Below are 60,948 nucleotides of genomic sequence, written 5' to 3'. Positions count from 1 at the left end.
CGAATTTTTCCCCCGTAGTTACTGCAATTCTCGCCTCTATTCAGCGGTCATCTCTGTTTAGCGGTCATGGTGAACTTTTGAGTGAACCACTCAAATAGAACTAGGATTAATCTTTCAAGCAAGATTTAATGCATGTTTCGTTCCGAAACCAATGTTAGGAGTATTTTTTGGGCGTTATTTGTACATAAAGTGCTCACTTATTGCATAAAATGGCATTTTTACCTTTTTTATATTACCCCTACGTGGAACCTGTATTAAGAGCAAGGGCGTAGCCAGGGGGGGTCCTGGGGTGCCCGTGACCCCCCTTGGTAGGCCTTCTTTTGAGCAAACAACCTACAATATTCAGGTGGTGAAAACGCCTTGACAATATCTTGGCCTGCCCACTATACTCTCACTGCTCATCCCAAAACTGTAACATTAAGTAAAATATGCACGGCGTGGTATGCTTGTCAAACAGGATCAAAATGTCGAAGACAGAATTTATGTATTGAGTTGCCATATTTATGTCCAAATTTCAATATATATATATTCAAAGAGCAATATTTACCTCCAAAAACTGCAATATATATGTCCCAATGGTATAATTTATTCTTCTGAGTTATTTTCTCGATTTATATATTTCTTTCGTGTCGATATAAATATTTCACCCATGTACCCAGTATTTCGACAAATATATTTTTTTATTTTAAGTGAGTTATGTAATTCAACTTTGGAATGTCTCTATTGGTCATCTAAGTACCTAATGAATGTCCGCTATCACGTGAGCCCGAATTTTAAGAACAGCATGGCGGCCAACTGGCTTCCGAACGTAAATGGTTTTTTATTTCGCTGGTGAATGTCATGCGAGGGGCAAGAAATCACTTGTCCACCAACCAAGTTGACAGTGCAGAGTTCTGGTGTCGAAGACTTAATCAATATGAACGAACTTTGAGGTTGTTGTCAGCCAGAGTGGAGGAATCGCTCCCCGGTCAAACTACCTTTGTTCGAGATTTGAAGATCTTAATACTTGCTGCACCGTAGTTCATTTGTGGATTGAAGCTTGTGGTGATTTGAGGCTGGAGATGGCAACTCTCATCGTTAGCAGGGACCGCAAACGCACCGATTTACGCTATTTATATTGTTTTGTTTTATCCAAGTTTTGTTTTTCTTGTATTGTTAAACCTTAAACTGTATATAAATTATTTAAATTTTATTCTTTGTAATTAGCCCTCCTAGTATAGCTATTACTGTTTTAGGAGCATCTCGATTAAAGATTAAAGCCATGCTGTTCTTTATTCGCGCTCACGTGATAGCGGACATTTCATTAGCTACTTAGATGACGCATAGAGAGATTCCAAAGTTGAATTACATAACGCACTTAACATAAAAAATATATTTGTCGAAATACTGGGTGAAATATTTATATCGACACGAAAGAAATATATAAATCGAGAAAATAACTCAGAAGAATAAATTATACCATTTGAACATATATATTACAGTTTTTGGAGGTAAATATTGCTCTTTGAATATATATATTGAAATTTGGACATAAATATGGCAACTCAATATATAAATTCTGTCTTCGACATTTTGATCCTGTTTGACAAGCATGGCGTGTAGGTCGACATGACAATCTTGTGAGTAGCCTCTGTGACCCCCTCTTTGAAAAATCCTGGCTACGCCCCTGAAGAGGTCCACCTGTAGTAAGCTGTCACCCTGCCATTCCCTGTGGGTGACCACTTAAAACAGGTTTGACTGTACTGTCTGTCTGTCTGTTAGAAAATGTCTCCAATTTGACTCACCTGCACATTTTTACAGATATCATATGAACTGGTAGATTACACAATATTTTGTATTTCTTCAGCCTCTTTAAATCCGCACAAAAAGTTCTTTTAAAGTTGAATTGTGTATCTCTCACATTTACATCTTACAAGCAGTACAAATTCATGTAAAGTACGGATTGTCAAAAGAGTGTTAAACATATTAGAGCCTCTGTGTGATTCTGTATGACTGCATCTCCATTTTCTGTGATTGATCATGATACAGAGTTGATTGATCCAAAGACAAAGTTGATTGATCCAAAGACAAAGTTGATCAGCTCTTTTGACAAAGGTGTAAAGACTTGAACCATCTCATCACTCTGTGAGTCACCTCAACCTCTTAATCAGTAATAAAAGCCATGCCAAAAGTAACTTGTCCCCCCACATTTTTGTGCTATCCAGCCAGTTCACATCTCCTTGTGATGTTTACCTTATAAATTAAAAGACTTCATCAAAAATCACTCTTAATTTATAAAGAGCCTGGTCAATTGCAGAACATGGAAATCCACAGATTACTGTGGCAGTCTCTTCTGAGGGCTCCTTGTCAGCTCTGTTCTATCCCTAGTCTGTTTTTTCCCCAGTATAGGTGTCAAACTCATGACTCTGCCTTTTCTTTATATGAGGAGTGTGTCTCTTAAGTGTAGCATTTATTTCCTCTATGGTCCAGGCAGAGGAAGATTTTTGTGTGCCTGTCTGCAAACAAAAAACAAAAAAAGTAAAAACATACAATGCTATGCAAAAACTACTAATAACAATTAAAATGAAAGCATATTCTGGTTAAAAATCATTCAAAAATGTAGACTTCTGGCTTCCAATCTTAGACCTTTGTAAACTAAAATGTCAAAATACTTTTTTACATTTTAGTTGGTTTCTGGTAATTCTTCTCTTTTTAATTATTATTTAAATCAGGTTACTTGGTTAAGTGGAATAAATTCCTCTTTTCTCAGCAGTGCGGGGAAGGAGAAAGTTGAAGTTATACCATGATAAGCTTTGCTTATGATCAGTGCATGCAATATACTTGTGATGCAATTTGATGCATGCTATCTATGCTCCACCTATGCATTTGTATTGATCTCTGTGAAAGTGAAGCATAGCATGAAATCAATTGTTGCTGCTGTCATGTGTTGCAAGCAAAGAAAATATCATTGCAGTTGCAGTTACAAGCAATTACAGATATGAAGCCTGAGAAATTTAGACTTCAATAGGATTTAAACAAGATATCAGTTGGGCTCTAATTCCAACTGAGCTACCAAGCCACAAATACATGCAGGCATGTAAACCTACCATAGATGCAATACCAATGATTTAAATGATCTAGTAATGTTAAAACAATCATCTCACTGCCTGAGGAAATCAATGAATATTGAGTTTCCAAGTCCTAAAACAGAAATTGGCAGGCTGACTTTTAGGCATAGAGCTGCCATTGCATGGAATTCACTTCCTGATTCAATAAAAAAAGTCTTCTAGCTTAGAATTCTTTGGGGGATGAATGATTAATTTCATTGGTTTTATTTCCCCAAGCCATGGAGCCAAATTGGAATTATAACATATCCAAAATGGCCTATTGAAATGTCAGAATGCTTATTAGAAGTGATGGCATTGTGAAACAAACAACAGTCCTTCAATTCTATTTCCATAAACAATAAAAATTCCACAGAAGTGTAAATGTTCCAAAGGAGGGCAGAGATGTAAAAAGGCGTTCTTCAAAGTGAATATTTTTCAAGTCAACTTCTTTTTCAGTTATACTGCAAGAAGTTTGGGATGAAGTAAAATCTTGGTAAGGGTCAGGAACTAGTTTAAAAAGTTTGCAAAGCAATTTTTTATTTGTCTTATTTACTATCTGAAACCGAGATAATCATCAAAAATACCTGACTAGAAAGACAGTCGAGAAACAAACTGATTTCTTCTTGGCAGTGGGTGTCGATAAATCCGTTGCTTTTCCAGCATGCCATGAGCTTGAACATCTCATTCATACAACTTCCCTCTAGAACATCACAATATGAAATAAATTAAACGTACCATAACTACCAAAGTAAAAAAAAAATTTCCAAGGAATCGAACAGCTCGGAAAGCTAGATATCGCTTGACTTTTTGTTTAACTTCACCTTACCTCCAAGAGTTCGGGGTTTGGGAACCATATGTGGACGAAGTTTCGTCGGAACCTTGCCTCTTTTGACTCCATAGATAAGAAGAGGTTTCCTACCTTGAGCAATTGTTGTAAGATTTACCATGATTGTAAAAAAATTGATGTCAAAGTCGCTATTGGTCGAAGCGTGCTTTGGCCGCCATGTTGAATATTTCGTAATGACCAGACCCCTCGCGCGCTAAATCGATCCCAGAGCCACTCTGATTCTCTTAGTCATTTTCGTATGAGTCCCTGATCCCATCCCTTATCCCGCACGAGAGTGACAAAATAAAGGTTCCTCCTTACAATATCAATACAGAATCAAGCCGGCAAGTATTGAGGAGGACTGTTTTATTTTTCAACAAATACCTAGAAGCACCTAATGGTGGGTAGAAGGGAAAGTTGATGTATTTAGACTAATACATCTTAGGCGGAGAAAAAGACACACAGACCCGTTCGCGTTCACTCTTTGATCTTTAACAGTTTTGTGGGTTCTTTCCGCAAACATAAAAAAATAAAAAAATTTAAAAAATTAAAATATCTGAAATTGCACATTAGAATATCCGGTTGTATAAGTTTTGAAAAATGGAGTTTACAATTAAGGACGACCGCTCTATCTCCCATCTCTCGAGAGAGAGGGGGGAGGAGAGGGAGAGGCCTTCTGTTGTGTCACGGGCTGAGTCTCGCCTAAAATTACCTGATACCCCCATAGGGTTCTGTAATGGTCTTATGATGCTTGTCACTGGCATTTAAAGTATTACTGGTGTCGCGTTACCGGCGCCGCAGACACGTGGTGTTGTGCACTAGAGTTCGCCAGGTCAGCCACCGTGAAGTATGAGGATAGGCAGCAAGATTTCAAATTATTTTATTCATACAGCACATGCGGTGAAAACTAAAAAAATATACAGTGTCTTGAAATAATAAAAAAAAAAAAAACAAAAAAGTTACAGAAGGAACAAAAGCTCAATTAAAAAGATCGCAACAAGCATGACTTGCATTGGATTTGTCTCCAGCTCCGGGAAACAAAAACGTTCTCAAAAACTCTGAACTCCGTTAAGTTTACTTCTTGCTGTATGATTATCTACTGAAAACTGAACTAAGAGCTCATGACAAGGAAATTTAGCTAACGTTTTAACGTAGAGAAAATAAAAAAGTAACAATGGTTTTTACTGCCGGCCACAAACGGAAATTCTTTTATTAACGAATAAATGTCAGGTTCTAAGTGTTAAAAATGACAGTTCATCTCCGTAAACGTGACAACTGGCAGTCAATATTCTATCGTCCCTCCTTTTCACTCTGTTCGTGACGACTGATTCCCCCCTCCATTCCCCCTGAAAAGCACGTGGCTCCACCAAATTTCCCCCTCCCTCCTTCCCTCCCCCCGCAGGCGACAAATAATGACTGGTCATTAATGAGTCACGTTTAAATTAAACGGAAATGAGGTGGGTTACTTTCAAGCTACCGATATTTGAGCGATATGCTTTTTAAAGACGATTGATTGATGACTGATTATCGACTGACTGTCATTCAGATATCACAAGATAGTCATCCTTAATATCGAACGTGACGTAATTGCAAAATCTTACATGCATTTCGAAGCGTCTCGTGTCAGTCTTATTACAAAACTTTCACAATCTTTCTCGGAAGCGATCGTTTAGTTTGATCGTGTACGTGGGTGAAGTTCTATGTAGGCGAACAATCTTTTCTCAATTTCTCCCTTCAAAATTTCAGAGGAAGAAGCTAAACGTCATGGAAAACTTGAATAGTTTAGAAATTTCACCTCAGCCGGAAAACATCACCCAGACAGAAGATTTGGATGCCTTTGACTCCAACATTGTCGAATGTCAATCCAAACTCAATCCCCATTTTCTGGTGAATCCAATGCAATCTTTAATCGACGAAAAGATCAGCATCGTAGTCAAAGGTCTCACCCCTGGGCAGCGAATCACATTGAAGGCAAAACTGACGGGAGATTCCAAAGAAGAATTTGAATCTTCCGGCCATTTTATCGCGGATGGAGCAGGAAGTGTTTGTACTGCGGAAACTCCATCTTTATCTGGAACATACACTGGTGTCGATTCTATGGGCCTACTGTGGAGCATGAAACTTTTGCCTGGACAAAGGAAAGGACAACGGCTAAGCAAGAAGAACGTCACTAAACCTTATTACATTCATCTACTTTTATTTAATGGCCATGTAGAGGATTGTACCGGTAACGAAGTCCGCAAAGACTTGCAGCCGATCTGTAGCGTGACATTCGAGAGGTGGTACATGAGTGAGGGTGTGCGAAGAATTCCTGTTAGGAATGGAAGGTTGCGAGGCACTTTATTTTTACCTCCAGGAAAAGGACCGTTTCCAGGTGAGTTGTAGAGACTGTTTCTTATTTACAGCCTTCTTTGACTTCGAGGAGGAATCCTCTAAGGGAATTCACGCGTGGGCCTTTTTCGGGACACCGCACAGCTTTTGAGGAAGGATCGTTGCGTGACGTACTAAAACAATGACATCATAGGATATCATACGAAATTCGCAAAAATAAAATGGTTGCGTTATGAATAAGCAGCTGTCAAACAGAAAAAGATTCGGATCTCAACGGGCTTAAACCACGAGAGGGTCAGGTGAATTTTAATCTTCCATCACATGACCAATGCCACTGTTAACTGTGCGTGGTACCTGAGGAGTTCCTATTTAAGACACAAGGAAAATTCTGGTGTCAAATCGACGAAGAGACTCAAAGAAGTGGATATAAGTGGCAGGTTGTGAGAGACACAACAATTTTGCACAACTTATTATTTTTTTCCAGTTGACAAGTTTTCTAGGAGGGCGGGGGGGAAGGTGGTAATTTGACTTTAAAAAATTGTTTTGTACACATGTGGTAGAAATGACGATCTCTCCTTCTGCTATATTGTGTAACAATAATAAACAACGGTTGCAAGGGTGGAACTAATACCCTCTCATCCTCTTTCTCTCTCTTTCTAGGTATTATTGACTTGTTCGGCACGATTGGAGGTTTAGTAGAGTTTAAGGCCTCCCTGTTGGCATCTCATGGCTTTGCAGCCTTAGCCCTAGCGTACTTCGCGTACGATGACTTGCCGAAGGTAGCGACAGAACTTGAGTTAGAATACTTCTTCGAGGCCTGTGATTGGATGCTGGCGCATCCTGACGTCATGTCACGCGGTCTGGGAGTGATGGGCGTTTCTAAAGGTTCGGAGTTAGCTCTCATTTTAGCAGCACATCGCAAAGAAGTAACCGCAGTTGTGGGTGTCTCTCCTGCGCATGCTCTCATAGCTTTTCCGCTGAAATGCAGAGGGGAGCCGTTGGCCTTCCTAAAATTTAAACCGGATCTCGTCAAACTGTCTGAGAATGGAGCGATGATCTTTAAAGAATCATATCCGCCGGATATGACTGATGGTCCGGGACGTGCTGCTACCATCGAAGTTGAGAAAATTCAGGGGGATATACTGCTCATATGCGGGGCTGATGACCAGAATTGGAAGGCACAGGAAATGGCAGGCAAAATCCGCTCCAGATTGCGCAAGTATGGAAAAGAATCTCGTTGTACAATTCATAGTTATCCCGGTACGGGACATTTGATAGAGCCTCCTTACACACCCACGTGTCATCTTTCGTATCATAAGTCGTTCAGGATGTGTTGTGAATGGGGCGGTGAACCACGACAGCAAGCATTTGCCCAGGAAGATTCCTGGAAACATATCTTAAACTTCTTCGCCGATAACCTGTCATTGAAGAATAAGAAAAGTCGATTGTAGTTCAAAATTTAATTTTGTAGGATTCTGGGCCGATTTGCACGGACGCTGAAACCTGTGATCAGGCGATCATTTCATTCGCTAGGTTAATAACGGAGGGTAAGCCACTGTTACGAATGATCGATAATCGACTGTTTCTTACGCTCGCCGAAGCAGTACAAGAGTTTCTTTTGTCGAGGAAAAAGTTTGTTTAACTCGTAAATGTGTAAAGGTATTGGGCATTGCAAATTATGAATGATTTAGAACCTTTAAATGCAATTAAAATGCAAGGCTCGTTGTTTCGACCTATCCCCTGGAAAAGTTTAAAATCGTATAGCGCAATATGGATGTGCTACAGCGCAACTGTCTGCTCTGACTGAGAAATAGACGCACAGAGGAGAATCAGCAGATATACACTGTTCAGCACATACACTCCCACTTAAGAATGATCGAGGTGTAAACTATAAATGACATCACCGCTGACCAATAGCTCCTTTCAAAAAAAAGTGAAGAACTTGATCCCTTTCAACTTGACTCCAATTGATAAAGATCCATACCTGAACCATCAAGTTTTGCGTGCAAAATCTCCCCCACCGCGCCCCTTCCATCGCACTTCAGTCGTCGATTTTCATGAATTGAATCAAAACCCTGTACACTGATTTGACCGTGCATGGGACGTTTTGATAGCCATCTGTAAGAGAAGCAACATGCAAGTAATGGGCTCCTTGGGACTCTTTTTCACTTTGTGCCGTGTGTGAATTTATGACACTGGCATTTTTTAACCCAAGGGGATAAGATAACTCGTCAGCTTTTGCTACGGTATATGCAACTGTGAACTTAATGATAGTTTGAGTATCTTTACCGTGTCGTGCGACCGAGACAGGGGGTTTTTACGTGACTTATTAATCCCAAAGTAAATCAGTAGTTAATACTCAACGCGTGAATTTTACAGAAAAGCCAAGCTGGGTGAGGTCGGAAGTTTTATCTTTCAAATTCGTAAAAACATTTTTTAAAGTACCCGTCACGCCTCATTCTTTGCTACCCTCGCCTTTTCAACGAGGAGTCGAAAGTATATCAATGCAGCATAAACAAACTATTCGTATTCATCCTGTGCCTGCTGACCACTGCACCTTGATGTAGTTAAACGTGATGTTCCAAGCCATGGTCTATTTGGCGACAATACTGCTAACATGTACAAGGAGCCGAAATGACCCTGTGCTCCACACTGTCATTAAGGATAGGCAGATACTGTTTTTCCAAATCGATATGATACCGAGTACGATACTGACGTTTTTCTTGGATATAGATATCGAAGAAATGGTAAAGTCATGTGATTTGATTTACGAAATATAGGGTTATCTTACATTGTTTAAGTCCTCTATTGACTCTATGAAAGGGTCAATAAGACATAAGACAGTCAAAAATTTCAAATTGGATTAAGGACTTACTTAAGTCGAAACTCATGGTCGTCAAAGAGTTCACTCTTGAAGCGCTCACAGGCCACTAAGACTGGTTTACAAGCGGTGGTCAAACGGTGGTCATTGTCCAATCTCGAGCCCAGAGTCTTTTACACTCCTTGTCAGCGGCTAGTAGCCGGCGTGAGACAAAGCGCGGGCAGGTCACATGCAGTATCGAAAGCACCAATACTGTATCGATATTTTCCGATGTGATCTTGGTATCATCCGTATCGAATCGGTCGGTATCGTTATCGGCATCGGCACACCTTACTTAAGGCGAAATGTGTATCTATTCTGCTAGTCATTTACAGCTCGTTAAACATTCTCGATTCTTCAGGAGGTTTAAAACTTGCAGCAAGGTTATTCAACGCTGGATGTCGATATTGTCGAACTCTGGCATGACTCCAAAGATATCTGTCAGTCCTCGTGTGTCACTTATGGACCGCAAGGTCGAGGTGCGCTTAGCTGGACTTAAAGCTGGCCAACCTGTCACACTGCATGCCTCAGTTGTGGGTGATGCGAACGAAATATTCGAATCTCATGCACATTATGTGGCTGACGAAGAAGGTAAATATCTGTTAATTTTTCCTGAACCTTCAGTATTTGGATTATTTTGCGGGTCTAGAGGGTCCAACGAAGTCAAGGTACCGCGAAAAATAAGGCTTCGACCGATATGCGTTGAGAAAAAGTGATTTCTCCGAAAACATCGAGCTCCTTCCGAACGTTCAATATCAAGATATTGTGAACTACTTACAAAAACCCAAATGAAGTTGTTGTGTACGCCAGAGTTAGTCACGGTAGTGTATTTTTTTTCTCTGATGACCTCGGAGAGAAGCAAACAGAGCGAAATAAAGGACTCATTTTTTATCGACCTCGGCTAACAACTCTTGTTTTGCTAGGTAATTTGGTTATTTCAACTAAGTTGAAATTGTAAATTGGCCATCGTAGAGTTAAAAAGCTGACGTTTCAAGCGTTAGCCCTTTGTCAGAGCTATCTAGTTGATCTTGACACGACAGCTGCAAGTTCAGAAGACATATCACTCATAGGATTCACATTAGCGAGTGATATGGCACATTTGAAGGATCTAAATTTTGGATTTAGAATTAAGACTCTTTATGTACCCTCACTTGGTGAATCGCTCACTGAGCCCGGGACATCCCACTTTGAAAATGTTTTCTGGCAGAAAAATGTGGAACTGTAATTGCTTCCCATTGCTATTGCATGGCAGGGTTAAAGGGTGGTCTCAGTTTGGGGCAGAGCTTTTTGCTGTGGAGGGCTGGTGTTAGAATTAGAGATTCTACCACATGCACACAGGAAAAGAACAAATGGCTTAATTCTCTCCAGTCATGTCAAAGAAATCCCCCATTACCTATAAGTGAGATGGATTTTACCTCTGCCTGAAGGAAGCATGAATTGATGGTGGAGAAACAGGTTACTCCTATGCCTAGTAGATCTAACCCTGGGATCCAAACAACCACGACACCCGCCCCAACCCCAGAAGAGCAGAAAACTACTTTTAGAAGTATTTCTGGCTGTACAGGAAAACCAGCAGTCTTGTCCCTTGTCGCACCTTTAAATGAACAGTATACTTGTAAAGAAATTGATAATTGGTACCCAAGCCCTTGCCAACAGCTTTGTTTTTTAAGAGAAGAGTGTTTGCAGTTAGACTACATAGAGTTGTTACAGCAGTGTCAACAAATATTGCTTGAGATTACACCTGACGAGTGTCAAGCAATAGAAGCTTCAACCAGAAAGCAGTCACAAAATAAAGTTTGATACCAAATGGCAGGCAGGCAGGTCATATTACTGCTTCCAATCTAAAAACTGCTTGCAAAACGAATACCGCTAAGCCTGCTAAGAGTCTTGTCAAGTCCATATGCTACCCTGAAGCCCATAAGTTTTCAACTGCAGCCACATGGTGTGGTTGTGAAAACGAGGGTAGGGCTCTCAAAGCTTACCAGATAGATATGAATCAATTCCATGAGTCTTTGACAATTTCTGACAGTGGTCTCAATATTGATCCAAGGTGGTCATACTTAGGAGCTTCTCTTGATGGGATTATTGACTGCAAATGCTGTGGGATGGGTGTGTGTGAAATAAAATGTCTATATGTGCACAAGGATTCTACAATCGCTGAGGCTGCTGGCCAAAACAACTTTTGTTTAAAGAAAGATGAGTTTGGTAAAGTTCATCTTGACAAAAGTCCTGCCTACTACCAAGTTCAGGCCCAGATCTTTATCTGTGGGGATGAATATTTGTGATTTTGTGGTGTGAACAAAAATGAATCTCTGTGCTGAAATTCTTCCTGACCAAGAGTTTTGGGAAGATGCACTCTCTGTTTCTTCTGATTTATTGAGCAAGTGCATTTTGCCTAAAATTGTAGGGAAGTAATATACATGCCCAGGGTGTGAAGCTCTAACCATTCCATCTTCATCGACATCATCCAGTGATGAAGAAGAGGAAGGGCTGTGGTGCTATTGTCAACAAGATTTGGAGGACAGCACATTAATTGGCTGTGACAATGATTTGTTCAAGATAAAATGGAATCATATGTCATGCTTGAAGTTGAAAGAAGAGCCTTTAGGAGACTAGATCTGTCCAACTTTTTAAAGAAAAAATTAACTGAGCAATCATGATTGAAATGTCATTGTTATTCAATCGTACCACGACCACCAAAATATTACTTTGGGCATGCTCCTTTCTTTGTCAAAATGCTAGCTGAACTTTATGGTTGTTTGTCATATAGGTATCTATTAATGACTAGCATCTGTGACACAAACTAAACAAATGTTGCTTGTCAATGGTGTACGTTAAAGTTGTTTTTAGTCAACTTGAGAATTACTGAAGTTCTTTAATGACAACTTATGGCTAGCCTTAACTACATCTCTAAGGCCTTTAGATGAAAAATTGTGCATAAAGTACCTGGAATCAAACTGGCTGTAAGTTCACTTCGATCAAATGGTACAATGGACTCTGTTAAATTGGTGACTACATAGCACACTATGAGATACAATGAATATATGAAGTTCATATATTTTCATATGAAGTTCATATACAGCACACTATGGCAGCTTTGTCAATAGGAGCCAGACACTCGCCTGGTTTTGCCTTTACCAACAAAATGATACCGGCTTCCGCAAAGTATGCGCATGGTTATCCCCCAGTTTGTGTTGTTATTATCAATATCTAGAAAATACAGCATCAATCCCACAAGTACCAGTAATTAGCTGAATCTCAAACTAAACTATAGCGTATGCGCCAAGATGCTAAAATTATTAATACAAAAGAAACATACAGCCTTGAAAGCTTAAACAATAATTAATTTTCAATTGCTTGCTTGTTCATACATGTAACACAACCAAATTCAAAACAACCAAACACAACACAGAGTTGTGGCATGATAAGAGGGGAAACTAAAACTGTAAAACGATCAGCTTCTGCAAAGCACGTGGTGGTGTAGTATCAACAAAAAAAAATTTACCGTTCACACAAAATATATTACAATCCAAACTACAGCACAAGTCTTAAAATAGTCCACATTGGCATGCCTAATTACAAGTATTGACAGCTATTTAGAATGTATGACATTGACAAGTATTTGCGTAACACCTTCAACATACACTTCAGACAGCTATAAGTTACACGGATTGTTACGCGTGGTTATCCCCCAACATGGCTGACCCCGGTTTTTTTAATTTATGCCGACGTCACATGCAAACAAAGAATATGATATTGTTTTCTTGCATCTTACCTTAATTGAAGCTTTTAAATTACATCATTCAAAACTTGGATGTAGTATGTGTTACCACTTTTATTTCACTCCTAAGGAAAAATTGATAACTCAAATGACACTTCGCATGGTGGCTCCTATGTGGGAGTTGAACAAATGGGATTTCTGTGGAGCATGACACAGGTTCCTGGTCAGAGAAAAGGACTGCGACTTTCAAAGAAAGATGTCACAAAACCTTACTCAATTCAGCTGAACTGTTTTGATGGACATCTGTCACCAGAGGATGGATTTGTGAATAGTTTAGCTAAAAACAGTTTACATCCAATTGTGAGCTCAGAATTGGAGAAAATGTACATGGCTGAAGGAGTGAGGAGAATTCCTGTTAGAGAGGGGAGGGTACGTGGAACTTTGTTCCTACCTCCTGGAAATGGACCATTTCCAGGTCAGTGTCTTTGAAAACGCTTAAAGGGGAACTGAAGCCTAAAACTGGAATTTTTTTTTTTTTTTTTTTTTTTTTGCATTCATTTTCAGTGAGCTTCAGAAGAGTGGGATAAAGTCTTGGTGGTTAATTTTGTTCATTTCTTGTTTTTTACAAGAAAATCTGATTTAAATTTGCTTGGAGCTGTAAGATGGTAGGCTCAAAAAAGGTCAGTAGTAGTCAAATACCATGTCACTGGTGGAGAACTAACTTGAGAAGGCCGCATACCATATTTCATTTTTGAATTTGATTCCCATTACAAGCCATGCAACTTCAATGACTCCGCAACCATACCAAATTTCTTAAGGAAGGGTATGGGATTATTATTTTTCTTCCCCACCAGTAACATGGTGGCAAGCTAAAATAGCAGCTGACATTGCTTTTTTGAGCCTCTGTGCTACGAGGTCAAAATATGACACAAAACAATTTTTTCAAGGTGAAATTGGGCCCAAAGACTGATAAAATGTTCAAACATTGATAGTTGAGCCATAAGCTGCAATTTGAAAATGGTTCAATTTTAGACTACAGTTCCCCTCTTAGATGAAGAAAAGGAGGTACATATGTCACAGTTGCTACATCCTGAAAAAAAAAATGTTTAAGTTGGTGGTTTGCAATCTATTTTAATTGTACCCATCCCTTACTATCCTCAATTTTATTTGCTTATTCTTTCTATCATTTGGGATTGTGCTTACATACAAGATAATCTCATTGTTTTTCCAAAGCATTTCCTCCTTAAACTCTAACATCAGTATGCATATTGTCCATACTGTTCTCTATATATTTCCTAAGATGCTGACAAGGAAAATTTGCTTAACGATCAGGAGTTTCATAATGATCATTTCCTTTATTCTTGCAGCCCTAATGTGTGATTCAGGGGTGATATTGTAAGGAGAAATAAGATGTTAGTCACTTGTAGTGGTTTAAGGGTTTAGGGCAAAGTCAAAAGTTGCATTATTTTTACAAGAAAATTTAACATTCTAATTTTCTTTTGTATGGGAGTTTACGGTAGCTTTACAAATGAACAGATTTTTTGTTACTCTTGGCTACTCCCAAATAAACATGAGAGTAGACACCAACTTTGCTTCTGTATTTTTGTTTATCAGGAGTCATTGATATGTTTGGAACAGCTGGGGGCTTGATAGAATTCAAAGCCTCCCTTCTGGCATCACATGGGTTTGCTGTCCTTGCACTGGCATACTTTGCATATGACGACCTACCAAAGTATCTTCCTTTCTGTGAGTTGGAATACTTTGAAGAAGCTGCTGACTGGCTTGTGAAACATCCTGCTGTTGTACACCATGGAATTGGTGTCATGGGTGTGTCAAAGGGGGGAGAAATAGCATTGATGATGGCTGCACACAGAGCAGATATTGTGAAAGCAATTGTGCCAATTTCTACTTGTTTGGTAATAAATGCCTCTGCTTTTAAGGTCAGGGATCAGTTATCAGGGATGTATTTTGATAGCTCTAAAGCAACTATGAACTCAGATGGAGGGTTTATCTTACGTGACTGCGTCCCAGTTGATGATTTCAACCAATTTGGACCTTCCTTTGTGATCCCAGTGGAGAAAATTAACTGTCCAATGCTGATCATTTGTGGCGAAGATGACCAGAATGTTCCAGCATTTGAAATGGCACAAGAAATTCATAAACGGATGAATTCCTGCAGCAAGGGTGATTTGTGTTGTGTGTTGAGTTATCCAGGCACAGGTCACCTTATTGAACCTCCACATGCCCCACACTGTTTCGCATCTTATCACAAAAGTTCTAAGGTAAACTTTGTATGGGGAGGAAATGCAAGGGACCATGCAAAAGCTCAGGAAGACTCTTGGCAGAAAATTAGAGAGTTTTTTAGCAAGAATCTTGGGCAGAGCCTTGACAGTCATCTGTAAAAACGTTTTGTGGAATGAATTTACTGCAAACAATTGTAAACATGCATGCTTGCCATCAGTGTTTTGATGTCACTTTCTCTCATGATCACATTCTGAAAGACTTATTTGACTTAAAGATCAATGTTATTAATTAACCTAAGGCTGACAAATTGTCAAAAATCTAAATTTCTAAACTGGCAGAACCTGGTATCCAGGCCACTATTTTCTTTGAATGTTCTACACAATCCTTGGTAATTTTGACATTTGTAATTCTGTAAAATTCTACATCATAGACTCCCAATCCATGATTGTTGAGCAAAATCCTCTCATCTGCAAATCTAGTCCTTCACTCATAGCTCCTCATCATCATCATCATCTTTATTTGCCTTATTTTAACTATTAAAAAATAGTTAATTACAGCGATAACAGTTGGAAGGCGAGGAGACCCAAGAAGCCACCAGGCTTATGGGAGAGCCACCTCACTTAGAATAATAAATTAAGTAAAGAAAAAGTGCTGTGAATGTGCAGCTTGGCCAATTCAGTGATTATTTAAGTAAAAACTCTTGCAATTTTGCTTTAAAGCTAAGAAAGTTTGACGAACGAGTGACAGAAATAGGGAGAGAGTTCCAAATTTTAGGACCTTCGTAGAGAATTGTAAACTGCTTGACATTTATACAGCACAAATGCGTTCCATAATTACTGGCTGTTCTGGTACCATAGTTGTGAATTTGGATATTCCTTACATCAAGGCATTTTGAAGTAGGCATTAGACTCTACAAAAGTACGTGACTGTTCATTAAGGGCCAAAAGGTTATTATTTTGACAAGAGTAACCAGCGACATGCTATCGAGTAACCAGCAGAACTACTACAGTTGCTGGCACGTTTTTAAACCCCTGAACTAGTGTGTAATTTAGCTAGTTCAAGTAGCCACCAGTGACATTATCGATGTAGTTTTTAAAGTAAGGAAAAGAAAGACAAACAAATAGGAATAATCTTCTGGTGCCAAATGTTGAAAATGTGTAAAACACTTAAATGTTTGTCCCTTAATTTTCAGAACTGAAGTAGCAAAATTGATTCCAGGCAAGTAGAAAATCTAACCTCCAGAATTCCCCTTTAGACTGGAGCGACACGCGACTTTTGAGAACAGAACATCGCATCTGAGCAACAAAGATCCATATCTGACAGGAATAAGAGATTATTTCAAGGATTTTAAATTCGAGACTACCTCCGCCTCAACAATGCAGCATACAAATGCAGATTTTAGTGATATTTTACCTTCTCAGTAATTAATTTATCTCATAAAAAAAAATTAATTTATGTATAATTCGTAATGCACTAGTTACCAATCTTGTCAATATTTTGACATTTTATTTACATTAGGATTTTTGTCTTTAATTATAAAAACACGACCCCACAAGCTTGTAGCTTTAAATTTTTATTGTTTAAATAAAGGTCATCCATCCACTTTTGTGGTGCTTTTCTCAGTTGACAGAGTGCAGAAGTTCTCTTTTCTGTGATATTGTTCCAGAAAACTGAACAAAGGGTCTTTTTTCCCAGGGAAGGCATTGGTGACAGATGTGTATTTGGAATATCAAGACTTAAGAAGGGTTCATACTCAGCCAGGAAAGGAAACTGAAAATAGGGCTAGCAAAACCCTGCGAGGTCTTGGTAAGAAAAAGACACTGCTATAAATACTATGCATTGGTGCTGTTCTCTATACATTTCCCAAGATGCTTAAAAGTAAATGTTTAAAAATCAAGAGCTTCTTTAGTTGGTGATCATTTCCTTTAATTTCTTCAACTTTGTGTGTCAGGGGAAATGCTTGTCACTCTTGGGAGTGAAAAGGTAAGATGAGAAATTTACCTTTTTCTAACATTTCAGGAAGGAAAGACAGTCTTCTGATCACAGGGTATCAACAACTAGTATTGGGATTCCATGGCTACCAAAAATTTAGCTAGTTTAACTTGTCAGGATCTTGTTCAGTGTAAGTGAACCAAAAAGTGGCAATTAAAAAAAACAGTGCACTAAGCAAGAGGCTAAAACAAACTCATGTTGGTTGTCTACAGTGTGAAAATTGTACGGTTACTGGACATTAACAGAGTTCTTCAAGGATAAAGGGTAAAAATTGTTCAATCAGTTAGGTTTATAAAAAATAAATTAGCAAATGTCCATTCTTTTCAAAAACCTTCACTCCTTCCCCCTTCCTGAAAAGAAAAGGATTTCCTTTCTGTAAGCATAAGTCACACCCTTTTAAATTTAAAAGGAAGTGACATTGGGCAACAAAAGACAGACGAGTCAAGTTGAATCAGTTTACATTTTAATGATACAAATACTGAGCACTTGAAGTTGAATGACAGCTGACCATATCACTGAAAAGGAAAAGAGACACAAAGTAAGAAATGATGGACAGCATAAATCTATTAGTTCAGTTAGTTTGAAATGTAATAATCCCATGATAATCCATCCCCATGAAAGTATATGCCATCCAACCTTGTAAGTAATTTTCTTCTGATTATTAAGAAACAGAAAAATATGACAAATGAATCATTTTTCTCCCTTATATTAATTCAAAAATGAAACAAATAAAAATTTGTCAGAGATTAGCAAAACCGACTAGACTAACCTTCTTTCCTGCTGCACCAACTTTAGACTTCTTTGTTCCTCGAACCTTCTTCATTCTGTTCTTCTTTTCCTTTCGCTGTTTTCGTGATGACTTGGGCTTTTCATAAAGTCCATGCTGGACAGGTGATGTAAGAAATTAAAATGGTCAGCAAACCCACACAACCCAAACCAAACTTTCCATTCAAAGTTTCCACTTTAAAACTTGACTATTTTTATGCTGGAAACTACAGTTTGCCATCCAGAATTTTTTTTTCCCCCTGACATGCCTTTGTGATTTTTTTTTTTTTCCAAGCAATAAAATAGCCTTGAACTCTTACATAATAATGTCAACAGCCTCAAAATTGTAACCTTGCTGATTTAATGCAACTCTTTCTAATTTGGTTACCTAACTTAAACGAGGCCATGTTGATGTTTACAAATAAGGCCAACAAATTAACTCCGAGAGAACATGTAATGGTTCAAGAGCAAAAATGTGCCTTTGACAACTTGCAGATCCTTATTAAACTTTCGTAACAATTCTGTTTTGTGTTGTTGTCAGTCATGATTGCTGCAGCTATCAAAATAAACCTCACAAAACTAGACACAAAAAGGCAATTAGAAATAAGGATCTTAAGTGAATATAGTTTATATCTGACCACTTGCAGCCCCGAGGCTGAATTACGGGTGCAGTTTAAGGTTGAGAACAGATGACAGCATATCAGGCGCCTCAGGCAGCCGCTTCAGTCTATCAATCTCACCTTCCCACCCATCCCACCCCAGGGGAGGACATCCATCACACAGTAATCTTGTGTGTGGGAAATTAAAGTCTCCTACCCCAACCCTGCAGGAGACAGGACCTCCATTTATTCGTCCCTATCCGAGAAGACTAGAATATCAAACCATTTCTTGATGTTACAGAAAGGTAGCAAATTCTTCTCAATTATTTTAAGACCTTGAGTGTTGGTCCGGCCGGGGCTCGAACCCTCGACCTCCCGCACAACAGTCCAGCGCTCTATCCATTGAGCTAACCGGGAGACTGACAGTATATAACTCTGTGTACAACTGAGACACAATACGTATGATGCACGATCCTCGCAGTAGAGAGCGGTATTTATGCAATAGCGAAAATCAGACCTGAAAAAAAGTCAGGCCTGTACGGGATTCGAACCACTGACCTCTGCGATACTAGTGCAGTGTTCTACCAATTGAACTAACAAGCCAACTGGGTGCAGGCCGTTAAGTTGATTCGTAATAAACCCGTGATGATAATCAGATATATCTGATTTTTTTCAGGTCTGATTTTCGCTATTGCATAAATAGCACTCTCTACTGCAAGGATCATGCATCATACGTATCTATAACCGCAGTTCAAAATATATGAACTTCATATATTCATTGTATCTGAGACACAATGTTTGCAGAAGTGTACAAACCACACTTACAACTGACATCAATAATAAGTTTAATCATGTAACTTGTACTTTTACTCACTCTAGATAGGCGGTACTTGGGTTCAAACTTCTTTGCAAAATCCAGGGAGTCGTATATTAAGGCAAAACCAGTGCTCCTGCCACCACCATAGGCTGTTTTAAAACCAAAACAGAAAATAACATCTGGGGTGGTTTTATACACTTTGGCCAACTTCTCACGCACTTCAGCCTTTGAGACATTTGGTCTTCCGGGGTGAAGGATATCTACCACCTGTGAATCAAACAAATCAGTTCATTTTAACCTTTTTTTTAACTTCAACATTGTTAAAAGTTATACCTAAAGGATATGCTCTAAACAAAGGGGGTAAGTTTCTGAAGAAACTGTGGTATTGCATTAGTGGGAGTAACAAGGTAATTTTGGCTCTATCAACTGAGTTGAAGATGTAAAATTGGCCATTGTATATAGTTTCAAAGCTGATGTGTTGAGTGTTAGCCCTTTGTCAGAGTGAATGACAAAGGAATAAATTATGCTTTAATCAGTTTGGAGAATGAAGGAAGCATCTATTCTTAACTGAAAAAATTTAGTTAACATCTTAACACCTAGGAGAGATTGGCATCTAATTTCTTTGTACAATGTCACCCCTGAATCAAACATTACCATCAAGAGAGTAAAATGAAATGATCATTATGGTCATTGAGAGTAAAAGAAAATGATCACCATATAAAGAGGTGCTTGATTGTCAAACAGAAGATAGGCCTATCTTGCCTGCTCGGGATTGCCCATTGATCCCACCCATAAAAGAATTGTATTAGAACTAAGTTCATAAAAAAGTAACAGAATATAGTCAAAAAAGGGAAACAAACAACTCTCATGAGTTTGTTGTGCTACAAACAGTTGACTTTCTTTCCCAGCTCTTAAAGTGAAGTCACTCTTAATTCTTAATAAAGTGAAATCTTCTTGCAATATAATAAATCCTTTATTAACCAAGCTTGTTCGGTCAAGATAGCTGGATATTAGCCTCCTTTTTTTGTATTTTTATGGATCTTGACTTCATCTCAATCCATAAAAATGTAAAAAAAGAACACTGCCAATATCTTGACCTCACTCTTGGCTAATAACGCATACTTATTACAATGGGTCAGAGAATGGCACAGTTAAAAGAGAGTAGTACAACGCGTTCATTTTATCAGGGTCCAACTACAAAACAAGTATAGTTGACAACCTATTCTCTTTTGGTGCTAAAAAATCAAAGGCAAGCTTGCAAATTATAACTCAAAAGATTCATTCATATAACCAAGCAAATCGACCTAAAAGCGTACTGTGATCATCTCTAAAATTTAAAAATCCACGATAACGAGCCAAAGACAAGTCGAGTACAAATCAGATCTTCTAATACATGAGGATATATTTTCCCTGGATCTTATCTAAGGATTCTAATGCCGCAGCCACATTAGAGCCACAAAAAAAGTACTACAGAATAACTTTAAGACTATGAATTACCATTTGCTTCCTTTGAAGCAGGCGGTTGGTGAGGAACTTTCTCGTCCTAATAGTTGCTGTACCGTCGCTCTGTGACATACAAAAACATGGACTGTTCATCTGTTTGATTCACAATTACATTGATTCTTTCCCAATGACAATTTTTTTGCAGTTCGCTTAGACTCATAAGCATAAATATGGAGTTACATTACAACTGAGAGAAAAATGGCAACGTCTGGGGCTGTACCACTTGTGTGTTCAGCATCTCAGAAAAATGATGTTAGTAAACTTCAACAACGCTGTAAATAATGTTTTCACGCTAGAAATTCAAAAAGGAACTCCAGATTTGTTTCATGGGTATTTATTTATGGATTAGATACCGTAATAAAGAAAAGATATGGACGGATGCATCAGTATTGAGAGGATTACTTCTCTCACTTCATTCGAACTCACCATTTTGCTCAGGTAGACATTAAAGAGAACGAAAACGAGTCAGTGACTCGCTTAGTAGCCTGGCTTTCCTCATCAAATATGGCGGACATTACCAGCGCTGTTTCTTTCGTCTCAACCAAAGTCACCAAACACTGCGAAACAGAGCGTCCTGAGAAAAAATCAAAAGTTAGGAAAAAAAGGAAGACACCAAAGAAGCCTGTAGTGGAGATCAACTCAAGAAAAGACCGAAGAATTATAAATGAATTTCATGCTTTGAACAAGAAAATTGACTCTTTACGAAGGAATACCTTAATTCAAATGAAAGACAGGACAACTCAAATTGCGGCTCTCGAAGCGAAAAAAGAAAAGCTTGGTGGTATAAATGCTTATCAAAAGGCATCGAAACTTGGGGAGGCTCGCCATGGTAGTTTTAACTCAGCAAAATGGATACTAAAGCAAATGAGAGATTTGGATGTTTGTAAAGTAAAACCTGACCCAACTGAAGCTACAGAAGGACTAAGGTTACTTGATGTTGGTGCTCTCGACAACAACTACAAAAAGCACCAAAAATGGATTCAGTGCACACCTATTGATCTAAATCCACAGAGCGACGTAGTGGTTAAGGCAGACTTTTTGAAATTTAAAGGCAACAACCTATATGATGTTGTTGTTTTAAGTTTGGTGATCAACTTCGAAGGTGACGTCCACAGGCGAGGGAAAATGCTTCGAAAATGTCAAGAGCTCATAGTAGATCAAGGATATTTGTTTATTGTTCTCCCTCTTCCTTGTTTGAACAATTCTCGCTACTTAAATGATGATCTTTTTGTATCCATGATGGAAAGTCTTGGGTTTAAAGTGTGTGCCTGCCATAAGAGCAGAAAATTGAGTTTCTATATGTTCAGGAAAACTGGCCATGCTCAGGTGAAATCGTTCCCAAAGAGGGTCTTAAGGAAAGGTGGAAACCATAACAACTTTGCAATTGTTCTGTGATGACTTAGGGTTTAAGATTAAATTTTGCCACACAACTGTAGTGTGCGTGATGTCTGACTATTTCAGCATTTACCAAGCTCAAAATTTACCATCTTCATCATTGGCTTTTTAAACATGATACTATCAACATTGCTGATCCTTGCAGTATGCAGGACGCATGTCACATAAGAACTTTGTAATGACCTTGCTTACCTTAGAGTCTCTGTGACTCAGTGGTAGAGCATCAGAGCGTGGGATCTGAAGGTCAGAGGTTCAATTCCTCACGGCAATTCAGAATTGTTTCTTTGTCCCACACTCATGACAATTAAGATGAAAAACATCTTTCTCTACCTCAGTATTTGCTGTTAGACCTTTTATTCTTCTTTCCCTTTGACTCAGTGATTTTTGCTTTTCCTAAATGTGTCTTGAATTGCTGTAATAACCAAGCTGACAACTGAGAAGAATGTCTCAGAAAAATGTCTGGAAAATTTGACATAACACCAAATTCTTCTTGCTGTTTAGCTGCAAATGTGTGGGAGCTTAAAATGAGAATTACTAGTTGGATAGTGGGATGTAAGGAGTTTGACAGCTGGTGTAATTGCACCTCTTCTAGAGCATGTAAAGTTTTGATATGGCGGTTATAAGATCACAACTCAAGAAAACCTTTTAAACATAATTCACACTGCTTTAAGATATTACCAAGACAGATATTCGTGCAAACCTACAGTCATGTTTATCATGCCAAAAACATGTAAAATATCCCATTTTCTTTTAAGATATTGGGAGTCTTTCATAAAATATTAAAGAGTGTTGTTCATCATGATTATCAATGTATATTATCAATTATTAGATCATTAATATTTATTTTGTGCATGCAGATCTAGAGGTTATATAACTAAAAACTGGGATAAAGCATTCTGATCTGCTTATTCGGTAAAGTGCCTTATCTTTTTGGAAAATTGATTAAGGTGGTTTACTGTGTAGGAGTAGGCAAGGCTTGGCAGCAATTTGTCACAAACATGACCAAAATGCCCAAAAATGATAAGCCAGGAGTTTATAATGTGATAAAATGAAGAGATCTGATTGTTCATTTTCCCCTCCAGGTGTTAGGTTAGGATGACTACATATCTACCTGATACATTTGAGTACTCTCATTACCTGTTTGGTGGATAATTTAAGGATATTATAGGGAGAAGTTTCATTTTCATCACTTCTAGGAGTTAAAGGGTCAAGTGGCCAAGATATTTTCGAAATCGGAAACTTTGAAGAAACCTTGAAGCCCTAGTCCTATGGTGTGAACTGCACTGGAATGATCATGGCCAGTTACTTACAAAAAGCGTGGGTGACTTTAGATGAGGGGATTAGTAAGGGATAATTTTTCTTGGATTGTCTTCCTTATTCTGTAACCATATGTGTTATCGATGATGGATGATACTGTTCTCTCCCATTATTTTTCAGCCCCTCCTCCTTTCATCACTTCTTCACATTTCTGCAGCAGCCCTTTAAGGTCTTAGCCGTGTTACCTTTGAGTGAATTTGAATTAAACCAAAATGATTGGTCTTTAAAGTAGATTTATTCCCTTAAATACAAATAAATTAAGTGTATCATTGTAGAATATATCATCTATTTAATTTACATCAATAATGAAACAATTCGTACTGAAGAGTTTTCTCATGGTGAAATTACACAACCAGTTGACGGTCATAAAATTGTATATCCTAAGACTTTTTTCAGGGATTTGAGCGGCAAATCTGGGTGCCATTTAAAATTGTAGTATCTAAAATTGTCCAGAAAATACGACCAAACTGATCCCCGAAACTTTAACGAAAACATTTTAATGTGCTTGTTGAACACATCACCTTGAGTATGTACAACGTATCTGAAAAATTTACAGAGGAAATCTCTACAAATTAAATTGCCCAGTAAGAGTATTAAGATGTTTCTATTTAAAAATGTTTAGCGTAAACATGCGTTTCGACTTTAATATTTAAATCTTTTCAAAGTGTTCTCATATTTTATTTCACCTTGCGATTTTAAAGCTGAAAATATACCAAGAATGACTTATCAAAATCTGAACCTGTTCTTTGCACTTTCAAGGGAAACAACACTGTAGGACAAGAGGAAAGACCACCTTCTGGCGAACATTTTTATTCATTTTTTCTTTTTTCAATTCTTTCCTGTTCTTTTCGTTGGTAAGTTTGCCGCTTTAATCCCTTTGACTTTTATACAAAATTTATTGAAATTGGAAGAGACTATTTCCAGTACTGAATAAATATCAAGACTGTGCTTCGGTCATATATTTGCAGTCTAAAACCTGTTTACTCTAAAACACTGAGTTCATTCTGAATTCGCGCACGCTTGCGCACAAAAAGATGATGATTATTCATTTATATACATCTCATATGAGCGTATGCCATTGTGCTACCGGGTTTCGAGGTGAAGCGATCATGTCATTCCAGTGAGACAGCCCTTGACCAGTTGAATACATGTACGGCCCCACAACTGCTCGGCCAATTAGCTTCTTGGATCCTCCAAGCCTCGGTACGGTGTAAACCGATAACATGAAGCTCACACGATCGAGGCAAGACGGGAGAATGGAGAAAACAAATGCTTCGTTGTAAATCGGAAACACAGTTCTCTTCTTAACGATTGTTTTGCGTTTTTTCACAGATTTTCCTCCCATTATCATAGACACTTGGACATACGGATCTGAAAATGAATATCATTTCCCATCAGTGTGCCGTTTTTCACAAAGACAACCAACAGCTTCGGAGCTACGTATGCTCGAACGCAAAACTACAGGAGTCGAGCGAACGTAGCTCTGACACGGCGGATTCACAATGTAGCTATGAAACCGTTCTCAAACAATGCAAACATTCTTGGATTTTTGCACCGTCGGCTTGCAAGGAGACATTAAAAGTTTCATGGTTTAATTTTTGAATCAACATCGGTATCTGAGAAACCTTGTACCCACCCCTCCCTAACCCAACAACAGTAAACTGATATCAAGTTAGGATAAATGTTGGGTTATGGGAGGGGTGGGTGCAAGGTAGCTCAGATAGTGACACCGATCCGAATTTTTTCATGTCTGGGGAGGGGTGGGTACAAGGCTGCACAGATTGTGACACCGAATTTGTTTATGTCTACCCGTGAGCCAATGCTGCAATAATCCGGAAACACTGCATTTGTCTAGTGAGTAAGTGCGTAATGTCACATTTTTCTTGTTGGTTCTTTTGACATAAGTCATCATAATAGTGAAGCGAGGAGTTGTTTATCAATTGAGTCCTGTAAGTCTGGGTGTGAAAACTGATTGGTAAGTTTCACCGTGATGTTATTGGCTGTAAGACTCCAGGTGAGTCATGATTGGTCAGTTTTGCGTATTGGTGAAATAAACACTTTGTTTCAACCTATATTTACGGACCATCGACACAGAACTTACCCAAATCTGTGTCTTCTCCGTTTAATTTCAACTCTTTAGCTTTGAGCACAGCTACTGTAAGTCTACACGAGGTAGGTAAAAACTGCAGAGAAAATAGAAGTTCTCCTTTATCCACTCCACTCTGTAAGAGAAACAAAAAGTACCAAATGATTTCTCACATCATAAACAAACTAGTTAACTCTATGGGAAGTTCATGCATGTTTCTTGCTCGTCATGGCTCTCGAGTTATTGATACTTAACGAGTTGATATAGGGTTTTGTTTTTGTTTTTGTTTTTTTTTTTTTCAGGAATGACTTTCCATGCAAAGTACGCAGAGTGATTGCATTGCAGGATGTGCATTTTTTCTCCTGTCACGAGAAGTGGTTCTTTCATTGACTTAGGGTGAAATGTATAGGAATTGAGGAATCGAATAAAGTGTTTTAAGCGCACTGTACCCCCCCTCCCTGTTCACGAAATGGTTGAAACTGAGACCCATACTTTCTCTTTACAGTATCACCCCTAAACTATATATGAAGGTAATGGATTAAAGGAAATGATCACCAATTTGAAAAACTCTTGATTTTCAAACAAGTTATCCTTGTAACTACCTTATAAAATGTATAGAATACAGTGTGGAAAAGCTACATATTGATATTAGGATATTTAGTATTAACAATGACAAGGATCTTACCCAGACCTCCAAGGCCATTTCAAACACGCGAGCAAGATCTGGGCTCGAGGTTAGACTATGACTCGTAAAACTTCGTATTTTTTAAAGAGGTGACAAACGTGAAAAAATTCAATAATTTCTTATTTTCACTCAGCACTGGACGATCTGAAGTGTTTGCCAAAGACACGGTCAGAAGTCCAAATTGATACTCGTCCGTTATAATCAACACACGTGGAAAAATCGTCATTTATGCGCCGATCAATTCAAAGCCTCAACATCCCCCCGGATAACCCAGAGGCATTTGACCGTCGTCCGCGCCCGGGCAGTGGGAATTTCAACCTTGCCTGGGTGGGTTGGAAATTTGAACCGTTAGTGTGAAATCTCTCCGGCGGAACATGTCTGTTCCATCTTTTGATACAGATGTGTTTAATGGTAAATAGTTCACTTTGGAGAGTGTATGGCTCAGAAGAAAAGGTCTACAAGTTCTAAGTTTTAAGCTTGATTGTCAAAACAAATTGCTAGTCAATGAGTATAAAGTCTCGGTCATGGAAGTTTTTTAAAAAAATCCATCATCAAATGCGGCACTTGGGTAGGCTATTTAAACACAGTTTTGGCCCAGGGGGGAATTTGAACGAACCTAACTTGTAGAACAGGCGTAATTGCTAGTGTTTTACAGGTGAACGGACAACCTCGTTGCCAGGGCCTTTTCCCTTGGTTGGGGTGGAGAAACGAGGTTGGCGAACGGAGACAAGCATTAGGCGAGTGCAAAGCGCGATTCACGCGCGAGGGAAGAAACGCAAAAAAAATTACGCTCCCCCTTCGTGCATGACGTGCCCATCGCGCCACCTCGCACTTGCCTCCGTTCGATTGAAAAAAAACGCCTGTTCTGCGGGCTAGAACGAACCAATCTTTAAAATCTCAAATGCCCAAGGGGTTTCCGGAGGTGTCTAATAAACCTTCGAATTTATCGACGCATTATGAGCTCAGTCGGTTCAATCGCATTACTAACAAACCTTCAGATCCTCGTTGTTGATATCAACCCAGATCTCTCCCGTCCCTTGTACTGAGTTCAAGTCATTCACACCTCTTAAAGGATATCTCACGTGACCGATAACCTGCTGGCGGGAAAATCGATCGAATTCACAAACTGTAAACTCCAGAGTTCTGTTTGGTAAATCTACAGGTGAAACCATAAACACAAAATCTTCATGGAACTGTGGGTTGGATGTCCTGCGCAACACTCTTGACTGGGCCTTTCGCTTCTTGTCTGGAAGAAGAAATATCTTTACATATGGTGTAACCGTGACGTTTTCTCCGATTGGTGTCAGACGAGTGGCTCGAATGAGGCAGACTTTGAGCTCCTCGCTGAATTTGTCGTAACATAAAGAGAAAGAGAGTCTAGCTGAGCCCTGGAATGGGGATCCTTCCTCCGTGACTTCTTCTCTGAAGAAGAAAACACGAAAAAGAAAGAAAGAAAAGAAAAACACGAAAAATCAATAAAGAAAGCCTTACAGAAGGTCAGTTAATACGAAATGTAGGAAATGACAAGATAATATGAAATGCCTGATATAATACCATATATAGAGGATATCACATGGTGGCGAGAAGATATGAATGTTATGTTCGAGTGGCAAGAACAATATCTCATGAGTAAGCACAGCGACCGAGCGGGATATTGCTCTTGCCACGAGAACATAAAATTCATATCTTAGAGCTAACCTGTAATTTTCTTTTTATTATACGGAAAATTAATATAATTGGTGAAGATTGAAAAGCTGGCTTTAATGCAAGTACTGGATATTAATACGAACCAAATACCCGGTGCACAAAGGTGGGAATCGTGACGTCGTTGCTCAAAATGTCCACCCGAGTTTCACACGAAGAATACGCCACTCAGTTCCCGGATAAATAGTGGTCGTATTGCTTCTCAAAGTGTTTTAAGGTCCCGATCAATCATTTGCTTCCACATCTAAAAAGTTTTCACCGAAGTGGGGGTGAATAATGATGGATATTTACCGAGGTGAACGCTTGTTTTAGTATATACCACACAGATACAAAATACTTATTCAAAAACTCTTGACGTCCGATTTTGTCTGATCGGTTTCTCGAAGGTAAATAGTACTTGCTATTCACTTTCGAACTAGTCAATCAGCGCTCTCAAAAAGCACTATTCATTTGTGGGATATATACTAAAATACGATAGACATGGCACATTAAGATACAGTACGACACCAAACCATAACATTCTATGACTTTGGACAACATTACATGACATCAATTGACGTAAAACAGCACGACTTGACAAGACAAAAATGATATCGCACCTCATTGCGTCACGCAAAGTGACTCGACATGATATATCTTGGATACACTAAGCTGGATATCAACGCTAGTTTAAAGAAGGGAGGCAAGCTACCTCGGTGAACGTTGAAAAGCTGACCTAGCATGCTTCTTTCGGTTACCATCAAGAGTTTCTTCAAACCAATAACTTCCGAGGACAAACTGCCCAAGATTTTTTTTTTCATTTATTTACATAAATGTATTTGAAAAGTTGACGTAAAGGCAGTACCTCTAATATTTGATGCCAGGCTCATTATGTGACACCATAGGACACAACGATAGAATAAATGCATAGAATCGCGTGACATCGCGTCGCGTGACTTGACTTTCAAGGTAAAACCTTCTCGTGACACGACTTGTCTCCATTTTGACAAAGTAACGTAAAACGTTTTGCTACAAATGATTGGGTGCGAGACAAACCCGAGGTTTTTATTGACCTTACAGACTTTGATAGATAGTCCCGGATATCATAAGAACCACGTTTGTTTGCTACGCTGACGGATGTAGAGAACATGTTTTCACACTGAAATATAGTTGTTACCTGTAAATCTCAGGATCCAGGAGTGGTTCAAACTCGTCATTTTCTTTCTGTGGATATCGTGACTGCGTGGGAATGAGGATCGGTTCAATTTTAGGCTGTGGGATTTTGAAAGACACGCGTGATATTGTCCTCTCGGGCAGGTTGTTGTTCTCATTGGGGCAATTTTTACACCGGGCACGCGTTCGCCAAACGAAGAAAACAACGACAATGCTGAACAGCAACCCACCTCCAACAACTGCGAGAATGAAAGCTGTGAAGAAAAAGTATGCGGCGTAAATTAAAATTTGTTGGTAGAACTAATAATAATAATAATAATAATAATAATATTTTAATATTTATATTGCGCAAATTAACATGAAGATATGATCAAATGCGCATCACAACACTTTTCGGGGGACCTTGGCCGGACTGCATCAGCAGTTTACAAACAATCGAGGGAAACTTATTTGAAGATGCCCCTCCCCCGAAATTCCCAGTAAACAGGCCAGACCACATCACAGTAATCTCGTGAGTGGGTTCTTTAACGTCCTAGATTTTACCAGACGTTTCTCTTCCCCCTGTTTAGACCCCTCTCTGAAATAGCGACCAGAATTTAAAACTCATGTTTGCAAAAATAAAGCTTCTCGCCGCGAAAGAGAGTATTTTCAGGTGCTGGTAGTTTCAAATACTTAGTGCTTCTGAAGTTATCCAAACAACAAAGATTTCATTCTTTTCACAGGGCGACAGCATAAAACCCAACAATACAAATGGCGGTGATTTTTCCAAGACAACGAGAGCTATCAATCAATAGTGGAAACATAGTTCTACGCCTGTTTAGCCCCTGTTTACGGAAACCCGCTCAAAAAGTACACTTGGCATGTCTCCCTGATTTTGACGTCCCTATTAATCAGCATTCTTTGCAAAAATTCTTCCTTTGCCAAATTTAACCTAGTTCAACAACAGGAGAGCATATAAAAATTTGATATTGCTCTAGTCCCTACTGAAATTGTACTCGAAGCTTCTTTAAGATGTGAGCTAAAGAGGAGATCTCGGCTGGCACCGTCTGAGACGGTAAACACTTCAAGGCACTCGCGAAATTTTAGGACAAGTAAACTTAGTTTATTCCTTTTAATTGATGTTTTCCTGGCAGGTCTCCGTCAGGGTTGAAGAGTTACTTTAGAACAATGAACAATCAGAGGGTTTCAACAATATCAAGTTGATGCAGTATATGCGTCCAAAGTCGATATTTATTGCATCTGGATGAAAATTAGGTCAAGCAGGAAGGGTCATTAAAAAGTTCGTGGAACCTGCTTGAAATGCCGAGCTAAAAAAAAAAATTAAGCTGTCATAACAAAAGCAATTAGGAGAATACTACAAATTTGTTTTCTTAAGTTCTCAAAATTTCGATGTCTATACACTGACATGCAAAAACGAAAACAGTCAAAGTAAATTAGACATCGTGAGGAAACTGTAAATGGAAAGTTATTTAAACGTTGCGAGGTCTTTCATCATCAAGCTAATTTTTCTACATTTTTTTTACATAGTGAGGAGATTAGAGGAAACTCTTCAGCTCAAATAGACGAGAGTTGAATATTAGCTGGCGACGAGACGTCCACAGACCCTAGCTCGTTTCAGAGATAAAGAAAAGAGGATATATCTTTCAGTGTCACTCTTAATAACAAGGGGTGCAGCTTCCTAAGCATAATCCCCCTACAGACGCTGACGGTTATGTATGGCTAAAAAAAAAGTTTCAAAGAATGTTGGTTTGATTATTGGTTTAGATTTGATATCATAAGTGATTTTATCAAATTATTTTTTCAACTCGAGAGGTACCTTATTGCCCCTTATGTAGAGTCTAACGCAAAGATGTTAGGCCGGGCTTTCTGTTTCGCTTCTCGCTGGAGAAAATCTCTTTGCTTACTTTCCATGTACGCCCATCTTCCAATCAATTTAATAATGATTAAGGCCATATTTTAAACGAGGTGCTTGCAAATAAAGAATTTCAGCTCCATTAATATCGGAAACACTGTATGAAATATTTTTAACACCTCGAGGAGAATTAAACTCACTATAAAATGTTTTGTTATGTTCTGTTGACCGGATATAGGAACAAGTTTAAGTCAGGTAAGTTATTCGTGTTTTTCCCTTCGCTGTGAAGAGAAGAGAGATTGTAAAGTTTGATATTGGAATATTGGACATCTCTGGGCATTGATATTAGCTAGAAAGTTTCCCGATGAAAATCAAATTAAAATAATGCACATAAGTGTTTTCTTCTATATACGGGATCTATCGCTTAAATCGTGACAGCACTTGTAAAAAAAAAAAAAAAAAAAAAACGAAACAAAAAAATTCACTGCAACCATTAACAGAGGTTGGTTATCGGTGTTAGGTTCTTGCGAAAACAGGACTAGAACTTATTCATTCCACGTCTAGATCGCCAACGTCTTTAGGCATTAGTACTTCCTGTAAAGTTCCGGATTTACTGGTACTGTTCTTCAAACTCCCGCCATTTATGCCGACTTTCATTTACGTAAATAAGCTTTTAAAATTCACACAGTCAGATTCTAAAAATAATAGCTATTTTTCTTTATATTTTGACTCTCACGTTTTCGTTTCGAAAATGACTTTGTTTCCCGAACGCTCAACTTAACAATGACTGATTTGTGATTTCTTGTGGTTACGACGCCAAACACTCGCTTACCCCATTGTAAATGGTGAGTCCTGTTTTCGGCGTCAACTGTCTCTACAGGACTTTTTAATGGCGGGAAGTTGTCAGCAATTTTCATAGTGCTGGTATCTAAACAGAAGAGAAAAAAATTCAAGTAATAGTCTTTGACGAGAATCATCATTTTACGTTTAATAAGGTTAATTCTCCCAGGGTGACAGCAAAAAGCGAAAAATAATATTTGTGGCAAATCACGAGTGTTATCATTCTCGAAGGTTTTTGCGGTTGGCAACGAAAAAAATACCTTTTCAACTTCAAAGTCGTACGCTAAATAACCGAATTTGAGAAGAGGACAGGACAGCTACGATCTTTTAACTATCAGGGATCTTGTACAATTGCTCCGAGACAAATCTATGAAGGAGAATTTCTACGCGATATTTACTTGTAACTCACCATGGAAATTCTTCAGTCTGTCATTCGTTTGAAAAATCGCCACAAAACGTCCAGTCTAGTTGTCTTTGCCATAACAGCGTTGTAAAAAAAACCGTTTGCGTCAACGACAAAACAGTGAAACTCCCGGAAAAATCCACCAAGTGAAATGATTAATTACTTCTTTTGAAAAGATCTCTATTCCAACGCTCTGACCACTTGATCTGATGTTCAGAAAGAACTATTTTGAAGTTTAAAAGAATGTACGTCATAATTAAGAGATGATATAGCTCGACCAGGCTCGTATCTTAAAGCAAGCCGACGAATAGGTTCCATATAATTATGGAATGAAAAAAATACGTATTGCGGTGGTGTGGCCTAGTGGTTTTGAACGCGCGGCTGGCGATGAAAATAAAAAAGACCGGTTGTTTGAAGCTTCCCTTGCTTTTGCGGTCCAAAAATTTTTAGTTATGGTAGATGTCACATGATTTAAGTGTGTAAAGACGTTCAGATAATATCGGAAGTTCCTTTTTACGCAAAATGATATTCGTTGATAAACTTTTCAAGCATAAAAACAGAACAATTTCGACTCGACATTCCCCATTTTGATTTCCTTGCTTTCAGAGAATCATGTGACCCAACGAGTCCAACACAATGTCAGTTTTTTAGGAGTTCGAGAAAAAATTAAAAGCTTTACAGAAGAGAATTGTAACCTCGATATTATTAAGACAGGCAAAATTTCAACTTTCGAATTAATTTTTATGCATTTGCGTAAATGCGGGGTCCAAGTGGTTAAAGTTTAAAGTGACAACCTCAAAACTAATTACAGGTTTAACGTAATTTTAGAAGCTGATTAAAGACCTCCTGGTAGAAACAAAAAATTTCCTTGAGGCTATCACACGAACAAATGAAATCTGTCCTATTAAGTCAACCATAATTGCGGTTGATTTGTTAATTGTGAAATTCAGGGATGACTGATTTGTGCTGAAACGCAAAAAGGCCTCACGGCAAATTTAGCTCAAGTAAACATGATATTTCCTGATATCAGTTGAGAACGTTAGAGAGCTGTTTGTGTAATTTCTTTAATGATTCTTTCAGGTATCGCAAATTTGCGCTCTTGAAAGTACGTTGGCAACCAGCTGTCGGCCGAAATGTCATGTCAGGTGAGCAAATTAACCAAAATCGATGCTGTTTTAACTCACCGGCTATATATTGTTGTTTGGAGAAAGTAAATTTATGGGGTGAATATTCTCTCCGACAAATTACTACGCATTATACATTATATATGTTGGCTTTATAGAATGAGCGGTTTACTTCAGAATGTTTCCGCTTGGATGGCGAAGAAACAATATAGGAAACTCTGGGGATTAAACCAACAAATCATCCAATGTACGGTACGTATGTACTGCAGGAAAATGACTCATTGGGTGCGACTTGAGTTTCTTAAAAATCCAATGCCTTCAGGTTTTTATTTAAGTCTTAGGAGATCCAAAACACACATCGACTCTATATCCTCAATAATATGAAGTCCCTTGCAGTTGAAACTTTTAATGGCACCAGAACACGATCTTGCGTCGGTTCAGGATAAAAACTCGATTTTCCATCAACATATCTCATTGTCTTCTGGTATAAAAAGAAATTCAAGACGACGATTAACTTTTTTTTTGCATATAAATGATAAATTCATGTTTTACATTTTTGAAAATTGTTCGTCACTCTTTGGTCTGGTCACGCAATTGGCTCTATCCCGTGAGAGAGAGCCTTTCGTGACCAGACTAAAGAACTATTACAGAGGAACTTCTTAAAGGCCGACCATTCAGCTCTTGAGCGGGAGGGGGGGTGGGTGATTTTGAAAACAAATTTCCTGCAAGCGCTTGTTGGAAGAAAAAAATTGCATGCAGCGCAAATGTAACAGAAAAAAAAGGGGCATTTAGAACGGAAAAAATATCCAGCACAGCAGATTGCTAGGAAAAAGTTTCTTGATGACCAGAAATCCCCCATCCCCTCCCCTCAAAAGTCAAATGGCCGGCCCCTTAGCTTGTATAGTTGCACAGTACTTGAAAACCATAATGGTACCGGCTTTGGCTCTATTTTTCGTTAGTGGGGGCGTTTTCTTTGTGAAATGTGTAACTTCTAACTAAACTACTAAAATGTGTAAGTAATGAAAGTGTCACTCTATTGTCGGCAATTATTTATGTTATTTCCGAACATTCAAGTTGTTTTTCGCATTTAATAATATTGATAAGTTATAAAAGCCAAAAGTTAGAAACTCAGATTATTTCAGAAGATATTCCATGTCGCCAAATCATCTATTATTCCACTTTATTGAGTTCCCGCTTCATCCGTGGCAAAATTCGAAAATATACTTCAGCTGTGGCCATTCAACCCCAAAGCACTTCAACTGTCGTGAATCTCTTTTAGTGACGGAATGTATATAAGAGAACCCGAATTTTCCTCGCGCTAGCACTTCCTATTTTCTAGTCTCGAGGGACTGCTTGAAGCTCTTCACCTCATAGACATGGTCCAAATATGTGATCATAAAAAAGTTAATTTTTACAAAACACTGAATTCTCACAAACGAATTAAATTGATAACAGTTGTTTTCCTTGTGACCAGTTTGAATGACAACTCTTCCTGAATGTGTCCAAATAGTGATGCTTCTCAAGGACTCTTGAATAATACCAAGAAAAACTATTGTATTTTCATGAAGCTTGAAATACGACATTAAAAGAAGATTGATGTGTTTTTCTAAGCAGCGTAAAAATACGTAAATGATCGAAAATAACGTTTCAACCATATCTTGTATACATATTTACCAATGTATTCAACCCGAAAGCGGTCGAGAGAGGGAATTATCAATTACTTTCTGTGAAAGAATTAAGTGTGAATATTGCTATTTCAAATTTACTTATTTTCTTTTTATTTCATTCCAGTAATGCATACGTTTCTAAATCTCTGTTAGATGTAACACATCAAAGGAAGATAGCCACAAATCCGATGTACTATGTTGTTTGTTTTCAATGCAGCAGTGTATTGCCATGAAATGGAGAGTTGTCCGTTGCTGATATCGAAACTTCGGTGATAACCGTTATCTTAAAAATATCATATAATTATGCAACTTTGCTCTTGACTTCAATACAAGGGGTCTTAAACCGCTAATTATTTTGCATTGATCTTAATATCGAGGGAAATCTCTTTTGTCTAGGAAATCTCATCGCCAAAAATTGAGAACGCGACTGAAAGTCGGTGGAATCGCAATTAGGAAAATATAAGAAGGTCTGGTATAAGAAAAATCTAGATGGGAGATGGGCTTTGTTGGTTGCGTTTGTAGTAATTGCTGAAAATTGTATAGCAATAATAAATTTGGAGCAAGAGTTCAGTTTGAGGAACAAGTACGAAACCCCTTATAATATGAAGAGAAAAAGAAATTGAGTTCGATTGTTAGTCCCTCTCTGGAAAATGAGCCCCTATTTCTCTCCGCACTGAAGGATCAAAGACTGGACGCGGGAATGTATTTCATTGACGGAATTTATACGGGACAAGCCGAATTTTCCTCAGTCCTAAGTTTCCTATTGTCTAGTCTGTAGGAACTGCTTGAAGATCTTCACCTCCTCGACAAGGTTCATATGTGTAATTATGAAAAAATTAATTTTTACAAAAAATTGAATTCTCATAGACGAATAAATTTGTTAACATTCGTTTTCCTTGTAAAAGTTTGACTAAAACAACTCTGCTTGTTTGTGTCAAAATGGCGATGCTTCTCAAGGACTCTTGAATAATACCAAGAAAAACCCGCCGCCTGGTTAGCTCAATTGGGAGAGCGCCGGACTGCTGTGCGGGAGGTCGAGAGTTCAATACCGGCCGGACCAACACTCAGGGTCTTAAAATTAATTGAGAAGAATATGCTTCCTTTCTTTAATATCAAGAAATGGTTAGATATTCTAGTCTTCTCGGATAGGGACGAATAAATGGAGGTCCCGTCTCCTGCAGGGTTGGGGTAGGAGACGTTAATTTCCCACGCACGAGATTACTGTGTGATGGATGTCCTCCCTGGGGTGGGTTGGGTGGGTAGGTGAAATCGCTTCGGATTAAAAACGGCTGCCAGAGGCGCCTGTCTGATTTCAACCTTAAAAAATTGTAACTAAACACGTATGTTGTTTAGAGAGATAGAGACCTTTACCTTTACCTTTAAAATTAGGCATTGAAAAAAGATTGATGTGTTTTTCTAAGCAGTGTAAAAAAATGCTAATGATGGAAAATAACGTTTCAATCTTTTTCATATATACATTTGCCAATATATTCAACCCGAAGGTGGTTTAGAGAGAGAATTATAACATAACCAAAGTAAAGCGCGCGCTCTGATTGGTCAATTTAGCGTCCCCCATTTACCCATGGGAGTACGCTGCTGACGTGAGCAAATGCAAAGACTAATTTTCCGCGCGCGCTTGTTTTTTCTGGTCACGTAAGATTTGTTAAATAAAAGGAAACTCTTTAGCTACAATTTATCAATGTTATGTTATAAAACAAATGGTAAACACCACAGCGTACACTATTGAGTTATGGATGCACGCGGGAGGTTTGCTAAGCACTCAAGAAGCTAGAGTCGCTCTCGGCTATCGCCTCGCGCGACTCTTACGCTTCTTTCGTGCTTAGCAAACCTCCCGCGTGCATCCATAACTCAATAGTGTACGCTGTGGTGTTTACCATTTGTTAATTATTATTTTCTTTAAAAGCATTAAAACATAATTATCACATACCTGTTCAGTATTTACAGTCTCACTTAAATCACGCTATACACTGCTTTTTCGCCGAGAGACGCAGTGAGTGTTCTTCAGTGTTATCAGTCCAGTAAATAGGTTGCGCATGTCACTCTCTGTGGTTAAATCCACTTATGGTATGTAAAAAACAAACGCAAGCAAACCGCGGTGTGAATATTGCTATCTCGATTTTATTAATTTTTTATCTATTTCATTCGAGCAATGCATCCGTTTCTAAATCTCCGTTTTATGTAAAACATCAAAGGAAGATAGCCACGACTCCAATGTATTTTGTTGTTTGTTTTCTATGAGCATCGTATTGCCATAAAGTGGAGAGTTGTCCATTGCTAGTAACGGACAACTTCGGGAATAACCGTTTTCTTAAAAATATCATATCTGCACCTTCGCTCTTGACTTCAATACACGGGATCTTAAGCCGCTAATTATTTTTGTATGATCTTAACGTCGAGGGGAATCTCTTTTATCTGGAAAATCTCATCGCGAAAAATGGAGAACGCGACTAAAAGTCGATGGAATCGCAATTAGGGAAATATAGGAAGGTCTGGTACAGGGCAAATCTAGATGGAGGGTGGATTTGTGTTGGTTAAGTTTGTAGTAACTACTGAAAATTGTATTGGCAATACCCTTTCGGAGTGGATAGGAATGATAAATTTTGAGCAGTTATTTAGTTTGAGGAACAAGTGACGAAACCCCTTGTGATAGAAGCAAATACGAAATTAACTCGATCGTTAGTTATTGTTTGAAAAATTAGCGCCTGCTCCTCTACGCACTGAAGAATCAAAGACTGGTCGCGGGAAAGCAAAGAGCGAAAGAACTGAACGAGAGAATGAACAGGCTAAAGAAGCAAGGAAAGGGGCCGATGGATGAATAAAAACAGCAAAACAAGAAATAGTAGACGACCACGAGCGCTATGAAATCGGCTGAACATCTTTTTTAACATTTATACCTCTGCAAAACCGTTCAAAGCCAACTTTGATAAAAAAAATCAAACAAAAATAACAGAAAAACTGAAAAAAGAAACCCTAAAGACTTCTGTTTACTTTACTCAAGCATACTTCTCTTAAATTTTGGTTCCTGCTCAGCATTGAAGGAGGATAATAGCGATCGTTATATAAGTTTGTTGTTTGTTTTTCACATCTTCAAATAGGAAAGTGTCTCCAAGCGATATGGAACTTAAGCGAAATTACCGCTATCGCTTGAATCTTCAAATCGATAATATGTAACGCTGCGATCATTAATTGTTAGACCTTGATCTTAATATAAAAGGGACATTCTCTTTATCTGGAAAATCCCATCGCGTCGAATATTTCACAACGCGACTAAAAGTCGGTTATACAGCTATTAGTAAGATATCAGCTCAAAGTAGTATTCATTTAGTCTGTCATTGAGCAATTCCAGATTGAGGATGAGCTTAAGTGTAATATATTTAACGACATTTTCTGCAGTTTAGAGTGATCATGTTGCCGAAAATCCCGTGTAGCAGTACCTTCTGCTGTTGATGGCCGATGTGAACTTCGAGAAGAAATTAAAGTTGATGAACAGGCAAGCACACTTATGAATGATCTAAGTCAACAAAGAGTAATAAATACGACCCTAAACGAAGGAAGGAGAAAATGGACTGGCGAAAGAACGAAAAATCTGTAGGAGCAGCAGAAAACAGCTAACTTCGATAACCTAAGAATCAACGAAGGACGAAAGACGCCAAAATTAACGACTTACTCAACATAACTCATAACGAACGATTAAAGAAAATACTCCAACAAAAGAAGGCCTCAATCGAGTTAAATGTATGAAGGAAACAAAGAAAGAGAGAATCAATGAATCCATGAATAGACTCGAATTTTCTGCGATAACTTTGTTCTCTAATGGTAGCACTACTAAATGATAATAGACAAGCTTACTAAATAGGGAGACAATATGTTATTATGAGATTAATCATAACTACGATAGGAATTTGGAATGTTGGTTTTTGCGGAGGGAGGAAAACCGGAGAACCCTTGCCGTGAGAACGAGAACCAACAAAAGACTCGACCGACACGTGACAGGTCCGGGAATTGAACCCAGGCCACAGCGGTCTTGACTAGATCGCAGGGCTACAGGAAACAAATTTACTTACGTAACATTTTCCCCTTTACATTAGAGAACTTGATTACTTTTGTACCACTCTGATATTCCTCTCGGTGACATCTGTTCCCTTCTTTTAGAAGTTCACTTTTGTGATTTTGTTTTAAACTTTGTAAATCCGCTTGCTTCCGCCGCCGTTTTCTGATTTATCTTAACCTCATATCCAAGTAGTTTGAAAGTCCTATTGCTCATGAAATTTGTAATATGACCCATGCAGTAAAACATGTTTCTTTATAATGGGGGGCTTTATACTTACACCGGCTTTTCTTCCCGAGAACCTCGTATTTACTTCACATTAACAGCTGGTAAAGATATTCTAACAAGACTGTAAACATAGTTGTTGATGTGCAACAGCTTTAATGCGTATACTACGAATTAATTGATATTCAGGTGCTCTCTGACTCTTATTTTGATGACCATTAAGACAAAACAATTTACGTTAACTCTTGAACGCTTAAAAGTTACAGAACATCTGATTGGCTGGTTACCATTCTTCATAACAGTAACAAAGCGTGCCGTTGAGTTCTCATAAATGTCGATACTTTAAGAGCTTACGAATAAATATTTTATCACTAACCAATAACATGCATATTTTGTCATTCTAAATTAATTCCCTAATTTAAAAGTATTACATGTAGTGCTTCATATAACAAGCAGCGTTTACATTCTGTTGATCTGATAGTTTTTCAGTAAGATGATCTACAAATTCCAGGTCGATACAAACGCCACCGTAGAGGAGTTTTCAAACATCGTTTGGCGATTTAAGGGTGGCAAGGAATTCAAATTATCTTAACATATCACTTAAGTCTCGTAAAAGATTCATACCTGGGGCACCAGGTGCATTCATATCACCTCTGTCAGGCCCAATGAAGTTCTGATGGTCACTTGGAGAATCGGCTGCCACCACTGGTTTGGATCGGACAGCCCAAATTTTTACTTATTTGTTTTCTTTGTTTTCATCTTTTGTTTTCGTTAATATTGTCGTTGTTGTTTTTTCCAAACTTTAGACTCGCTCAAAATCTCGTTACTACAAACACTTATCATTTTCTACACAAATTGAAATTGATCCGTCCTCCAAGCTATTCGGATCAAAAGTACCTGTCTGGACGATGGTGGTACTCGCCTACGATTTCAAATTAACCTCACGATACTACACAAGCTGACGAAATCGGGTGTAGGATTTTGAAGGCGATAATAGTAAAGAAATGGAATGTAGATACTGAAATATGCGGCGCCTTTGTTTGATACGTATACATAGTCTAAGGGATTCTTTAGTCTATGAACAAAGTCCCTTCTATAAAACATAACTCTTATGTATTAACTAAAACCTATCTGAATAAGGCATACAATAAATTCGCTACACTTGTTTCTAAAAGCATGGTATGGCACTTAATGCGATGGCAAACAGTCCATTGACTGGTTACAAGTTTATGGCTTTGTGTTTTATTTTTCAATTATGTCTTCGGCTTTTCTGGTGCATAGCTCTCTGCTTCATTTTTCATGAATGCCTTCTGCCTTGCCACTGTGTTACCCTCTGCTACAATCGTTATGCCCTCCTTTTGCTTTGCTGATGCATTGCCTTCTGTTTCCTTTTTCATGAATTCCATCAGCTTTGCCATTGTATTACCCTCTGCTACAATATTCAAGCCTTCCTTCTGCTTTGCCGGTGCATTGCCCTCTACATTATTCTTCATGCCTTTCCTCTGCTTTTCTAATGTATCGCACTTGGCTGCACTCTTCATGTCATCCTTCTGCTTTGCCGGTGCGTTGCCCTGTACATCATTCTTCATGCCTTCCTTCTGCTTTTCTAGTGTATTGCACCCGGCTGCACTCTTCATGTCATCCTTCTGCTTTACTGATGCATTGCGCTCTACTTCATTCTTCATGCATTCCTTCTGCTTTGCTGATGCATTGTCCACTGCTTCCTTCTTTATGCTTTCCTTATGCTTTTCTGGTGCATCGCACTCAGCTGCATTTTTCATGCCTTCCTTCTGCTTATCCGGTGCATCGCACTCTGCTTTATTCTTCAAACCTTCCTTCTGTTTTTCTGGTGCATCGTACTCTGCTGCATTCTTCATGCATTCCTTTTGCTTTACTGATACATTGCGCTCTGCTACATTCCTCACGCCTTCCTTCTGCTTTGCTGGTGCATCACACTCTGCTGCATTCTCCATGCCTTCCTTCTGCTTTGCTGGTGCATTGCACTCTGTCGCATTCTTCTTGCCCTCCATCTGCTTTGTTGGTGCATTGCACTTGGCTGCATTCTCTATGCCTTCCTTTTGCATTGCTGATGCATTGCACTCTGCTGCATTCGTCTCGCCTTCCTTCTGCCTTTCTGGTGCATCCCACTTAGGTGCATTCTTTATGCCTTCCTGGTGCTTTGTTGGTGCATCACATTCTGCTGCATTCTTCATGCCTTCCTCCTGCTTTGTTGGTGCATTGCACTCTGCTTCATTCTTCATGCCTTCCTTCTGCTTTGTTACTGCATGACCCTTCGCTTCCTTCTTTATAAATGTCCTTAGTTTTTCTGGTGCATTACAGTTTTCTCCAGAGGTATGCATCTCATCCTTTAATGGCTGAAGTCTAGAAAAAAAGGTATCGATAGTAAAATTTTTCAAGAGCTGAATTTTCTTGAAATTTCGGTATGGGTTTTACTCAGTCATATCTCATACCGGGGAAGGTATATATATTCCAAGAAAAAATAACTATTCCGAGAAAAGTTTGTAAGCCCGGGCTTACTCGCTTAAAGGGAGCTACGCGCCTGCTTACGGTACCCGCAAAATATGTTTTTTAAACCGCCTTTTGCGAGTATCGTATGCTGCAAACGAAGATTTCTGTATCTTTGATTATAACACTGACAGTGCTTATTGTACTCACTCCTTTATCCCCTGCTGCCCTCTCATCGATCCAAATTCTACGGTTGAAGCCAGAGGTGGCATTACAGCTTCTGTCTGTGTCCAACGATGAAATTTTTTGTTGTTATTTTTGACGACATCATCTCGTTTGACTTCATTTTCTTGTTCGACGTCTTCACCAGATAGAGTAAAGCTCATAGCTCCACTATCTTTCGCAGTAGTGGCGATGGACGGTTTCCCCAACATCCCTGTGTCTAGCTGTGTTTTCATCAAGTTTTTGCCAACCATACCTCGAATTTCTCCCTGCAAATCGTTAAGAGGAAGAAGCAAAGCCAGGCAGCAAGAAAGGGAGCATTGTGGGTTTTTGCGCCACTCCTTTAAATATTCGTACAAAAACATCACGTACTGACCTGAGGTAGAGATAAAAGTAAAAAAATCTAAATATATATATATATAGTTTTTCTAATAACGCAGACATTTTTGTCGAAGGCAGCATTCGAAAGTAGTCGTTATTTCTTCTTTTTTAATCTCTTTTGAATGTATTTGTCCCGTTAACTTGAAATGTAGCATCTTCCTCCAGTTTTTATCTATAGTGATAATAACTATTGATAATAATAACTAATAATAAATGATTAATAACTAAGCCATCTACTAGCGATGTAGACCTGAACCATACAAACCTATAGTCTCGATAATCATACAAAGAGATTTCTAAGTGACTTCTTCATAAAACCTTAAAAAAGTGTTGATTCAAAAGTCGTCAAGATTCTACCTCATGACGTTATAGGCGATAGACTATCGGTTAAATTTTGTTAAAAATGATTAAACGTTACGCCGGTTAAGAAACTTTCATCCTTCTCCAGGACAGGATGCAGCAAAACGAATGCCTAATTTAACGTAAGCCTGAAACGGCAACGCAAATGGCCGATTCTCTTACTTCTCTAGCTACGGATCTCATCACTTAAAATTATCTGCTCAACCACGTAATCACTGAAGCTGTATTCCGATCGCTTTGGCTCTCTTTTGGCGATAACTAACTTAGATTTTGTGGTGTTACGACAAATGTTAGTGTGAAATCCGCCACGTTAACCGTCTGTCAGTGCTCTGTTCAGTTGTCACATGTTTCATAAAAAAAGACTAGGTTACGTTTGCATATGTACTTTTACGAGTAAATTATACTTTTTAGCCATCCTTACCGACAAGTAGGCCAATTACCAAAGTATTTGCGGCCAGTATAAGTACTTTCATCACTATTTCGTCCTTTTTTTTATCCACATCGTCTGATATATTTTCTGCGGGGATTCTGCTCACAGCGCCGATGCCCAAGTTAACAAGAGTGACAGCAAGGGACGTCGACATCAATCTGTTTTCTGAAGCGACTTGTATGGGTTTATTCCAAGAGAAAAGTACTCCATACATACCAGCAACGACCCATGCCAAACCAATGTAGGACCTGGTATCTTGTCCCACAAGAATAAGACCAGATGTAAGAACAGCTTTACGAGACATTTCAACTAGTTCCCAGTACCAGAAGGTGGGTTTGTAGTTTTCAAAAAGGAATCTCAAAGCTCCAACGACCCCCGTGTCAGTGTCTTGAGTGCTGTCTGTCGAGGACAATAACACTCTCTGTTGCTTCCAAAGTACGATAACCGAAGCGGCAGGCAGGGCAAAGACGTATGCGGTCGAAATGTACGCCAAGATCAGCCAGTGGTTATACAAGGATCCTTGGCATTGAACGCTGTAATCTGCTTTAACGTATTCCTCACACATCTCCTCCATTTCATCTTTGCAGAGTTTCCGACAAGCAAATGGAAGGACACTGGCTGTTTTGGAAAATGTACTCAGATATGTCACGTACAAGAAGAAAAACAGATTTCTATAAACCAGCTGTTTTGTTTGATTGATTTTGGTCGGGTTTTCGTCTTCTTCAAGGTTATTACTCTTCAAGGTTACTGTCTTATAGATAAAGTAACATATGCCAGAGATGCCGATGATACTCGCATTCAAAGTCAATATCAGGAGCAATTCTCCAAAGGCATTCACGTGTAACCCTGAAAATAGACACTGAACAGGTGCGATCTGAAGAAGATTCAACTGAAGTATTCCAGAATACGTGGCGACAGCTTGCAGAGAATCTGGCCATTCGATGTACGAGAACACATCTAAAAGGCCATGCGTGACCTGATAAAAGCCCACTAGTATTTTGAGCTTGGAGAAAAACATGTCGATTAGACAGTGGCCCTCGTTCTTTTCAAATGTTCTTCTCTTCCACACCAAAAACGCTAATAGTAGGAATAGAATGACTAGGACAGTTGAAAGCTGTGCCACAATCCACGCCTTTGAGGGACATTTTTCACAAGAATCCAGTTGCTTGTGATATTCTGAACTGCAAACTGCACAAAGAGGACCTTCGTACCCTTCTCCACAAAGTGAGTCTAAGCCACCTTTGCAAGATTTCTCCACTTGGCACCTATAAGTTAATGGCATCGAATAAGGGTATCGTATGGAAGAATTATCCAGTGCTGGAGAAGTCGTCGAAAGATTTTGTATAAAATCCTGGTATCGATGTTTGTATGACTCGTTACGCCACCGCCACCAAAATCCAGGTTTTAATGAGGCATAGTCATCTTGGCATACCAGTCCCACTTCGCATTTTAGACATTTAGCGAATCGATGAGTTCGATAAAATCCTTTCAAACACGGACAAGCACGATATCCAGCAAAAACGTCACTTTCTGTCCCTGTTATAATTTAGAAAAATGTTACAGCTGTTGAGATTATATTTTGCAACAGGAGGCACTCATAGTTCTTCGTCTTTCTCTTAATTTGAAAACAGAATGCAAAAAATGGCGTACCCTCTAAACGTTCGGAAGGTTTTAAACCTATTCTAATCTCAACAGGGAATACATGGCATGCGACTCACAACAAAATTAACGAGTCTTTCTTAAATTTGTATGAACTTGTAGAGCATTGACCGCTATATTCACTAACGGCAGACCTTAGTTTGTTTTTATCAAATGAGGTAAATCAGGTGCACGACCCAATTCAAACTAATTATAAATTAAAATCATTTATGCGGATAAATGCAATGTTTTCATTCGCTCCTTTCATTCTGTGAGAGGTAAGCAGCAGCACCGCTGGCAAGGTTGAAGTTTTAAGGAGGCTTCCTGAGATTCCCCTTCCGTCAAAACCCAAATCTAAGCCCCAAAAAATTATGTTCTTATTAGAACTATAACCCCAATTAAAAACTTCTCCATAATTTTTTTCCATATTTGGAGACGACTAATGGGCTCACAAACTTAAATAAACAGTAGGTTCTGAGATGACAAACATGTGCCATGGTGGTCACTAACCTATGGGGCACGCCTTGCAATCTAGAATTGATTTTCCAGGTTTATTTTCGAACGGAACGTAAGATCCATATGGACATTCCTTACAGCTTTCCGCAACGTAACCAAGAGTATCAGAGTAGAAACCACCTGGTCAAAAAGGAAATTGTTAGCCGAGGAAGGCCAAGGGTGAGTAAAGTAGAGTCAAATAACGCGTTCAGTAGCAAGTGGCAGGATCGTTTTAAAAAGATTTAAAATCGGTTAAAAAATGTTTGATCCAGCACTTAGCAAATCTAGGGATTTCTACGGTCCGCATATATCTAGTAAGGCGATAGAGTCCACAGGCTTCATAAAGTTAAAATCAAAATTTTCTATTGTTGATGTGAAAACTAAAAAGGCTTTTTCATTAATAAGGTTCTGTATCTGTGAAACATATGTGCAATGTTTTCAGTTTAAAATACTGAATGACATTGAATTCTAAGATAGGTTTAATACAAAGCGATCTTTGCACCTTTTGCAATACTGGTGCGAAAACAATTGATTATTTATTTTTCTACTGTGTTTACTTGCATTTTGGGATGAATGTGAATCTTACTGGATCACCATAGCCAAAGAACAAAGGAAACTCGAGTTAAGGACTATTTAAGTTGGTGTCACAGATACTAAATGTCCTCTGTTTAACTACTTAGTCGTTTTAGGTAAGCTACATTTATGGAACTGCCACAGGAATGATAGTCTTTCTTCTTTCTCTTCCTAAAAGGAACTAGTTGAAAGAAAATATGCAACTGAACGTCACATTCCTGCCAAGTATAATAATATGAAGATGCTAGAGGCTAAGTGGAATCCCATTTTGAAGTGTAATTTGCTAGGTACATAGGCGTGTAATCGAAAAACAAACTGTGAAAATCAGATGCAATGAATATATGAAGCTCATATATTTTGAACTGCGGTATTAGATACGTATGATGCACGATCCTCGCAGTAGATAGCGCTATTTATGCAATAGCGAAAATCAGACCTGAAAAAAATCAGGCCTGTACGGGACTCGAACCACTGACCTCTGCAATACTAGTGCAGCGCTCTACCAATTGAGCTAACAAGCCAACAGGGAGCAGGCCGTTAAGTTGATTCGTAATAAACCCGTGAAAGTGATAAATCAGATGCGATACTAGAGCGATACTAGAGCGCTGCACTAGTATCGCAGAGGTCAGTGGTTTGAATCCCGTACAGGCCTGATTTTTTTCAGGTCTGATTTTCGCTATTGCAAAAATAGCGCTATCTACTGCGAGGATCGTGCATCATACGTAAACTGTGAAAAGTAGTGTAAGAATTGTAGTCTAAGGAAAAAGTAGTCTAAAAAAAAAAAAGTAGCAGGATCGTATTAAAACACAAGTTACCTCCAGCCCCTTAAACGATGAAACTGAAACAATACGTTGGCTTACTGTGCAAAGTTCACAAGATAAGCCAGTGTTTCGCGGTAAAAATCATTAAGCCACCAAGATGTTTAGTCACCAATAACGGGTTTTTGTCGACTTTGTTCCTAATATTCAATCTGATTATGAAAATTATATGAGTAAGTAACTCTTCATAGGGCACAAATCGCTGGTTCTTGAAAGAGTCAAAGGATCTTAAGGTTCCCACATCGATTAATATCAACCACACAGAGATATTTACTTCAGAACGGAATGAAACGAAAACGCTAAAGTCACACGGTTGCGAACGTCAACTTTCACTTGACCCGATGTCACGCTGTAACGCTATACAAATCCGTAACAAAAATCACCTATGCTCCATTATTGTTGCTCTCCATAATCGCATACTATACTTCTATGTCAGGGTCAAACCTAAGTACCAGTTTAATTGGTCAGCCTGTCGAAGTCAGTATGGAGATACAACTGTGAGTGTCTGGATATAGCTCTCACCTCTGGATAAGGTAAGCCCTGTATCAGAAAACATCTTAGCTCATGCATAGAACTTACGAAATATGATCGAGTTTATTACTTTTTTAACAAAAAAAAGCTATGGTGGGTCTTGTGTAATTCTAAAATCTAACTATGGTTGCATGGAAATCAAGGGATGCTACTTTGTCTGCCACTGAGCTTAAATTCATTACCATTCGAGAAAGCGAAAAAAAAAAAAAAACCCTTTCAACCATGTTAGAACACTAAATCTTTTTTTCGCTTTCCCGACTGCTTTCAAGCTTGCCGATATTTGATGGCAAATTTTCTAAAAGCTAGCTAGTCTGAATCAGACTCTGATAAAAGTTATACAGATACAATAGAAAAAACGTGATACGCGATTTATGGAGGGAGAATTTTTTTATCTTTAGTGTGTTTGAGTGATAACAACGGAGCGGCGGATTTTCGTCTACCTAGCATTTGTGAAAAGCGTAGCGGAGACCGAGGGGTAACTGGGGTCCAGAGTTTATACACTAGTCTTCCACCAAAAATGAAACTGCACAGATGTTTTTTATATCCTACTCGAAGTGACCAACCCCTTTCTGTTTAGCCGAAATAAGATATAACATAAAACAATGGGCACCTCCGTCCTTTCCCGAGGACGTGAGTGAGTTACTTTGTTCCTGTAGTTACTATACAATACTTGAATGATGACATTTCTTGCTAAGAGAGAAAAGTATCCTAATAATAGGATTCGAACTTCATAAGCCGTTTTCGAAATGGATTCATCGAAAATCATTAGTAAAGTTAGCGTATCCTATCACCGAGTAACAATAAAGCACCGGATCACATACCTGGAGGACAATCTGTGCACTCCCCATTTCCTTTTGACAATGTTCCCAAAGGACACGGTCGATATATATTTACAGAGTGGTCGAACACTTTCGTAAAGCCCATATTTAGCAAAGTAGGTCCAAGAAACAAATCCTCCCGATCATTCAGTCGAAAATTGTCTCTGTCTGGATCGAGGGGATTTCTGAGGAAAAAATTGACCAACAACGTTAATTACCCTAAAAAAAAAAACACTAGGAAAACAATGCGAGAGATGCCAGCGCATCTGTAGCGCTTTTGTTCAGCCTTGTATATATTATAGTTAAGTAAGGGTTATCGGCCTGAAGCAAGGGGTTATGTGATTTATTCCCCTCGTGCATTGCCCTCGGGCAACGCACGAGGGGAATAAATCACATAACCACGAGCTGAAGGCCGATATTTGGCTTATTTTTACATGTGCAAGGATTCCTCAAGGGATGTAAAAATACACTGAGGAAAAATGGCTCTATTCTTCATGTTTGTTTTGTTTTTCAACACTCCATGCTGGAATTAGTGGGATTCAAAAGTTTCTCGGCTTTTTAATTATGTTAGTTTTTTGGGCAAGAGTACCATATAACCCCATAGATAAATTATGCATTCAGACTAGTAGACTTTGTTTTTAAAGTTTTGTCGTGAAAGACAAAGAAGTGGAATGCATAATTAATGTATGGGGTTATATGGGACTCTTTCCGTTTTTTAAAATTCGCATTTCGAATCAGTTGCTCGTCTTGTTCGTAGTGAATGCTAGAAACAGGCTAGCAATGTTGAGCGATTTAGAGTCAGAACTGTTTGTTACTCAAGGCAGTCTTAGTGGCGGCACCTCAATTGAGGTTTCGGAAAACAACTTTGAATCTTTATTTGTGGGTGCAGACAACGAGAAAGCAGTTGACAATTTTAATTTACGCACCGAGGATCTTTTGACCGACCTTTTTACAGATAAAGAAGATTCCGGCCGAGAGATCACTTCTGTAACCGACAACAAAGTTCAGGCTAGGAATGAAGGAAGAATACCACAAAACACTAAAAGGGCAACTTCATGGAGTACACGAGTTTGGGATGACTGGGTTACGGAGCGAAACTCGTTACCAATAAATGACAGCGACACTTTCGTGGTAGCTCCAAACAGTGGAATTTTAAAGACACTGTGCAATTTCGAACTGTCGTTTTGGCTGAGCAAGTTTGTATATGAAATAAGGAATAGGATAAGAGTGACTACCCACCAAATTCACTGTATTTACTGTATATTTGTTCTTCATGAACAGGTAATTTAAATGCGAGGAGATTATGTATTAATATGCAAGGGGAATAAGTCAGTTATCCCCCTTGCATATTAATACATAATCCCCCCGCATTTCAATTAGCTGTTCATTAGCCCCGCTCTTCCCTTCAAACAATCAAAGCCGCACCCAGCTTTTCAGACAGTTGATTCGGGGGTTATGCAATATATACCCCCCCGTAAAGAACAAAGGAATCCGAGCTTATGTAAAAATAAGAAACAGTTAAAGGACTAGACCACCAGGATGCTATTAGAGTGATAGAGGAATTTTTACTTTCTCAACTGACCGACTCTAGAATTTAACAAAACACACTAACACTATAACAGTAATGTATAGGCTTTTATTACATGTCACAAGCATAGCTTTAAAAGCATTTTCAAGAGATATAATGCTTTTTTTTGGAGGGGGGATATTCCACACAGTTCTTCCACCCTTCACTTTGGATTTTGTATAAAGTCATTTGGTAACCCTTCGCTACTTGAGCGTTCACGTATCAAAAGAAACTCTACACCAAAACTCGTCTACTTTTCACACAATTTGTGCTTTGAATACCATTGGACAAATTGACTTTGCTTTTTAGCTTTCTTTTCATGATTACAAATAACGTGATACTAACAGATGTACTTCAAGGCGTATCCCGTTTATATGGTAGTAGTTTATAGTCCGAGGAGTTCTTTGCCATAAATTACTGAAGCAGAAACGCAATAAATAGTTTATTAGCAATATTTTCATCACCTATTCACAAAAGATAGTTGATATTTAGGTGACTGTTTATGAAAATAATTTCAAATAATGGTGATAAATGACCTATTGGTGACCTGTTAGTGACAAATACCTAAAAGTATGGCGTCTTCGCGGCTTATGTCCCTTACTTTCCCTCAAACTTGGGCGCATAGAAGTCTCTTGATTTTCTGCACGCGCAGGTTGAGAAAAATACTCAAACAACGCGATCGTCGACGTCAATATGGTTTTCTGTTTGTGAATTATTATATTAAAGTGTTGATTGATGCAGATTGTAACAATAATTGTGATGAGGAAAGGTGAGTGGTTCGTAGTTGGTGATATCTAGGGCCGAAAATCTTCCTATTGGGAGAACCTGAGCAATTGTTCAATGTTAATTTTTTGGATGGCATTTGGGTCAATTTCATTTAACTTTTAGATACTTTACAGCTCAAAATTTCCAACGCTGAGATTCGTGAAGTAGTCAGACGAGAATGATTTTAACTTCGTTCGCAAAAGAAATCTGTAATAACAACAACAAAAAAGTTACATTTGTTCATGACACTGGTTTGGCATGGCCTCTTCATCAGGTAGAGAATATCACATTTGGTTATATCTGAATGGTGTATACAATTTTTAGACCCTTTGAGCGCACGGAAAAATGGGCCTTTTTGTTGATTGAATTTTTCAATAAAATTGTTAGCTTAACATTACTTTCATTCCAAACGTGATTATTTTAGCTCAAAAAATTGGTGAAAGATGTTTGACAGGTTGTCGAAATTTTATGGGAAAGCGTTGTATACTTTAAGACCCATGTGCACAACAACGAAAATAAGTCCATTTGTCGCATTTGCCCCTCACGAAATCATTTGGAAACGTCAGAGAATATCACAGCGGCAGTGGCTTTTGCCAATATTTTCATAGCAAAATAAAAGGAGGGTATATTCATCCAGAGCACAACTAAATCGCTACTTTGAAAGAGGTATATTGACGACGTTTTCTCTTTGGAACAGAACCAAAGACAAAATAGAAGAATTTGTAAGACGAGCAAACAGCTACATTCTGTCTAGAGATTATGTGATCTTGATTCTGTACATATACCAAGATAAAATTACTATTCACAGCTGAAATATCAGACTCAGAAATTTTATTCTTGCCCACAAAAGTGTACGAAAGCGAGAGGTTTAACGGAGAATCGACCCTTCACGTCCAAACGCATTACAAGGAGACGAAGACCTTCGAATAACTGAATTTTCATTCGTGTCAGGCGCGAAGAAAGGTTCGTAAAAAAAAAAGCACTACACCTTCTAAGAACGAATTCGTCACGCCCCACGTTCAATAAAACCTCAGAATGTTTAAAAATATGCAGAAAGAATATGGGATTTCGAGATGAAATTTAAGAGAAATGTATCTCTGAATTTGGCTCACCGCGAGTGAAAGGTTACTCAAACACCTTACATGGGATAAGGCTTGAGATCGATATTAAACGTTCCCCCATCCGTCGGGCACCCAAGAGGCTGGGAGGAGCTTTCTATTTGACTTTCCACCAAAGACTATTCTCGTTTTCTTGTCAAATCCCAAAGCTGTATTTCGCTCATTCCATGCCTTTAAATTTATCCAGTCAGCCATGTAATACGGCGGGTTTTTGCCGAGCAGGCCACGATCTTTTTGCGATGGCTTAGTTACAGCGAACGCGGAATGAAACGTTAAAAATACGTAGTAAATAGAAGAGAGACACGGTAGGTTTTCCTTTTCTGTAATACAGAGAGTACTGAGAGGGGCCATCACTCCCGCAATTCATTCTGGTTAAGCGTGATCTTCTAAGTGTACCTTAACACAAACTTGGTTTCTGTTCATTTCAGCGCTTTTGGAAACGAAGTTTGACATTTGACCTAATACTCGATCAAAATATCGAGACAGGTATCATACTTATTACACATTTGTTAAGGAGACGTAAAGCCGGAATTTGTAAAAAGTAGGCTATCCGAGAAATTATGTCAGGAGAGCCTTGAAAAAGAGTGCTTCAGTAGAAAACTCAGAGTAGTTTAGTTTTAGAAACGTTAAAAAAGAGATAACTCGTTTTTAAATGCACCTCGCGAAATAGCTTCTAGAGCCCTTCTAAACGTAATTGTGTTCATAACTTAAGACTGTTATTGCAGCTAATACTATACAGAGGAAATTTATTAGGGCTAAAACACAAGATTCCGAGAGGATTTTAGTCATTTTGTACTCTTAGTTGAAGACTCGAGGGATAACATTTCTAAAAGGGGAGAGATTTCTTTCTTGTGGAAGAGATTTCTTTCTAAAAGGGGAGAGATTTCTTTCAATGCAGTGTTTTCTGGATAGATGTCACAAACGTAAATATACATCTAAATCATTTTCTATTAAACACCTTCTGGAAAAGCAGGATAGAAAAGTATTTCGTAAGGTATCTGGCATAGACCGACACCCTCTAAGGGGATTATTACCCGAGAGGAAAGTATCGACTTACAATTTAAGGAATCGAACAAGTCAGTATCCGAAAGTTAATACAGATAGATTCAAGAACTCTTTCATTAATCGCTTAATTTTAAATACAATTTAGCTATGTGAGTTTATAATTTAGATATATATACTTTTTACTCAAATATTGTAACATAAGATATGTATTTTTTATCTTGTGAGGAAATAAAGACTACTACTACTAAAGACTACTACTTTGACTCAGTGATCAGCATAACAAATGATATTGATAGATAAGATTACTTACAATCTTACAGTATCCCAAATATTTATTACAATATCATAAATCGAGTTCTCTGTCATCATAGGGTAATCAGATAGTGCTCCGCTAGTAAAATATACAAAGAGAAAATGTCACCGTCATCGACAATATCGAAAACCGTCGTCTCTGTAATCATAATTATAAGAGAATCAGATAGTGCTCCTCTAGTAAAAGATACAAAGTTAAAATGCCACAGTCATCGACGCTATGATTATCATCGTCAGCAAAGTCATCTACGTCACGAACATTGTCATGGTAGTTATTCTGCACATCACCGGCATTAAATAATTTGTATCAGTATCACCATTGTCGCGACATGATCATCCTCGTAGTATTTGTCGTTTGTATTGTCGTCTTTGTTGTATCATTCTCGTTATGATGATCATCGGGCTTGTCGATACACGGCACAATTCGTAAAAGTACTCGGCGATACTATACAGCAAAACTTCTAACAAGATAGACGTAGCTCTGTTCTACATGAGATATTTAGAAATGTGCGCCGGAATCTACCACATAAAAAAGGTATGACAGAGCCACCACGTCAGATTGAAACTCGTTTTGCATTTTAAGTGGCAGTAACGTTGGCTCAGAGCCTTTGATGAAGTCTCGGGCTTCTAGCAGCGAATCTATTATGTATAAACTGTACTTTTCATCTTATAATTAAATTGTACATTACGTAATAAAGCCAAAAGCCTCTATCTTTCTAGAACCTTTAACCGCTCGGCAAAAGAGGCATTTTTGTTGGGTGAGTTTTTGAATAAAATTGTAGCTAAGTATTCTTTTCATACCAAACGCGATCATTTTAGCTCAACAAAATTGGTGAAGGCTGATCGATAGGTTCCCGAAATTTTGAGGGAAAGTGATGTATACTCTAAGACCCATGTGCCTAACAGCAAAAGTAAATCCATTTGCCCTCAAGCCAGATCATTTGGGTTAACTGAAAGTATGCTTTTGATTTTCGATTAAGATATCAAGTCAATCAGGAAAGGAGAGGAGTGCTAAGGAGTCAAACGAAACGAGGAAAGGTCGTAACTTCCAAGAGCGATTGAGCAATAATCGAAAGAATATTTTGACTTTCATAACAAAGGAGGTTCTCTGTGCAACAGTCACTAGTTTTTGTCATGAAAAACTACTAAAGCTACAACAATATTTATACTTTGTGGCATTTTTCACGAGTTCGCCCCTCTTCAATTCAGCAAGTTCCTGCCTCCTCATCGTCCTCCCTTTAGTATCTCCACTGAAATATTGCAACTATTGTGTCAATTTCACACGCTATTGTATATTGCTTGGATGCTCTCAACCAATCGGAATTTTTAATGTAAGTCTCATATGTAAATTAACATATCGAATTGATCGACAAGATAACTTACAATGCCTCCGCCCCAATTGTCTCTATTGGGTTATCAGATAGTGTTCTGTCATAAAGGATAGAAACATAAAATGTCATCATCATAGTTGTCGCCGTTATGATTATCTTATGATCATCATCGGTATCACTATCTTCGCCGTCATCATCTTCCTTGTTTATTGAAATATTTTCAAAATGCTACAATAATAAAAACCGAAAGCCTTCATCTACCATAGTTGGAGTGCTGATCAAGTCGTTCATCTGATGGTTTATGCAGATTTTTCTTTAGCCAAGGTAGTCAGCCGTCGAAGATTAAACCGTCAGCAGTCAAATAATATAGATTTTAACCGTCAACTGTTAAAGTAGCGGGTCAATATTAACGTCAGACCCCTTCAAAGTGTCGCAGATCTCGCTGTATTCCTCAATTTCGCTACCTACCGCGAACAGTTGAAGATCGTATAGGTCTTTAAAGGAACTGGTAAACCAGTTTTTAGGTTTCCATATAAACTCACTTTATCGTCATGTTTACTGTATTTTGCCAAACGGACAATATGAAAATATATTGAATTTAATTTTCATAGTTTATCTTTAAAAAGGGTTAACTTATTTGGTAACTAAACAATAACCGTTGTTAAAGACACGAGTATACCACAAGTCCATACCAATCCGTGGAGTCAGTTCAAGTCCAATGTTGGTATGGAATGGTGGTATACTTGTGTCGTTAACAAAGGTTATCATTGGACAAAAAGCTATTTATATATTATTTATTTATTTCAGTATTTAACAATTTGCCAAGGGCAGGTAAATTTACAATAGGACAAGGTTGTCCCCTACAAGGCAAATTACCTTTCCCTATCCCCTACAAACAGATAAAATTGAAACCCAACCCACTTATAGGCCCCCATGTTAGGAAATAACAAAATATAGTAATCATTAACGAAAGAGAAAAAGAGAAAAAAAAATAGTTAATGTATGTACAAGAATTAAGAGCATTGAAAGGACGAAATTTTACACAAACTGTTCTAAACGAATGGATGTCATCTTGATTGAAAACTTTGCTAAGTCTTGGGTGAAAGAAAGATGTAAGTTTTTTGACGAAAGACGGGAGTTCCTTTTCAGCTCTTATGTCATCTGGTAAGGCGTTCCACATGTTACAGATTTTTACAAAAAAGGAATCTCTATAGAGTGAGGTTTTTAGCTTTCATATCTTTGAGAAAAGACCAGAGGTACCACGGCGCGAGCGCCCACTACAAGACTACTAGAGTGAGGTTTTAGCTTTCATATCTTTGAGAAAAAGACAAGAGGCGCCACGGCGCGAGCGCCCACTACAAAACTCAAAGAGGTCGTTTCTTTTCGGATCAATTAAACCTAATTTGCATTTAAAGAAAAAGACAAAGTCTAGATAATCCAGCCAATCATTCAAGGGAGGTAAGTTCAGTTCTAATAGACGTTCCTTGAAGTCGAACGAGACACTTAACCTAGATGGCCTAGATGGTTCGTCTTTCTTGTACTTTGACGAATTATTTCACGACAGTTAAACTTAAAAGTCGTTTTCTTAAATAGCTTTTTGGCGTTTACATAACAGTACTATGTAAATGACATGAGTGTACATGAAAGAATACGTGCATACACAAATTCCCTAACCTTTCTGCCCTTGTTCCTTAAAATTTTCAAACTTCGTATTAGTATTCTGCTTGGTTCACGACCGCGTCTACATACACGATGAGATTTGCGTTCATGCCTCTCTGGATTAACGTTAGATAGTTCAGTCGATATAGTATGTTCGTCGATGAAAGTTTCACTCATGAAGAGATCTCTCACGAGGTTGCGGACCGACCCGTTCCTAAAACACTCAATATCCTTTAATGCGGGTCTACCGCGAACCCTGTGTTAATATTTTGCATGCATTTTGGACGTATTAGACATGGTATCTGTGCTGATTTTGCGCAGCAAAAACCCCTTTTCTAGTCAGTTCACCATGTGCTCAAACTGCTCATTAGTCAAAACGTTGCGCACGCGTGAGTTGCAACAGAAGGAAAAAGAACGAATTTCAACTCCGGCGTTTCCTTCAGCACCAAATAAATTAGTATTATCATTATCGTTATAAAAGTGGTGCATGGGCGTATACTTACATTATGCTTAAGTGATTCATTGCAAAGAAGGCTCGGGAAGGAATGTGTTGAAGATTGTTCCTATTAAGCAGTCTGAGGATGCAAACAAAACCACAATGAATGAGAAACGTTGAAAATCAAAATAATAGAAGAGTAAGAAATTGCTTGTCCTGAAAAAGAAAGGAAAACAAGCAATTATTTTGAACAAGTTGAGAGCTGGGAGTAGGCAAAAGGAGAAACCCTGTAAGAGTTTTTTTTTCTTAAAGGGAAGGGAGAGAAAACAAACAAATAAAACACGATTTCTTCGAATTTTATTTTCTTTATTCCCTCCTCTATTTTCGACGTACAAGAATTTCTGCTTTTAGAGCGCCTCCTTTATACATGGGCACTCCTCAATTTAGACTAAAATGTGCATCAGAGAAAATCTGACGCATTTACGTTTACAGTAAATGGTTTGAACTCAAGGGTGACATGTGAATTGTAGTGCGATCGTTCGGCTGAGTGTAGTCCTGAGAAGGACTACACTCAGCCCAGTTCTTGTAAAATGATTGCTCAGTTTTGCCGCGATGTTATTGGCTTTAAGACTCAAGTGGCGTAAGTCGGTCCTGATTGGTCTGTTTCGATCCGTCGGTAAAGTTAGGTTGTTCTGTTCGGTTCGATTGTAATGTTAATGTCATGAATGAGTCGTTTGTATGGTGTCTGTAGTAGTTGACAGCTATTGAGGAGAGTCTGTTCTAAGTTAGTAAACCAGCTTTCCAAAGTCAGTCGTTGAAAGTAGTTAGCGCTGTAGGTTAGGCCTCTATTAATTATGGTTGGGCATTGCGCAGAGTCCTGGTTAATATTGTGGTTCGTAAGTTGATGATGTTCAGCAATGTAATTGTTGACAGCACCTTTCCTCGTCGCCCGTTTGTGTTCAGTCAGTCTTGTTGCGAAGTTTCTGCCAGTCTCTGCAATGTAGGAGGATTGGCTTTCGGAGCAACTCATCTTATAAATCGCTCCCTGCGTGTTCCTTGGTTGGTCCATATCTTTAACGCAGCTTGTATGAAACACGACAGAAAGCTTATCCGACGCGATCAAATACCTTGACTGTGTTTCTCAAAGAACAACGACGACTTCATCCCACGAAACAGTACACTCACCAACCAACTACTACTACCTAAACGAACGACACTGTATTTCCTACAAATACAGGGATCATACCGTACCTAAAAGGCATGCCTGAGAACATCTAGTGCCTACAACCCTTCAATATCTACGACGCCAACAAACCCATCACTACAATACGTGTACACTTTCGCACTTATGTTTAAAAGAAATACACGGCACAATGCAAAAGGAAAAACTGAGACTTCTCCAAACCGTTCTTTGAACAATATTCGGAGATTTCACAACCTGTTTACGGTGAAATAATAACGCAAATGACACCGAAATTTTTCAAAGTTAGCAGGAAATAATTGTAAGGCATTTAATTTGATTTGAGCCTGTTAAGTTTTACTCGTCAATATCGGTGAAGTTTCTTCTGTTCAATACATTTTTTTCTTTGTATTGAAATGAAAATGAGCCTGTTAGTTAAACTGGAACACTACAGTGTAGTAAAGAGGTTATCCGCCTCAAAGTCGTTTAGGAACGTTTTCGTTCATTTCTTGTATTTTTCGTTCTTTATTTAGGATTAAACTCAATACTAAACAGGTCTTAATACTCAGAAGTACCCACTTACATTTTTCGGAAAACAAAATATCACCTACTGAGCGCAATCGTCGCGTCTTTGTTGGTGCGGTGCTGACGACTTCTTTTTTGGCTCTTAAATAAATACTTTTTCGACCCGTTTCGGTATGAGCTTTGTCAGTCTAACTTTTCCTAAATGCTTTCAAGAACTAAACTTTTCATTTTTGTTTTTCAAATAACCACTTCCACTAGAGGAAAAAAAACACAGAGACTGCGGATGCGATCATGATCGCACGTGCCATTGCGTATTTCTCTCGAGAGTTATTTGCTCTCGTGTATCTTGAAATCCTTTCTTCACGCAAACAAAAACCCTTTCACGCCTCCTTCAGGATATCTCTTTCACATTTGATATGATGAAAGATTACCTGAGAAAGCTGAACATTTCGGGAGCGTTTGGTAAATTCCCTAGCCTCAAGAGCAGGCTCTCCAACCCTTTGTTCCCCTTCCACTTGTTCTTTGATATTTTTGTTCTCTTTAGCCTTTCGTTGTCGTGTGAATCCTGCTAAGCTCAGAATTCTTCCATTTGGCTCACAGGCAGCCCAAGCTCACTACTAGAAAAGCGGACGTGACTCTTAACGTGTTGCGCAACGTTTTATATTTATAAAGGTTTGTATCGGATGTTATCGGTTTGCCTTAAAAGAGAGAAAAAAATGTCTTGTTTTGAAATAAAATGGGCTTACCTTCTTGCTTTGTTGTTTTCTTTGTTGATTCCGAGCGTCTCAGGCCATTTTGAAGCGTTTTCGGCGAGTTAGCGCTATGTTGGTGTTCAACTGCTAAAAGAAAGACAAGGCCGGAAACCTATTTTAGAAGTGTCCGTCGCCCGAAGCAAATAATTCCGCCAAAAAATTACCACCAGTCTCGATTCCTCCAGAAAATCAAAGCAGAGATGTTGCAGTTTCATTTCCATTCACTCGATTCCCAATTCCTCCCACAGATCTTTCACTAGCGATGCTTTTATCTCCAGATCGATCGGCTTTCCAATTTCGAATTTGGCTGCTTGAAACATTTGCGGCCCGTTGGCCGATCGCACAGTATGTTGGGTAACAAAAATAAGCCCGGGGAGGGTAGCCAGCGACCTGCAGTCGACAAACAAACCAGTTAGCTCCCCTGGTCCCCTCGAGAGGTTTTGTCAAGACCGCATTGTTTTGATCACACATTTCCATTCGATGTTGATTGGAGGTTTCACTTTTTACTGGAAAGGTGGGTAGTAGTAGAGAGTAGTCGTATTTCACATTTGACGTGACTAGCGGCGAACTAAGAGAGTTGAAGCAATGAGAGGAATTTTGTTGGATAAGCTAAGTGTTATGTCAAGTTTTACGCACAGGCGCCTGAGCGAAGTCAGCTTGGCGAATACTCCTTCTGGAAGACAACTCAGGGCGTTTGAAGATAAATCCTTGTGAGAGAAAAAACAAATATTTGAACCAAAAAGTGTAGTAAATGTCTAAAATGACGAGTATTTTGTGATGGCACAGACAGTTACAGCGGTATATTTAACCTCGTTATCATTTTAAAGGTACTCCTTTTTTAAGGAAATAAATCAGAATCTAAGTAGTTGAAAGTTTTAGGAGAAAAACATTATCATACGTTCACGATTATGATATTTAGTTTCAATGAAACTAAAACAAGGTAAAATGGACATGAACGGATGAAAAAGAATTATTAATTAACAGAGCCAAGATGCAAAGTAAAGGCTTCAAAATAATGAGTATTTTATGATAACACACAGACAATAGTAACCTGCGAGCAGAGCCTTTTTAACCCGTCCTCGAATCGAAAAGGGAAAAAGGCTCTGCCAACATCCTGTTGTTGCTCGTTTGAACATGCGCAGCGGTTGCCTAGGAAACTGATCCTTTTTCAGGCCCCCTTGAACTATTGTGGGCGCAGATTTGGTCATCTGTGTACATGAAAAACAAAGGCGTGCGCACCAAAACCAATTTGACTGGAAGCAAAACCGGCTTGAGTAGCTCGGAGTTTTGGGCTTTCGACATTTCAAAGCAGCAACAGGATGTCGGCAGAGCGTTTTCCCTTGGAGGGTTAAAAGGAAGAAAATAAGAAGAAAAGAAGAAAAGGCTCTGCTCGCAGGGTAAGACAATTGTAGCAGTGTATTCAATCTTCTTATCATTGCAAACTTATGTTCTCATATTTTGCGGAAACAAATCTCCGATAATTTCCATACTTCACTTCATCCTTCCCTTTATTTTGAGATTTTTGTTCCCTTTCGCCCTAAGCATACGCGTGAGTCTGGCTCAGTTCACGGTTCTTCCCTTTAACTTAAAAGAAAAGGAAAAGATATTTTCGTGGGCTAACACAGAAAGTGCCTTAGGATAAGCTAAGGTATGTAAAATCTTACGTACAGCTGCCATAAATTCGTCAACTTGGCAAACACTCCTTCTTGAAGAGAGCTTAGGCCGTTTGTGGATAGAGACCTATGGAAAATCAAATTAACTGAGCCCAAAGGATTAAATAATGTTAAACAAACAAACGCGGAAAACATGACATCGAATTTACCCGGTTTGATAGTCTTTACAACATAGCTATATTATATCGCGCGCTCTGATTGGCTAATATTTTATGAAAAAGAAATGGATGGTTCATAGAGACGGTTCAGGAAGACGTCATCGTTAGTGAAAAGTTCTCGTCGGGTTTAACCGCGTGGTTTCAAAACTTTCAAGATTGTTTTCCATTTTATCCCGATTGAGAAAGATCTTTTGGATGTCAAAATGAAAAGAAAATATGATAATAATACTCGTTTCGAAAAACAAAGAGTATTTAGCTCTTTAAAGCGACGGAATAAGTTTTGCAGTTGATCATGACGATACTTCATTTCCAGACGCGATGCGAATTATGGCTGAAAACAAAAATGAGTTTTTCTGAGGAATTGCGTCGTTCGGGACTCTTCATTAGAATAGTAAATATTATTTTGAAGTGTTGATATGTCACAAAGGTGTTGTTTCTGAATGAATTTCTTTTGAAATCGTACAATTTTCAG

General features: G+C 38.5%; 7 protein-coding genes and 1 long non-coding RNA gene across 9 annotated transcripts; 4 read left to right on the top strand and 4 right to left on the bottom strand.

Moving 5' to 3' along the window:
• Window positions 1-1,816: 1,816 nt before the first annotated feature.
• On the bottom strand, window positions 1,817-4,113 carry LOC111329829 (small ribosomal subunit protein mS37). 2 transcript variants are annotated; one of them, XM_088754825.1, is made up of 4 exons: window positions 3,913-4,113; window positions 3,671-3,786; window positions 3,087-3,180; window positions 1,817-2,495 (listed from the first exon to the last, which is right to left on the bottom strand). In XM_088754825.1, exons 1-4 carry the CDS (start codon window positions 4,031-4,033, stop codon window positions 2,437-2,439), a joined length of 390 nt encoding a protein of 129 aa, XP_088610951.1. In that variant the 5' UTR covers window positions 4,034-4,113; the 3' UTR covers window positions 1,817-2,436. The 2 variants fall into 2 exon arrangements, with proteins under 2 accessions (XP_088610951.1, XP_022790327.2); XM_022934592.2 differs by lacking the exon at window positions 3,087-3,180.
• Window positions 4,114-5,403: 1,290 nt separating this feature from the next.
• Window positions 5,404-8,199, top strand: LOC111328316 (acyl-coenzyme A amino acid N-acyltransferase 2). The gene is made up of 2 exons (XM_022932722.2): window positions 5,404-6,286; window positions 6,904-8,199. Exons 1-2 carry the CDS (start codon window positions 5,677-5,679, stop codon window positions 7,692-7,694), a joined length of 1,401 nt encoding a protein of 466 aa, XP_022788457.2. The 5' UTR covers window positions 5,404-5,676; the 3' UTR covers window positions 7,695-8,199.
• Window positions 8,200-9,324: 1,125 nt separating this feature from the next.
• LOC111329196 (acyl-coenzyme A thioesterase 5-like) lies at window positions 9,325-16,693 on the top strand. Its single transcript, XM_088753771.1, has 3 exons — window positions 9,325-9,694; window positions 12,955-13,299; window positions 14,439-16,693. Exons 1-3 carry the CDS (start codon window positions 9,409-9,411, stop codon window positions 15,224-15,226), a joined length of 1,419 nt encoding a protein of 472 aa, XP_088609897.1. The 5' UTR covers window positions 9,325-9,408; the 3' UTR covers window positions 15,227-16,693.
• An 813-nt stretch (window positions 16,694-17,506) lies between these two features.
• Window positions 17,507-21,242, bottom strand: LOC111329273 (small ribosomal subunit protein eS24). The gene is made up of 5 exons (XM_022933910.2): window positions 21,171-21,242; window positions 20,739-20,807; window positions 19,299-19,508; window positions 17,830-17,943; window positions 17,507-17,575 (listed from the first exon to the last, which is right to left on the bottom strand). Exons 1-5 carry the CDS (start codon window positions 21,171-21,173, stop codon window positions 17,573-17,575), a joined length of 399 nt encoding a protein of 132 aa, XP_022789645.1. The 5' UTR covers window positions 21,174-21,242; the 3' UTR covers window positions 17,507-17,572.
• On the top strand, window positions 20,802-22,941 carry LOC111329263 (uncharacterized). The gene has a single exon (XM_022933902.2). The coding sequence runs from the start codon at window positions 21,249-21,251 to the stop codon at window positions 22,137-22,139; it is 891 nt and encodes a 296-aa protein (XP_022789637.2). The 5' UTR covers window positions 20,802-21,248; the 3' UTR covers window positions 22,140-22,941.
• A 731-nt stretch (window positions 22,942-23,672) lies between these two features.
• On the bottom strand, window positions 23,673-32,405 carry LOC111328350 (synaptotagmin-1). Its single transcript, XM_022932759.2, has 6 exons — window positions 32,185-32,405; window positions 31,768-31,863; window positions 29,088-29,337; window positions 27,220-27,649; window positions 25,558-25,678; window positions 23,673-24,827 (listed from the first exon to the last, which is right to left on the bottom strand). The coding sequence occupies exons 2-6, from the start codon at window positions 31,850-31,852 to the stop codon at window positions 24,517-24,519; spliced, it is 1,197 nt and encodes a 398-aa protein (XP_022788494.1). The 5' UTR covers window positions 31,853-31,863; window positions 32,185-32,405; the 3' UTR covers window positions 23,673-24,516.
• Window positions 32,406-33,043: 638 nt separating this feature from the next.
• On the top strand, window positions 33,044-35,858 carry LOC148735417 (uncharacterized). Its single transcript, XR_015998863.1, has 4 exons — window positions 33,044-33,182; window positions 33,259-33,323; window positions 33,461-33,554; window positions 35,094-35,858. It is a non-coding gene; the product is annotated as an uncharacterized LOC148735417 (long non-coding RNA).
• A 3,555-nt stretch (window positions 35,859-39,413) lies between these two features.
• On the bottom strand, window positions 39,414-52,926 carry LOC148735416 (uncharacterized). Its single transcript, XM_088753723.1, has 8 exons — window positions 52,761-52,926; window positions 50,460-50,534; window positions 49,908-49,979; window positions 47,999-48,180; window positions 45,271-45,396; window positions 43,114-44,658; window positions 41,940-42,327; window positions 39,414-41,645 (listed from the first exon to the last, which is right to left on the bottom strand). Exons 1-8 carry the CDS (start codon window positions 52,817-52,819, stop codon window positions 40,517-40,519), a joined length of 3,576 nt encoding a protein of 1,191 aa, XP_088609849.1. The 5' UTR covers window positions 52,820-52,926; the 3' UTR covers window positions 39,414-40,516.
• Between the last annotated feature and the right edge of the window lie 8,022 nt (window positions 52,927-60,948).

The sequence above is a fragment of the Stylophora pistillata genome, chromosome 3 (genome assembly GCF_964205215.1).
Source record: "Stylophora pistillata chromosome 3, jaStyPist1.2, whole genome shotgun sequence".
NCBI lineage: Eukaryota > Metazoa > Cnidaria > Anthozoa > Scleractinia > Pocilloporidae > Stylophora > Stylophora pistillata.
Note: the sequence above shows the minus strand (reverse complement) of the source record. Positions and strands in the feature narration are given on the sequence as shown.

What these genes read in the sequence shown, in the direction of transcription:
- LOC111329829 (XM_088754825.1), bottom strand. Translation starts at nt 4,033, where the DNA reads ATGGTAAATCTTACAACAATTGCTCAAGGTAGGAAACCTCTTCTTATC. An exon ending in CAAACCCCGAACTCTTGGAG is followed by an intron (nt 3,787 to 3,912) that starts GTAAGGTGAAGT and finishes GTGATGTTCTAG; the next exon opens with AGGGAAGTTGTATGAATGAG. An exon ending in TCATTGGTATTGCATCTATG is followed by an intron (nt 2,496 to 3,086) that starts GTAGGTTTACAT and finishes TTTTGTTTGCAG; the next exon opens with ACAGGCACACAAAAATCTTC.
- LOC111328316 (XM_022932722.2), top strand. Translation starts at nt 5,677, where the DNA reads ATGGAAAACTTGAATAGTTTAGAAATTTCACCTCAGCCGGAAAACATC. An exon ending in AGGAAAAGGACCGTTTCCAG is followed by an intron (nt 6,287 to 6,903) that starts GTGAGTTGTAGA and finishes CTCTCTTTCTAG; the next exon opens with GTATTATTGACTTGTTCGGC.
- LOC111329196 (XM_088753771.1), top strand. Translation starts at nt 9,409, where the DNA reads ATGTGTATCTATTCTGCTAGTCATTTACAGCTCGTTAAACATTCTCGA. An exon ending in TTATGTGGCTGACGAAGAAG is followed by an intron (nt 9,695 to 12,954) that starts GTAAATATCTGT and finishes TTCACTCCTAAG; the next exon opens with GAAAAATTGATAACTCAAAT. An exon ending in TGGAAATGGACCATTTCCAG is followed by an intron (nt 13,300 to 14,438) that starts GTCAGTGTCTTT and finishes TTTGTTTATCAG; the next exon opens with GAGTCATTGATATGTTTGGA.
- LOC111329273 (XM_022933910.2), bottom strand. An exon ending in TGCTTCAAAGGAAGCAAATG is followed by an intron (nt 19,509 to 20,738) that starts GTAATTCATAGT and finishes TTTGATTCACAG; the next exon opens with GTGGTAGATATCCTTCACCC. An exon ending in CCAAGTACCGCCTATCTAGA is followed by an intron (nt 17,944 to 19,298) that starts GTGAGTAAAAGT and finishes TCACCTGTCCAG; the next exon opens with CATGGACTTTATGAAAAGCC.
- LOC111329263 (XM_022933902.2), top strand. Translation starts at nt 21,249, where the DNA reads ATGGCGGACATTACCAGCGCTGTTTCTTTCGTCTCAACCAAAGTCACC.
- LOC111328350 (XM_022932759.2), bottom strand. Translation starts at nt 31,852, where the DNA reads ATGAAAATTGCTGACAACTTCCCGCCATTAAAAAGTCCTGTAGAGACA. An exon ending in CTGGATCCTGAGATTTACAG is followed by an intron (nt 27,650 to 29,087) that starts GTAACAACTATA and finishes TTTCTTCTTCAG; the next exon opens with AGAAGAAGTCACGGAGGAAG. An exon ending in TCAACAACGAGGATCTGAAG is followed by an intron (nt 25,679 to 27,219) that starts GTTTGTTAGTAA and finishes TTTCTCTTACAG; the next exon opens with AGTGGAGTGGATAAAGGAGA.
- LOC148735416 (XM_088753723.1), bottom strand. Translation starts at nt 52,819, where the DNA reads ATGATGACAGAGAACTCGATTTATGATATTGTAATAAATATTTGGGAT. An exon ending in TTGCAAGGCGTGCCCCATAG is followed by an intron (nt 44,659 to 45,270) that starts GTTAGTGACCAC and finishes AAATTATAACAG; the next exon opens with GGACAGAAAGTGACGTTTTT. An exon ending in GGGCAGCAGGGGATAAAGGA is followed by an intron (nt 41,646 to 41,939) that starts GTGAGTACAATA and finishes CTTTTTTTCTAG; the next exon opens with ACTTCAGCCATTAAAGGATG.